This window comes from Lytechinus pictus, chromosome 11 (genome assembly GCF_037042905.1).
Source record: "Lytechinus pictus isolate F3 Inbred chromosome 11, Lp3.0, whole genome shotgun sequence".
NCBI classification, from domain to species: Eukaryota; Metazoa; Echinodermata; class Echinoidea; order Temnopleuroida; family Toxopneustidae; genus Lytechinus; species Lytechinus pictus.
The window spans coordinates 3,646,209-3,707,156 of record NC_087255.1 but is presented as its reverse complement, the minus strand read 5'-3'; the positions used below and the strand labels follow the sequence as shown (position 1 = coordinate 3,707,156).

At 36.8% G+C, this 60,948-nt stretch overlaps 2 protein-coding genes across 3 annotated transcripts; both read left to right on the top strand.

Annotated features, from left to right (window-relative positions):
- Positions 1 to 381: 381 nt before the first annotated feature.
- LOC129270706 (guanine nucleotide exchange factor C9orf72-like) lies at positions 382 to 30,466 on the top strand. Of its 2 annotated transcripts, none has more exons than XM_064106439.1 (12): positions 382 to 484; positions 4,842 to 6,225; positions 7,628 to 7,852; positions 9,462 to 9,554; positions 13,582 to 13,643; positions 14,921 to 14,993; positions 17,440 to 17,556; positions 17,892 to 18,013; positions 19,565 to 19,630; positions 22,593 to 22,647; positions 23,474 to 23,583; positions 26,518 to 30,466. In XM_064106439.1, the coding sequence occupies exons 2-12, from the start codon at positions 5,974 to 5,976 to the stop codon at positions 26,702 to 26,704; spliced, it is 1,362 nt and encodes a 453-aa protein (XP_063962509.1). In that variant the 5' UTR covers positions 382 to 484; positions 4,842 to 5,973; the 3' UTR covers positions 26,705 to 30,466. The 2 variants fall into 2 exon arrangements, with proteins under 2 accessions (XP_063962509.1, XP_063962510.1); XM_064106440.1 differs by having other exon boundaries at positions 455 to 740.
- A 15,088-nt stretch (positions 30,467 to 45,554) lies between these two features.
- LOC135155949 (uncharacterized) lies at positions 45,555 to 47,907 on the top strand. Its single transcript, XM_064106554.1, has 2 exons — positions 45,555 to 46,858; positions 47,790 to 47,907. Exons 1-2 carry the CDS (start codon positions 45,555 to 45,557, stop codon positions 47,905 to 47,907), a joined length of 1,422 nt encoding a protein of 473 aa, XP_063962624.1.
- Positions 47,908 to 60,948: the final 13,041 nt, after the last annotated feature.

The window sequence follows — 60,948 nt, the reverse complement described above, 5'->3', positions numbered from 1 at the left end:
TCAATCATTCATATACTTTAATATTCTGAGTTTTATAGTGAATTTAATTAAATATGCAAGAAAATAGCGCCTGATCGATCGATTCCACTGTGAATCGAGGCAAAAATGCCCAAATGACAAACTCTGTCGCTTCGCTCCCTCGCTTTCGATTTTTTTTCCGAAAATGTTTATTTTCCCAGCGAAAAATATCTGCGTAGTACGGCCAGTATGTGATTGCCCCCCCCCCGCATTTTTTACTTAGATGAGCGGTATTAATGGCGGCTGGGCATATTAGCTAATATGGCCCTTGAACCAATGGCTTGAAACATGAGGACCAATGACAACAAACAAATCCCTTAAATTTCTGCTCATTCATTTGGATAGCAGATGATAATCTTCAGTGACAGTGATCACCGCGGCGGCGGGCCCCCCGGGCCCCGGGGCGGGGACCGGGATCGGGAATCGGAGCGGCGTCATATTCAGACATAGGGTCGTACTATAACTGGTGAGAAATTCTTTTCATTTTCAAATATCACAAGGAAGAAAGGATGGATCAAAGTAACACATGCTGGAAATGATTTCAGGATGATTTTCCTAGTATTGCGAGTACATGTGATAACGTTAGATTTGGTCTATGGCCTATGGGGAGTAATCCTGGCCTTGCTTGATTTCAATTCTCTGATTGTCCCACATATTCGATTTCGCGTTAGGCCTGCGTTAATACCTAGGCTAAGGCTAAGCCCACTCACACAACATGCGAGGTTAGTATACTATCTAGCCGACGGTTGGTTGGTTGGTGTTGGACTTGGTCCTTGGGAGTTTAATAAGTTGGCGCTCTTCAATCTGGTATTTGTGGTAGATTATCTGCGCCAGGTCGTTTCCGAGTTAGTTGCTAAATTCCACTCCTAGTACTAGTAGTACCAATGAGGTCCAAACATTAACATGTATGGACCTCATAGTCATAGGCGACAATGCGTTAAAAACAGGTTAGAAGTCCTGCACCCAAGTATTTTTATGATATTAGTGATTATTACTCGAAATATGCAAGCTTTGTCCTCATTTGTTTAGCATTTATTAAAAAATTACCCATTAACTATAATCCTACTCATATTCTAAATGTTATAAAATAAAGGGAAACTTACATTTGAGTCCATTTTCGATCTTTTCTTGGCAGTCAGTCCGGTCCCGTCGAGTGCGATCAAAGCGGTACGAAGCTGATTTTCAGATCACGTGATACGAGTAGTCATCACCTGATCGATCGACTATCCTTTTTTAAAGACCGCAACAATTATAAATTTTATTATAAAATATATATAGAATAAATAATTGCATGATATTATATATATTTCTACAATTAAAAATATTTTGTGATATGAATTTAATATTTGACGTAAAAATTGCTATTTAACAAAATATTTATTAAAAAATAAAAATCAAACAAAATAAAAACGCCTTGGACACAGTGCAAAAAACCTAACAATTTGGCCGCGTTCTTAACAACTATCGTAAGGGGCGCTCTATTTATAAATAAAGTTGCATATGTAGCTGTCTACCGCGACAGGAACAGCCGCAGAATTGAAGCCAGAAGCGTGGGAAATTGCCAGAAAATTCAAGAAAAGAACCGGTGAGTACCGATTTAACATTACTAATTTATTAAGTAACATTTATTGAATCATTACAAGATTTATTTTTTAGGAAAACAAAGCTTAGTTCTAAGCTAGGGCGGCCCAAATGCGCGTGAGTGGAGTCCCAGTTTATTAGCACGGGTAAGTATTGGGGTGTCGCCTAGAGTGGCTAAATTCCCGCTTCAATGTCCTCGGCGTTACGTTAGATTAGTCTGACCTGTCATATAAAATGATATAGCGAGGCCGAAGTGCAATAATTATAAATTCGGAGGCAGCGTAGCTCAGTCGGTTAGAGCGCATGTTTCGGATAAGATTGTAGATCTCAACGTGAGGGGTTCGAGTCCCGCTCATGCTGAAACGCGTCTAACAAAAAATCTGATGCTACATCATAGTATAGCGTTGTGTAAGCGTGCCTCACCACTGTATTCAGTGCAGGTGTGAATGCAGTTGGAAAACACTCCGTCCATCGGAAAGGACGCAAATGTTGGTCCCGAACTATAGGAGAGTCACTATGCACGTTAAAACCAGGCAATACACTGTCACTATTCGTCAAAGAGTAGGTTGTTAATGTTCACCCGGTGTATTGCACCTGCCGTTCCCGGCGAAATTCAGGTCAAGTCAATCTTGACGTTGATATGCCATAATAATATAATTAGTGTGGGCATTAACGGAAAGAACAAGACAATTAAGATTAGTTACCTCCACCATGTCCACTATTAAATTGTGCGTTTTTGTACTTCATAGTATGCAAACTTTTATAAGAAGCTAGGTCGAATCTCAATTTTAGTAGTCTAAGAATTAACATCACTAATCAGAACAAAAGGAAGAGAGATGGAGAGAGATCAGTGGAATATTCTTATTCGAATCTCTTTGTTTTTTTTCACATAATTCAGGATGACTTTATAATCTGCATTTCTTCCCAATAATGTTGCTAGGTCTGATATCGGCTTGTTTAATTATTTTCAGGCTTCTTTGCATAGTTCTTTCTCTTTCATTCTTACATTGTAGTAAAAAATGTTCTATTGTCTCAGGAACCTGACAATGGGAACATAGACCATTTTCATGTTGATTACATTTATACTGATAATAATTCAATTTACATTTCCAAGTCTTAGCTGGTGAATCATAGTCTCTTTAAACCGAATGAGTCCTTGAGTCCTAATTGTTTCTGCCACGTTGGGTTGGAGGCTAAATAAATGTCTTCCTTTAGATGAGGATACCCATTGAGCCTGCCAGATTTCTTCAAAGATGTATGTGGTTTTTCCATTCCTCTTTGATATGGAATGTGTTTTTCAACTTGTTCTTTTGATGCTCCTTTTTTTGCTGAAAGGTCTGCCACCACAAACGTTTGCTAAAAGGTCTGCCACTTCGTTCCCGTGATGACCGACTGGCCTGCCCTTGTATTACTGAACGCGCGCATAGACCTTATTACAAATAGAGGCCCAATTAGATTTACGCAAAGGATCATGGGGTCAAAAAGGGAGCAATAGCGCCGCTATTGTCCGGAAGCGACCATGCGAACACGGCATTCCTGGTTTAAGTCCCCAGTCCATTTACCATGGCATGTTCACTGCCGTCTATTTCGTTCAGTGCTGGTGACTTCTTTCAACTCCTATTGTTTGGGCATTGGCATTGACTTTGTACACAACGAGTGCACACACACCGACACATACAAGAAGAGAGATGACTAATTTCACGATAAGGCCGCGAACGCTAGCCGCCGACAATGATTTCCATAGCGCATTATTAAGCAGTGAACCCTTCTACGTGGTATCGATCTACATGTAAGACACTCTTATTGAGACAGCTGTTACATTTATCTAAGCATTTAGAAAGGAAATGTTGTGAAGCATACCTGTTGTGTTTAGTGGGCTTTCTTGTCATGCATGAATTTATATTACTAATGTGATAAAGCATTGCAAATCATTTTTTTGTTGAAACTTCTTACATTTCCAACAATACTGTAGCCCTTTTATTTTTGTTTTTGGGTCAGTGGCATGACTTTTTTTTAAAATCACTTGGGCAATTAATCAGACAAATAATTCTAATAGATAATCTGACAGAAATAGACCATACTACAGCTACATGTACAGTATATAAGAAAAGAGATTAAATCCTTGACTAGTCAAAGAAAACAGCACTTCTTAGGTGTCCCAAGTTGTAACTCCTAACAATGAACCTGACTGTGGTATTGTTTGTGAGGATGATTTCATTGATTCTTTTCCCTCCTGTTGTCATTGAACTTCCTGGCCCGTATTCTGAAGTCAGGTTTAAATTAAACTCAGGTTTAAAGTTGTAGTTTAAGTATGGGAAGCCAAAAGTATCAAATTTTTTATTAAGTTGTATATATATTTCTTGTGTTTACTGTGCTCTTTCCTGATTCAGCGATGGCGAAGACAATCATGTATTTATACTTCCTAGACAATCATGAATGATTTGAGAGCCAAGTGAGCTAAAGTATGATATCTCTACTGTTAGTGATTTATGTAACAATTGGCTATCCATACTTAAACCACAACTTTAAACCTGAGCTTAAGTTAAACCTGACTTCAGAATACGGGCCCCTGGGTCTGCTGGAGGATGTATTGATTTTTTTTTTACATCTAATGAAGGTAGATAATTTCCCACTAAAGTCAAGTGGTTTTGAAAGTGAATGTATTAAAAAAAATAAAACTAAAAAAATTACAAACTACTGGGACAAAGGGGCATCAATAGGGAAATACGTGTTTACGCAAAAATGTTTACGAAACACGCCTATATGGGTGTGCAATTATGCGAATGAAACACATGACTCTTCAGGTCCGATATTTGGGTACTTTACGTCTACACTGAACTCTCAGTGTAGACGTAAAGTACCCAAATATCGGACCTAGGTTAAGTTTTTAAATGAAACTTGGAAATACATGTAAAGGTGATCAAGTATCACTAGTCACGTTGCATGAGTTTTAAGTCACAAAATCAACATCAAATGTCATTAAAGGGTCAATGAACTTTGACCATGCTGGGGGTATTTTTTGAAATGTCATAACTTTATGAATCATTCATGTACAATCACCATAGATCTGCACCGGAATGGGGGGTGGGGGGGGGGTGGGAATGACACTTTATACAGTACTTGTCTTGTCCTGGGCTGAGTTGGCATACACAGACTTGCTGCAGAAATTATTATTACTACAAGTACATATGATTTTTCAATTTATTGTTAACTTGTGTTATTTCTCTTATTTACTTCGAAAGATTCTGGTGTAATCATCTTGTTGTATTTGAAAACGGAACTGGAACAAGGAAAACCTCTTTGAAAAGCTTTATTGAAAGCAACCAGCATGATATCTTCAAAATGGTTCTCTACGGGAAATGGATTGGTACCATCGTGGATCACAACGCTCTAAAATACATCTGCTTTAATCACATGATAACAACCTACATCCTTACCAGTACTGTCATGTTTCTTATGACCTTCCTGAACTTTTCATCACCACGCCTAGCAACAGTTGCCATGTCCGCCCTAATGTCTCTCTTCATTGTCACGCTGTCCATAAAGTTTGCATACCAGATGACGCATAGTTTTAAAACCCATTTTGAATTTCACGGATAGATTGGGTGAGGGTTACTCTGACATATCATCTGGCTTGTAAATTTAAAAGGTCACCATTTTCATCCAAGAAAGATACTACACTTCAATAGGGGAAGAACTTGACATTAATGTATTGAATAAATACTAGTATTTACAATGTAAATGTGTTCCAAGTACCTTCACAGCACTTAATTATGATCTCCGTGAACTGGCAAATGACAGAGACCATCATTGACAACGTTGGAGTCAAGTGTATCTTCTTCAATTACGCCATCTCATCTTGCCTCGTCTCCATATTTGTCCTTTTTCTAATGTCCGTCATCCACTCCACTCCCCGCCTCCCAGTGGGTGCTCTGTTGTCTCTCCTGACGCTTCTCCTTGTCAGCTTGGCTATAGAGTGCGCTCATCAGATTGTACTTTGGAGATTCTTGAGCCATGATTCTCAGTCATTGACACAAAGGCAGCACTTTGCTTATAGTTTTTTTGGAAGCCCTTTGACATAGTCTTCGATAAATTTTAGACATGTTCCTTTGAGCTGACTTGTGATCACTTGATCAATCTATGAAATTATAGTTTCAGCCAAGAATATAAATGAACATGAGCTTGAGGTGAATCCATCTTTAAACTTTAACCTATTCCGTTGAGAGCGAACTAAGGTGCTTTCAATGAAGCTGTGATCTTCCTGTGGTGATCTATTATATAGTAACTCAAAGAAAGTTAAGAACGCATATTAGTGGTAGTGGTATACCAGCTTGCAGTGAGAACTCTCATTTCATTCCAAGAGTAATCTTCAAGATGGGTGATTACTACAATGAAAACCAGCGGTCCAACTTCCTGGACTTTGAGAAGGTCAGGGATGAGACGAAGAGTGTGGTGATGGAGGGGACCAAGGAGTGTCCTGCCCATGCTATCATCCTGTGCGCCTGGAACAACATCCTTGGACCGCATCTCCAGCATATATGGCAGACTGAAGGTAAACCTGAGATGAGCCACGAGATGATTCACTATCTCACCACCCATACTCTCACATCCAGTGATCAACCTCAGGTTAGTAACACCCGTTTTTGACATTTTTGTATTTGTACCTGTTCAAAGGGATATGAATGATAATACTGGTGGTTTTATAGTACATGTACTTGAAAAAAGAATTGAAAAAGAATTGAAGAAGCATTGTGGGCTAAACCCTGAAGTCAGGTTTAACTTTAATAGACCATGGTCTAACTCTGTGCTAAAATTATGAGAAGCCAAAAGTGTCAAAATTTTTATTACGTTGTATGTTTCTTATGTTTACTGTGCTCTTTCCTGATTCATCGATGGTGAAGACAATCATCCTTTTATACTTCCTAGACAAGTATGAATGATTTGAGAGCCAAATGAGTTGAAATATGATATCTCTACCGTTAGTGATTTATGTAACAATTGGCTATCCATAAACCACAACTTTAAACCTGAGTTTAAGTTAAACCCGACTTCAGAATATGGGCCAATACCAACAGGCAGACAGTCAAATTGGACCCTTCATTCTTGAAATTTTTGATTATCGCACAATCAATGTCGCAACTCCATCTACCCATCAGAGGAGTTTTTCTGTCAAATCTTTTGATAAGACGTTTGAAATTGGGCAAGGGGTCATGGCACATTTTATATGAAAATCAGCATTTTCCAGGAATTTTTGTCAAAGAGTCATTGTCATAGTCATACATGTAGCATTTTAAAATGGAGTAGAGTAATAGCAACATTGCATTTTGAATTAAAGCATATTTGAAGATCAGATAAAAGTGGCTACCCTGGGTATATAATTGGTTCTGTCATGACATTTGCTCCTGCGACAATTGCTCTTATTTATGGAAAATCTGCACATTAAGCCTAACATAAACCCTAACCTCCAAAAATAAATAGACCATAATCGTTAATCTTTACAATATTCCAAACCAAAAATTGTATTACAGTCCTAATTCTAACCCTATGCACTCAGAGTATTAAGACCGGAGCAAATGTCGCAGTTTGAGCAAATGTCATTTCACTAAATAAAAATAATGTACATACATATGAAGGGCATGAAATTGAAGTCTGTAAATAGAATTATTTATACCTAAAATATGAATTCATTGTGATATAAAATTGAATATATCTAGGACTTAACACATGATATTTGAAATCTACGTTTGTACGATCGAAAATCTGATGTAATAAAATAACATTAATAAAATTAAAATAATTTGGTCCTGATAATTTACTACTGTATACTTACTTCTGTAGCACTGACTGTGACAAAAAGTGAATAATAAGTGCCTGATGGCTACACCACCCTGAGGAATGCACTGTAAATAGGGGATCACACACACTGCATATTGCCTATATTGTCTCAAGCTATAGCCAGGCTTAAATTGATGATTCTACTTGGAACTATGTACTTCTAGATACACCGTATGAATATGTTCTCTTTCAGTCTGCCATAGAAACTAAGACACTCCTCCTCAGAGACAAGGGATTGGTGATTTCAACATTCCTATTCAGTGGATGTGACCGTCAAGAGAAGACGGTCTTTGCCCTGTCCCTTATTGTTCCGTACGGCCTCAAGTCCTGGTACCTGCCTCTGGAAGACTTCTGTGCTGCCCGTCTGACAGCAATGATCAGCAAACTCAGGGTGCTTCAGGACAAACAGAAGTTTGAGGTTAGATATTTAAGGGCGATTTGATGTTATAAGAAAACGCATGTCCACATACTTGTTAAGAACATCTCTAAGGCTTGCATATAGAATTCAAAGGAGCAAGGCCATAAAAAAAAAAAGGGCATGGAAGGTAGTGCTTGATTTAGGGGTATCCAAGGCTGTTTAAAAAAAGGCATCAATAATGAAATGTACATTTCAATGGGACACATGCATTAAATCGTCTCAGGGCACAAGGCCACCTGCAAGAATGTCGTTTTATTTTGGCGTTAAGTCTGCAATTTTTATTCAATCATTTTATTTATTGGTATATCACATAATTATTGACCTGTGGCAGGGCTGAAAGGGCCAATTTACGATATCATTACAAGGAAAAAAACAAATAATTACAAGTAGGCCTACAGTAAATGTAATTTTTACTCAATAATTGAATGGCATCAATAATTATGGAAATCAGAATTCCATAATTTGGAAAGGCATTAAGGCCATTTTTCTGAGGGAATCGGATGACCTTGGATCAATTGTAGCCCTGCTTCTCCAAATCATAACAGGACAACTGCTCCGGGTTTTATTTAGTCTAAGATATAAATCCAGGGTTGAAATTGGTCATTCCATTACAGTGGAGCAATTGTCACCGAAGCAGATGTCATAGTACTGGAGGGCAGCTGACCTTAATATAATTCACATTTCACTGCTCGTTGATGATCATATCTCCTCAATGAATACCATTGTCAAGGTTTTCTTTTTGGGGTTGGGGGGAGGGGTTATTATACAATTTTGAAATAATGATACCTCTTTCTAAATTGTTTTGATATCAAGAAATGGAATGTGTGATGAAAATTGATACCTAAAATTATTTTGTATGTGTCCTCAAAAATAAATGACAATAGGCCTATACAAATTACAACCAGGGAAGTGGGAGTCTAGATAGAAGGGTAATTTGCCCCCAAAACTTTAAAAATGACTCTCGTAAGTGGAAAAATAGCCTCTATATGTCACTGATGGGATCAATACAAAGACATTCAATTTTATATGAACAGAGATAATTAAATAACCCCTTGACACGAACTACTATTTTCCCTGGTGTAGCTACCAAATCAACATTTTTTTCTCTTTGAAATTGATGCTATAATTTGATATCATATAGCATGGTTTTCAACATTTCTGGTTTACAGTAATTTAAAGCTGGCAAAGTGAACCCTGGCAAAAATTTATTGTAAAAATAGTAGAAAAAAAATAAGAAGAATATTGGTGAAGGTTTGAATCCTTTCTGTTATTATTATTCAAACTTTTTGTCAGATTGAACTTCCCATTTGATAACCCTGTCTAGGTCAAGGGAGGCGTCTGCTAGGCCCCCCCCCCCCCTTCGATGCTTTGGGTGATAAAGTCCAAATTGTGCAAAGATTTTGCCAAGTCGCTTTCTAAATTATTTCTCATGCAACTTTTGAGACCCAATTTGCGACGCCCGGATAGGCCTACATGTACAGGTCAGTACACTTTCCCAAAGTTACATAACACTTCGTAAATGCATGTCCGAACCGAAATTGCTCAAAAACATGATTTCTTGTACAATGCAAACCTTCAAACATAATCTGATTTGGTTTTTGTTTTGCAGGTTGATCCAATTCAGATTCTTGATGCTGAGATTCCTAGTCTTTACTGTGCCTTGGGTCTTCTCTTCATGGTCCCCATGCCTACACAAGTCAATGTAAGTTATCTTTAGATACCTAGTCTCTTCATGGCCCCCATGCCTACACAAGTCAATGTAAGTTATCTTTAGATACCTAGTCTCTTATACCTTGGTCACATTTGCTCTACGGCGGCCGTACGGCGGCCGTAGATACCTGAATTCGAGAGATTTCTGCGGGGGCCGCAGAAAATCTGCGGTGGCCGCAGGGTCGACGTACGGCGGATTCCTACTTTTTACAGGCCGTAGAATTTTAACTCAGAGTTATAACATTTTTTCTTTTCTACGCTCGCCGTAGAAATTAGACTAGCCGTAGGCATGGCGTAGAACGGTCTACGGCGGCCGTACGTCGAGCGTACGGTGGCCGTGCGGCTGCCCTCGTGTTTTTCTTCCCTTCTTTCCCCTTCTCCTTTTGTGTTATCTGCTCGGGAGCCACCAGGCGCGTATTTACAATTTTGCACCTCGGGGGCCCGACCTATAACTCTGGCTTTTCAGAAAAAAAATGGCGACCCCTTCTCGTCAGGCAAACAGGTGCCTTAAATGCATGTTGAATTATCTTATTTCACAATCACATGAAAAAGGGCAACTGCAGACCACTTTTTTTAATGATGACTTGATAAAAAGTAATTTCTATCCATGAATATGATGTAATACCACTTTTTTTAAAGAACAAATGTGACCAGGAAGCACAGATATTGCCCTTTCACCAGCGGCTAACTTGGGTAAAATTATTATTATTATCATTATTATTAGTATTATCATGGGGAGTTAAATGCTGATTTTTGTTGTTTCCTAGGGTGTAGTTCTTACTTAAGACTAACGCGTTAATTAACATCTTAACTTTATTCATACAAACAAGTTAACATGGTTAAGGGAGATTTATTTCATAAGTCCAAATAAATAATGCGAACGCGATTTTTGATAGCTTGTGTATAGACCTGGAAATAGAATATTCTGAGAAGTTTTGTAAGCATGAGCAGGATGGGCATCTCTCTATCTGTCAGGGCGAGCTGAAAATTGTCTATATTCCAAAATGACCCAAGGTTTGGAAATTCTAAGCATTATTGGTAATCATGAACAGGATGGGCACTTAAAAATTATTCGATCCGAGCGCGAAGCGCGAGCTGAACATTTTTTATATTCCGTTCCAAAACTAGACATTCTACACAATTTAGGTAATCATTAGGTAATCATTAACAGGATGTCCATCTAACTAATCATTCGATGCGAGCGCGAAGCGCGAATCACCCCAAAGGTCGATTTGCCCCCCCCCTTCCTAGGTCGAACATTACTGATCGTATAATATTCAGATCAGTGTCAAACATTAATTTGGCGACCCCCCCCCCTTCTTATTTCCTTCTCTCTTTCTTTTCTCCCTTTTCTCTTTCTCTTCTTTCCCCCTCCTTTTTTATCTCCCTTTTCTTTCCCTTTCTTTCCTCCCTCTTTTTGGTGCCCCCTTTTCGCCTACCCGGGGGCCCGGGCCCTGAACCCCCCTCCCTCCCACCCAGAATACGCTCATGGGCATGGTGCGACACTTTGAAAACTTTCTGAAATGAAATGTCTAATATAAAATATCATGATGAGTGTGACAAGCAATTCATGGTATACTCACTGTATAGTCCCCCTGCGGCCGCCGTGAGGGCGCCTTGCGGCCACCTCGCGTCTGCCGTAGTATTTGTCAAAAACCTACGGCCAGCGCAGGGTCGCCCTAGGGCGACCGTACGTCATGATTTCAAGGACATACGTCAGCCGCAGATTTTTTCTCCATAAATTAAAAAAATACGCCGTGCGGCGACTGTAACATATGTGACCGCTAGAGTAAGTGGCCGTGGAAATTCTGAGGCGACCGTAGAATTGCTACTCGCCGTAGAAATTTTAGAATCTACCGCGGCCGTAGCAAATGTGACCAAGGTATTAATGGTCCCCATGCCTACACAAGTCAATGTAAGTTATCTTTAGATACCTAGTCTCTTCATGGCCCCCATGCATACACAAGTCAATATACAGTAAGTTATCTTTAGATACCTAGTCTCTTAATGGTCCCCATGCCTACACAAGTCAATGTAAGTTATCTTTAGATACCTAGTCTCTTCATGGCCCCATGCCTACACAAGTCAATGTAAGTTATCTTTAGATACCTAGTCTCTTCATGGCCCCCATGCCTACACAAGTCAATGTAAGTTATCTTTAGATACCTAGTCTCTTCATGGCCCCCATGCATACACAAGTCAATATACAGTAAGTTATCTTTAGATACCTAGTCTCTTCATGGTCCCCATGCCTACACAAGTCAATGTAAATTATCTTAGATACCTAGTCTCTCCATGGTCCCCATGCCTAACCAAGTTAATGTAAGTTATCTTTAGATACCTAGTCTCTTCATGGCCCCCATGGCCCCATGCCTAACCAAGTTAATGTAAGTTATTTTACTAATGTTAGATATTGTACATACATAGTCTCTTAGTAGCCCCAGACACAAGCCAATGAAAGTTTTCATAGAAACTTCAAGGCTCCCGTGCCTGTACAGTTTAAGATTCGTAGATTTCAAAGTATACAGTAGTATATAAAGGATATTACTAAATAGGTTCATTATTGCGGACTGAAATAATCGCTAGAGGGTATTCATTTGTCTCGCAATCTACTATGGTCAACAAGGAAATTCGTGATCACTCTCGCAAAAAGTGTTCATTAGCTTTCTAGGAAATTCGTGATCACTCTCACAAAAAATGTTCACTAGCTTACAAGTTCACGAGCTTTCGAGTGCCACTTTATCAAGTGACGAAAATTATCTGATAACGTATTCTATTTCTCACCTATTGTTCCCGCGTTCGTGCGTACGGTCCTGGGGACTGGTATAAATAGAATAAGTTATCAGATAATTTTCGTCACTTGATAAAGAGTTGCAGCGGCACTCGAAAGCTCGTTAACTTGTAAGCTAGTGAACACTTTTTCCGAGAGTGATCACGAATTTCCTAGAAAGCTAATGAACACTTTGCGAGAGTGATCACAAATTTCCTTGTTGACCATAGTAGATTGCGAGACAAATGAATACCCTCTAGCGATTATAAAGGATATTGCTTACCAAAATGTCAATTTCACCAAGAGAGTTATTTTTATCCCAAGGGATTATGTACATATGTATCTTGCCTGATGTGCAAATGTGCTATTAAAGAGAAAGTATTTGTAAACTCTAACTCTAGTACATGTAAATTTGTAATTTTATATCAAGCCCACGGTGAAAAGTTGAGGGTGTCTAGACAATAATGAAGATACTGATCATATAGCTGTTTCATGAATTCGATTTTTTTTTTATTTATTTATTTTTTTTTTATAAATGACCATCATATCAGAGTCTACATTATATTGAGCAACATACTGTCCAAGACAGGTGGGTTCATTGCAACATGAAAGTAACAATGAACAGTGAAAACATGCCATGAATAAGATTTTTTTTAAATGCAATTGAATACAATTTGCATCTATTTGATTCTTTGTTAGAATTGTACATGATTTGGACATTTAACACAACATGGCTCTTTCAGCAAAGAACTCTGTATTCTTTGGATCATAGGGCCTTAAAAAAATCTATTGTTTGTAATGATTGTAATTGTTTGAATGAATACAACTTGCATCTTTGACATCGAGCCAATCATCTCAAGTATTTTGGCTACTCTCCAGACTGGGCAGCGTCTTCCTTTTGTTGTTTTCCACCTATAAACAAAACAATGGAATGGTTTGAAAATGGTCAGTAGAATGTTTGGCTTAATCAAATTCCCATTATTACAGACCTGTCATTTTTAACAATAAACAAAATATTTATACAGGTAACTTTGCCTTAGTCAGATCTATTAAGGCCACAGAATTCCGTTCAACTTGGGATATTTTGAATTAGAATAATGTAGATAACACATGTTTTGGATAATTTGGTATAAAATTGCTTTGATTCTACATGTATTGTGGACAAAAATGTGACTTTATATGGAATTTTGACTTTGGCAACTTTACCTCTTAATTGAATCAAAATATATTTTGTAATTTTCTTCTTCAGCTAAATGATACAATTTTTGCAGCAGGCCAAGGAAAGCAGCTAGATGTACAGTTCACGAGAAAGTAAGCTATTACAAGAAAAGTGCTTGATTTTACCGGCTGCGTAAGTGGTGGGAGAGTGGGTGTTTGTGTGTTTGTGGGGGGGGGGGGCAGTTATCTCTTTCAGATGTTAGATTAGTAAGCTGTACATGCTTGAATATTTTAGATATGAAATCTCTTGTAATGCTAATTACTTTTTTTATCAGGAAGTAATGAAAAGAACTAAGATGTAATAACATTACCAGCTGTTTAAATACATGTATAAAGACAAGGGAAGTATTTCATGACAAGTTTTATCAGTGATTTTGATGCGACTAATTTGCCCTCAGCCAATCAGATGCAAGGATATGGAGTGGGTTATAACATCTGTGAGTAAAATTCACTTACAAAGCCTTTCACTGAAACGCTTCCCAGGCCATAATTGATTTGATTTATTAGCTTACAGACATGTTCAAAATAAGATCTGCTGATGATAATACTTTAACGGTCCTGCTTCAGATGGACTTTTTTTTTTACAATAACAAATATACAGTGATTTTAGTTGCTTTAAACTGTTATTTATCACAAGTTTTATGAAACAGGCCCCAGTTTGAAATGGATTCTACTCTGAGATATTTATTTCTCTATTTTATGTGATATTTCTTTTATTCATTTTATTATTATAATTGTTATTATTTACTTAAGATCATGAGCGTCCTGCCAAAAAGCCTTCCTTTAATGTCATTAGATATCATTTGGCTCATTGAGGGTTATGATATCTGATAAACATGTATCCATGTCGAGTAGTTAATCATTGTCAGTTGATGGATAGAGAAATTTAATGATATTGTTGTTTTGTTTTTATAGTTATGTTGATTTCATTACCATGGTCATCATCAACATCGTCATTGTCATAATCACCCATATCATCATCACTATGATCTTGATCATCATCATAACAATCGCCCTAATCATCTTTGTTTTCATCATCATCATCATCATCACCATTGATCGCCCTAAACACTATCATCACCCTTATCTTCTTTCATTTTCATCCTCCTCCTCATCATCATCATCCTCAACATATTTATCATAATCATCATCATCATTATCATCATCATCATCACCGCTACCACCACCACCACCATCATCATCACCTCCACCATCATCATCATTATCATCATCACCATCACCACCACCATCATCATCATCATCATCCTCAACATCACCATTAACATTACCATTGATCAACCTAACCATCACCCATATCCTCTTGCATTTTAATTTTCATCCTCATCTTTATTGTTTATTTGTATTTTCAGGGCCATAGCATCACACCTTCAGACCTGTGGATGTTCAGTAGTCATAGGCAACAGTAAAGAAGAAGTCAACATGGTATGTTATTCTGAAGAGAATTCACAACCAAAAAAAAAAAAAAAAATAGGATGCTCCATGTCCTCAAACTCAAACTAAATAAAAACATAAAATTTCAGGATTTGTGATGACGGAGGGTGCATTCTTAGGTTTTTGCATTATTAAAGCCTTGAATTTAAATCTTTTCTCCATGATGACTTTTTATTTTTAAAGCCTGTATTTAGATTTGGCAGAGGGTCAGTAATTTCAACTATACTTCAGTATTGCATGGTTACAAAAGGGTAGTAGTCATTGTATGCATTTTTCCTTTACAATTTTAATATGGCATTTTTTCCCCTCTTTTGTTTTAAATTCAAATCTAGTACCTTCCCTCGCTAATGCTTTTATTTTCTATCAATTTAATACAGTGCATTTATCTTGACAAACAAGTCTTTAACCCTAAATCTCCCGGGGTATTTTGATTCTTGTCATTCCCGGGGGGAGCCATAATGGCCCCCCTTAAGATCTCGGCCGCGGAGTGCGCGATCACAACGAAAATGTGCATGATGGTAGAGAATGACGTAATCTACGCAGTTGCATTGGTAAATTTCACTGAATTCATATATTTTTATTTTATATGAATTAATTATGCTAATTTATTCATGAAATCATACTTTTTGCTCTGATTCACTAAATAAAGCTCCTAGAATGCTATTTTTGGTGAAAATATTCTTTATAGCATTCCTAACAATTGTGAATGAAAAAAATTCTGGTACCAAGACCGATTTCTTATGTATTTTATTGTTCTTTTAATTTATTATGTATTTCTTTGTTTTTTACTTTTTGTTTTTTTATTGTTTTTTCGATGGAAATCGTTCCAGACCTAATTCTAATCATAAACAAGGCAAAATTAATTAAGTTTAATTAGTAAAAGTAGAAATAATGATACATTTATGAATTTTGGCTGAATACACAATTTGCATTGTATTTGTACATGTACATGAAATCACGTTTATGAGCAATTTTGGGTCTGACATGCACTTACATAATGTTGCGTAATGTCGTAACCGCGTAACCGGGCGTCACAAATTTGGTCTCAAAATTTGCGCGAGACTTGAAAGTAAAAAGTCAGTGAGCAGCGGGGTCAAAAAATTTTGCGCAGCAGATATATCGCGAAAATTGTCGAGGGGGGGGGGCCATAATGGCCCCCCATGCCCCGGGAGAATTAGGGTTAAGGCATTATATAAGAAAATATTGTAGACTGCACATTTTGGATGCCATAACATCCTAAAAATTGGTCAGTCACATTACACAAAAAGGACGTGGAAGTAAGCAATGGATTACTTTTTGATAGTTCATTCAAATAAAAACACTTTTACAATTTCATTACCTGTAAATCATTACTTACATACATGTAGAAGTCTCAAATAAGACATGTGAATTTGGTAAGCACTTTTGAGTTTTTTTTGTTGTTGTAAATTTAAACTCCGGTCAGTCACATTACACTTTATTCTGTACCACAAATTTGACATTTTTTAAACCCTACCTGCAACTTATGTTTGAATACTTTCTTTTAATGTGATGTAAAATTGTGATTTTCAGATTATCCAAAATAAAATTTTACAAAACAATGGCTTTCTGTTGAAAATTCCTTAAAGGAGAATGAAACTCTTGGAGCAAGTTAGCTTTTGTGAAAGCAGAAAAATCAAAGAATAAGATCAACAAAAGTTTGAGTAAAATAGGACTAGCAATAGAAGAGTTATGAGCATTTGAATGTCGAGATCACTAATGCTATGGAGATCCTCCCATTGGCAATGCGACCAAGATCTATGATGTCACAGATGAACAACTCTCCCCTTTTGGACACTGAAAATATACCCCAAAACATCTCTTTTTGCTCATTCGAATCATATGACAAACGATTCATCAATGATATAATGTTGTGAAACCTCTGTACTTGTCCTCTCATAAAGAGAACACATCACCTTGTGATAGACTCTATAAAAGTGAGAATATAAGTGAAATAAGTACTAAAGTAATGAGGGAGTTGTACGTGTGTGACATCACAGATCTTGGTCGCATTGCCAATGGGAGGAACTACATGGCATTAGTGATCTCAATATTCAAATGCTCATAACTTTCTTATTATTCATTCATTCTTCCTCAAACTTTCAACAATATGTTTCTTTGATTTTTCTCTTTGATATGGATTCAGCTGGTTTCAAGGGTTTCATTCTCCTTTAACAAAATTATATGTAGTCCCATACATGTACATGTCATGATTTTGTATTGTTTGGATGCTCCTATAATAAGGAGATGCGTAGGACAGATTTTGTTTTATTTGGATTATGATCCCCCATTTGTATTTATGAATTTCCATATGAGATTTAGTCCTTATTTGAAATAGAGCCAATGTTAGATTTTGGAAATGTCCGCTCTGCTTGGAAGCGCCCTTAACCTTGAATTGATGATGTCCCCCCTGATACAGATGCTGAGTACATTGAGTATGTTCCTTACTCCCGATGAGAGGAAATGTTCAGTGTATCTGAAAGATGAGAAGCAGATTGAATACCAGAGAGATCTACTCCTACAAGGATTCATCAAGGTAAGATCAGTCTGGGTTCCGTAACCCAAAGGTTAGAGATTAATCGTAAGCTCGATTTTCACAATGAATTGTTCATTGTAGCCAATGCAATCAATCGTAGAGAATATATGTTCTATGTTGACTGCTAAGCTTTGTGTTACGGGCCACAGATATATTATTATATTACTATTTATCATTACTTGTGTACTACATTTTGTTCCAAAAGGGCCCAAAGTGCTTACAGCAAGAATAATCAAATAATCAAACCAAAGTTGATGAAATTAATATTAATTATTAAAGAAGATGGATTGTGGAATAACATTCTATTTTTTCTTTCTCACTTTGTTTATATATAGGATAAAATCAATCTCTCAGACTATGGACGTGATATTATGGCAAGCCGCTATCCAACAACCCTTGTTGACATGAGTGCTCTAGAAGTCAAGCAAACGCTACCCTACAATGAACATGACTATTGGTAAGAATGGGAATATCCTTCTTTGATTGGTTTATATTATTCACTTAGTCGACTTTCAGATGATCTAAAGATGTGCTAGGACTATATTCTTCTAAATGCGTAATCATAAATGCTATATATTTTAGTATGTTAAAGGGTAATGAAACCTTTGGAATAAGTAAGCTTGTGTCGAAACAGAAAATTAAAGACGAAAGTTTGAGAAAAATCTGACAAATAATGAGAAAGTTATGAGCATTTGAATATTGCAATCACTAATGCTATGGAGATCCTCCCATTGGCAATGCGACAAGGATGTGTGATGTCACATGTGAACAACTTTCCCTTTGATGGACTATAAAATACCCTCAAAATGTTTTATTCTGCTTTTTCTTGTGGTGATACAAACTCTTTATCCATGATGTATTCTTTAAAAATCTGTATTACAGTACATGTCCTCCTATAGAAAGAACACATGATCTAATGATAGATGTGATAAAAGAGGCAATTTAAGTGAAATATATACTAAATTAATGGGGAGAGTTGTTCACAAGTGACATCACACATCTCTGTCGCATAGCCAATTTGAGGATCTCCCTAGCATTAGTGATTGCAATATTCAAATGCTCATAACTTTCTCATTATTTGTCCGATTTTTCTCAAACTTTCGTTGATCTGTTTCTTTGATTTTTCTGTTTTCACACAAGCTATCTTGTTCCAAAGGTTTCATTCTCCTTTAAACTCCACAAATCACCACTGTCATGCAGTTTTGCCTGTGGTCAAATCCCTATCTGGTTTAATACCAGTATGAAAAATGAACTTCAAAAATATTTCATGAACAATACTCGTACATTATATAGTGTATGAATAAGCTTACCAAACAAGGTACATGTATACTAGTATAGTACACTGAAATGAGTATTTCAGTATACATGTAGGCTGATGGTTCAGATCAATGGTGCAACGGGTATGCTAGTGCCATTAAGCAGGGTGCTACATAACTTTTTAGAAGCACTTGCCCAGTCGGGCAAGTAAATTTTTAAATAGTTGGAATATACTTGCCCTATTAAAAATCTATTTCACTTGCCCGAAAAAAAATCATTGACAAAACAAGTTTTACCTCTTCTAAAGAAAGTTTTGTGGCTTTATAAACCAATGACCTTATTCTCACTTTTGACATGAACTGATCTACTTTGTTATTGCATTTCTTTTTCCAAAGTGATTTTATCTTGCCTGCCATGACCAAAATTAGAGTCAATATATCATATCGACCCTGATTTTGGTCATTCTACTGTGAGAATTTTGCTTGCCCGATTCGGGCAAGTAGTTTAGGTCTTTACTTCCAACACTTGCCCAACTCTAACTGTTACTTGCCTCGGGCATTCGGGCAAGTGCTTATGTAGCACCCTGCATCAAGGGATTTGGTTGATATTTATGCGTAATGTTGATTTGTGAAAAGAAACCCCCCATCACCCACAGTAAATCCTGTAATTTTTGTACCAATGTCCTAGACAAAGCATATAAGTTAAAGAAAAGTAATCTATTAAAAAAAAATGGTGTGTTCTTCGTCTCCAGGAGACATGAAGCCCTGACTTGGGAGCTACAATCACTATGGTTAGACAGCCAAGAAACATTGCCAGTGTAAGTATGTTCTCCCTCACATATTAAATATGGAGCACTTTGTGCTTACACTGTAGTCAAAGGGAAGGGGGGATGCACGTTATGGCCCCCCTCAACGTTTTTGGTAAATTTGATAAATTGTATAGATACATGTATTTAACATGAGAAGCTCGCATCACAATGTTTCGTGATATTTTGTTTTCTTTTTATGTCTTTCGCAACCTGCGAGAATAAATCTGTGATGCTCGTGTACACGATTCTGAGGTTCTGTAACATTTTGTGAGTGGCTTTGGTACTAAAAAGATTATATGAAATCAAGCAATTCAACCCCTTAGATTGCATCGTTTTCTACTCTCAAATTGCACATATCCTTGTGATGACGCTCATGGACAAACAACTATAAGTACCATGGGCAGGACTATTAGGGTTAAGTGTGATGAAAAATTATTTTCTTTTTTGGTTGCGTTTGGTAATAATGCATGACTACGTTGTCAAATTATGCTCTGAGGATATCTGCCAAGTCTCCCTGATTGCCTTGAGGCTCTCTGAAAATTGACTGATCTTGAGCAAAACATTGGAGATTTTCAACATCTCCTTGATTCAAACATTGATTTCTGCCATAGGATTGTGTGTACTTGAGAACAATCTCCCTCCTTTCTCAGTAATACCTACATTGTAAGTCACATTTCCCCTAAGGCGGCCATACGGCGAGTTGAAAACAGCTGTTTTAACATTTTTTAAATAATAGCTACATATAGGTGGTTTGAATAAAAAGTAATAAAACGGCTGTTTTCAACTCGACTTACGATCACCATAGAGCAAATGTGACTGAGGTACAAATTTTTCCTGAAAGGTGAATATTAAATCTATCAGCTCCAATATTTCTCAATGACGTTATGAGTTAAAGGTCAAGTCCACCCCAGAAAAATGTTGACTTGAATAAATAGAGAAAATCAAACTAGCATAATGCTAAAAATTTCATCGAAATCGGATGTAAAATAAGAAAGTTATGGCATTTTAAATTTTCGCTTATTTTTCACAAAACAGTGATTAGCATGCAAATGAGACGGTCGATGATGTCCCTCACTCACTATTTCTTTTGTTTTCGGGTCATTCCATCTGGATTCACCCAGTGGTTGCACCTGACCCTCTCAGTTTTTGTTGTAAATTGGTACACATAAAATTCACCATGGCCCACGCACAAAACAAAAAAATTAGTCCAATCGGTCCGTCGGTTCTCGTGCTACGGCCCGCCCTTTTCTCATTGTTTTGACAAAAATGGGCGTGACCTTCAACTTTCAATGGCCATTGCGCCGTAACGTGTTGACCAATTTTCACGAAACTGGTACCATTCAAAAGGAAATTCAGAGAGGAATCCAAAACATGCGTCAAATAATGTATTGGAGCGATTTTTAAGGTCATGACCTTTGACCTTTACTTTGACCTTGAGTTTGACCCCTGGACAAATAATTTTTCTACTTGATTTTTGTGTATGTTAATCATTAGTATGATATTAACAAAATATATTAAAACCAATGATGGTATTTTATTTCTTCACATTTTAAAACTCTTCCAAAGATACCAATTATCTGATCTGAAATTTCACTCTAGTCCCACATACTGATATTCATGTTAGTAAAGTGTTTAGCAGTCCCAAGATATATGATTTCTCCCAATCTTAAGTTACAGTATGCAAACAGATGAAAAGAAATTAAGCTTATCAGTTGAAAATGTGTTATTCTTGTTGGATTTTCTTTTTTTATTCAAATGAACTTTTTGTCGGGGTGGACTTGTCCTTTAAATATCATGTTGACGATAAGTGGTGGTAAAGCATGACTTTAAGTCATACTTCTCTCTGTGTGAAATTCCCCAAATGCCACCATTTTTTTCACAAAAAGAAGCTTTGGAATAATTCACTTCTCAGGATTGTGCCATTATGCCAAAGTCTATGTTTCATACAGTGTGAGTGATGGGTTTTTTGTCTCACCTGCATAGCAGAGTGAGACTATAGGCGCCGCTTTTCCGACGGCGGCGACGGCGGCGGCGGCGTCAACACCAAATCTTAACCTGAGGTTAAGTTTTTGAAATGACAGCATAACTTAGAAAGTATATGGACCTAGTTCATGAAACTTGGCCATAAGGTTAATCAAGTATTACTGAACATCCTGCCTGAGTTTCATGTCACATGACCAAGGTCAAAGGTCATTTAGGGTCAATGAACTTAGACCATGTTGGGGGAATCAACATCAAAATCTTAACCTACAGTGTAAGGTTAAGTTTTTGAAATGTCATCATAACTTAGAAAATATATGGACCTAGTTCATGAAACTTATACATAAGGTTAATCAAGTATCACTGAACATCCTGCATGAGTTTCACATCACATGACCAAGGTCAAAGGTCATTTAGGGTCAATGAACTTTGGCCGAATTGGGGGTATCTGTTGAATTACCATCATAACTTTGAAAGTTTATGGATCTGATTCATGAAACTTGGACATAATAGTAATCAAGTATTACTTAACATCCTGTGCAAGTTTCAGGTCACATGATCAAGGTCAAAGGTCATTTAGGGTCAATGAACTTTGGCCAAATTGGGGTATTTGTTGAATTACAGCCATAAATTTGAAAGTGTGTTGGTCTAGTTCATAAAACTTGGACATAATAGTAATCAAGTATCACTAAACATCCTGTGCGAGTTTCAGGTCACATGGTCAAGGTCAAAGGTCATGTAAGGTCAAAGAACTTTGGCCACGTTGGGGGTATTTGTTGAATTGCCATCATATCTCTATAAGTGTATTGGTCTAGTTCATAAAACGTGGAAATAAGAGTAACCAAGTATCACTGAACATCTTGTGCGAGTTATAGTAGTTTTCAAAATCAGCACTGCTGCTATATTGAATCGCGTGATGCAGGTGAGACGGCCAGAGGCATTCCACTTGTTTTTTTTTTATTTTTTATTTTTTTTTTCTTTTCTATAACAGGTTGAAGTTTTCAAGTCTCGAGCCAGAAACTCTGATTACAAGCTTCTTAAAAGAGGTGAGTAAACTGGCCTTACATGCCCGTATATTGAAGTCAAGTTTGATTTAAACTCTGGTCTGGAGTTGTGGTTTGACTATGGATACACAGAAATATTTAAAGGGATGCTCTGGGCTGAAAACATTCATAGCTAAATAAATAGAGTAGAATTCACAGAGCAAAATGCTGATGATTTCATCAAAATCGGATAACAAATAACAAAGTTATTGAATTTTAAAGATTTGCATTAATTCAGTGAAACAGTCCTAGGCATGTCTTCATGAATATTCATTAGGTGGGCTGATGATGTCACATCCCCACTTTCCTTTTTCTTATGTTATTACATGAAATCATAATTTATTCATTTTTTCATGAATCTGTAAGTGATGTGTCACCATTATTATGAAATAAGTTGCAGCAAGAAATAACTAATGCACTTAATCAGTTGGCAATCCAATTGTTTTAGTTCTTGGTAGGAAAAATTTCATATAATAAAATACAAAAGAACAAGTGGGATATGACATACGTTTGAAGAGTGGACTCATGAATAAAAACAGTGGACTCATGAATAGAATAGCGTATCTAACCATGGTAACAGGCCTCAATTTGGCGCACTGTGACAAAAGCGTGCATCGGAATTGGCCATTTTTTATACACGCGCCAAATACGCGCTAAATTAAGCATAATTTATATTGGAAATCTGCATAAACCATGGACTCGACCGTGGGTTTTCAAAACCACCTTTGTGAATTTGGGCCTATACTGATGACTATTGTCTTTGCTTTTAAGATTGAGTGCATCAATAAGTATTATTGTGATATCTTGGTGTTTTGTCTTTTTGTCCCAGATATTCTTACTATACCCACAGTGTGGGATCCGAGAAGCTTACATAGATCAGTTCCAAAGGATACTGGATAGGAGGGCCATTGCCTTGATCAAATATGTGGAATGTGAAACGTAAGTTAACCCTTCTCTTCAATGGGTGGTATTGTGATAATAATAATAATAATAATTGGCATTTATATAGCGCTTTATCAATCTACGACTGTTCAAAGCGCTTCACAATTATTATTACCCGGTCACTGGATTCATAGCATTTCAAGCAGCCTGTTAGGCGCAAACTTGCTAAACCAACCCCAATGACGGTTGTTTCCTACCGGTACCCAATTAGCACCTGGGTGAGAGTGGCAAAGTGTGAAGTGACGCCTTGCCAAAGGTGATAATTTACCCTAGAGGTTTAAACCTAGTCTAAACTAGAATTTTAAACCACACCTCTATGGTATCTGGATTCAGGATATTTCTTCCATATCCATGGAAATTATAATATACCAGATAATTCATTATAAAAATTCAACATATTTTTGTATTGTCCTATTTTTCTCAATTCATGACTCAATGTTAACTTGTTTATGGTCAAAATAAATTCCCCAACAATTTCCATTGAAAAAAAAAAAAGTAAAAAAACATAGAAAAACACAAGAAATTTAGAAAAACAATAAATTACATAAGAAAATAAAAATGATATTACTTTTTTTTTAAGTACATTTGATCAGGTTCCTATAAAGAGTCTGTGAACCAAAAATTAGCATTTTAGAGGTATTATTTAGTAAATTAGAGCAAACTTGATTTTTGATAAATTAGCATGATTGATTAGCAATGAGAATTTTCGCAGATTTTGACCTTATACCGGTAGTCTTGTAGATTAGGCCATGGGTAACGCGCGTGCCAATTTTCGTCGCGATCGCGCTATCGACAGCTGAGATCATAGGGGGTGGGGCTAAATCAGCCCCCTAGTCTTCTTAGGCGTCAAAATAGATCAGTCTATTTAGGGTTTAAATCAAATAAATCCTATTTTTTTTATTAAAAAAAAATAGCCAACCCTGCTTCTATGGAATGCTGGTTCCATGATAATTTCTACTATATTTGTGGCAATTATAATTAGCCAGTTAATTCGTGAAAAAAATCAACATATTTTTGCATTGTCCCGATTTTACTCATTTTATGACTGAATTAAATTTTAGACAACTTTATGCAGCAGAATGAGAATTATTTTTAAATCGTACGGTGCATACACAACTGGCTATGGCTATCAGAATACCTTCCTGTGTGTTTAGCCCCCAGCCTTCTGCCCAGTAATCTTCATAGCATTGCCAATACATGTCATCGTAATACTTATAGCGATAAGAATTAGATTTATAGAGAGATTTTTTTCCCCCAGAGGATACAAGGCACAACTATTACTATCCCAGGTTTAACCCTATCTAAACTGGGCTATTTCGGACCAGAATATACTTGGGGGGTCAATTTGATCCCCCCCCCCTCGAGATCTCGGCCGCTGATTGCGCGATCGTCGCAAAAAATTGCACACGTGAAGAGCCGGATGCAAAGTACAATTGACTTTAACTCAATTTATATAGCTAGTAGAATGCTAATTTTTGGTGGGAGTATCAATTATTACATTTCTAACAAATATCTACAAAAAAAATTCAAAAATGTAATCAATTTCTTATGTATTTTATTTTATTTTTTTATTTTTATGTATTTCAAACCTTTGTTTTTTATTGCTTTTTCCAATGAACTTTGCCGGGGACCCTTTCGCGATCATTTGGGTCTGACATGCACTTACGATATGTTGTGTAATTTCGGAACCGCGTACCCGCAAATTTGTTCTCAAAAGATGCGCAAGACTTGAAAGTAAAAAGTCCGCGAGCGGCGCGGTCAAAAAATTTCGCGTGACGGCGAAGTGACAAAATTTGTTGGGGGGGTCAAATTGACCCCCCCCCAGTTTATTAAGGGTTAAGCTTAAAGGGATGCTCCGGGCTTAGAATATTAATATCTAAATGAATAGAGTACAATTCACAGAGCAAAATGCTTAAAATTTGATCGAAATCGGATAACAAATGACAAAGTTATTGAAATTTAAAGTTTATCAATATTTTGTGAAAACAGTTACATGTATTATGCACTTTGTCATAAATATTCATTAGGTAGGCCGATGATGTCACATCCCCACATTCCTTTTTCTTTAATTTTATTACATGAAATCATAAATGTTTCATTTTTTCATACATGTGTCTCCATTATGATGAAATTAGTTGCAGCAACAAATAAATGCACTAAATCAGTTGTTAATTCGATTGTTTTAGTTCTTGTTAGAAAAATTTTGAATAAACTGAATTTGACCCAAAATTGCTCCAGATCGTGATTTTGTTTACAAAGTCAATTGATGTAAATTGATTTTTCTCATTTTATTCATAAAGATATGGTTATTTTTTCTTTCATCAGCTGAAATTAATTGATTTTAGCATAATTATGCTTCAAAAAGGTTTTGCTATAAATTTGCCTAAAAGTAAAAAAAAGAAGAAAAACAACAGGTCAAAAAACAAAGAAATGCATTAAAAAATTCATAAAACAATAGATTACATCAGAAATTTATTTTCAAACCAAGATTTTTTTTTTTTAATTGTTAGTAATGGTTTAAAGAATATTTACACAAAAGATTTAGCATTCTAGGAGTGTTTTTAAGTGAATTACCGTAGAGGAAAAAGTATGATTTACACATAAATTCGCATAATTGTTTCATGTTTAAAATGTTTATAGGAGCGCCTTGAGTACCTAACAAGGTGGATATGTGCGCAATATAAATACCCTATATTATTTAAAAAAAATAATTATTTTGGAAAAATTAACCATACGGCCTTGTAGATTACATTCCACTCTATTATCATGCCAATTTTCACGGCGTTCGCGCGATCAGCAGCTGAGATCTCAAGTGGGAGTTGATTAAACCCTCCCCCGGCTTTCTAACACCCCCAAAAGCCTGGCGTGGTTAGGGTTAAGTCAAAACTTTTTCAGGATAAGCAATTACTCTTCATTGTTTTGTTCTCACAGAGATCGAGGTACCCATCCCAGCAAGGTCACACTCAGGAAGCTAAAACATGACCTCGACCTCAACCCAGAAGGCAATTTCCGTATTGTCCTCTCACGAGCGGAAAAGCTCCGTCCAGGAATGAGCGCCCTCATATGTGGGCATCCGGGTGCAATCACAAAGGATGGTGACTCCTTACAGATTGACTAAGGTCTCACAGCATCCGTCCATGATCACAGAGGATGGCGATTCCTTAAGAATGACTTAAGTCTCATAGCATCAGGCCGCAATCACGGAGGATGGCGACTCCGTACAGATCGACTAAGGTCTCACGGCTGCGTGAACGTTCGGTATGTGTGTTCTTAAAAGAATTATTGTTAAAACTCTTGATATGTCATACAACTCTATGGAATTCATCTGACCAGCAACTCAGGCATGTTCAGAATTAATCGTAAGCAGAAGGTGACTTTTACATGATTTTAAGATATAGGTATATTCAATCTCTGTTAATCACTTGGACTGGATTCACAGTTCGTAAGGAATGCATGACCTTTTGCACAACAGATGGCTGTTTCTCATTGTGAATTCCATCAGCTAAATTCAGTATCTGATCTTTGGAGGTCAATTCTCATTGTTAACAAACATCTGCATGAAAATTTTAATTTTTTATAAAAATTGGTAATGGTTGTACAAAAAACACCCCCATTCTTTGGAATAGAAAATTTAGGGAATTTCATTGAGTGCAAGAAAGTGTCACCGGTCACGCATGAAGTCTGCATTAACAAACAGCTTAATACCCCCTGGACCAATACAGTAGGAACTGGTCCAGTGCGTGTATGGCCAATAAGTGTTTCCCTTATTAACAGATCCATAACACTACATGGACCTAAAAACATGCCATGCATTCCTATGGGAAATTTCATACTCCTAATGTTAAACAGCAGTCGAATCTGTAACATTCTTGTGAGTCTTTGACCCCAATATCTACTTAGAAAATTTCCCACAGCAACAATTGGCGCAATCCAGCTTTCTGATGGTCCTAATGTGAAAGGGTTCAGGGCATTAGAGCAGGTTGGATCGGTCCTGGAACGTTTATGTGAATAGGGCATAACTCCCGAAGACAATGTCATCATGAAACAATAGATTTGAGTTGTTTTTGATTGGTTATGTAGATCATGACAGACCTTTGGAGCTCCAAGAAATTATTGTTAAACTTATTGTTATGTTGATTTCTACATGTATGTAACCTTTAGTTTTCCAGATAGATTTCTGTGTAACTTTAATCAGTTTAGAAAGTTTTCTGCTACATGTAGTTTTTCAATATTTAATTTGCTTTATATAAGTACAACATACATTCTTTTTCTTTTTTATTTGTTTAATAAAGGTGTCATTTGTAAAAAGTAGTGAATATTTCTAGAATACATGAATATTTCTATATTTAGGGTCATGTGTGTGATAGCAATAGGGAGTTTGCGCAACTGTAATGGGGACGTAATCAAGAATACATCAAATATTATTTGTAATGATCATGCCCATCAAATGACAAAGAGCAGCTAGTACAGGTAGGTCTTTGTCGAAAATTGCTGACCCGTAACAGCAGCTTCTTCCTACGTTTTTGGAGCTGAGGAGCAATTGCAAATTTATATATCATTTGTCCAGAGTCCAGGACAAATCTGCTGTTTTGATTCACCAATTTTTATTTATACTTCTTGGTTGTGCTTTGTCATTCAGGGCATTTAAGACATATATTTTCTATGTTCTTGAATACGCTGTGCATAGTGGAAGAACGAACTCCCTAATATCTATCAAGATCACAAAGTTACCATTCCTAATCTAAATGAGCCTACTGAAAAGAAAACATATTTAAAATTGTAATATCAAAGTGTGCAGAAGCAATATGAATGTCATTCATACGTGCAATTCCAGGCTATTGCAAGGCTCCCTGTAGTAATAAAAGCAAATTCAATTTAAACTGAATTGATTCAATTGATTGAATTGATTAATTCAATTGATGTCACGTATCGACTGCAAATTGAAGCCAATTTCCCACAAGGCTTGCAGTAAAGCAGAATATTGATAGATTTTCATATTCCTACCATTATTCAGAAATTTAAATGAGAGAAGTTTCCGTATTTGAACTTTGACACCATTCTCATTACGGAAACCAGTTTGGAAGATCGTTTTGCTAGCGTTCCCACTTGATCACACAAAAGTGGTTTTCAAAATCACTTCATGTAAAGCGATCTTGCTGCTATGGAAACGCTCTCAGTAGGGTGACACGTTTCGCGCGAAATGCGAAACCGCAGTGTAGGCATTTTGCACCTGTCTTGTGGAGTAGCACGCGCAAAATGTGCGAAGATTGCTTCCCGAAGAATGGTTGTGTCCTCACGCTAAACCAGTTTAATGTGGCAAAGGGATCTTGAAAACTACATCGCGAGGTGGTTTTCTGAACCGGTATGAAAGATCGCTTCTAAGATCGCTTCAACCGTTCTCACTACACGTTATAAACTAGTTTTAGGAAGGTAGTGAGAACGGCGTCTTTCTTATTTCATTCCAAATGCAATTTGTTAATAAATTAATGATTAGATTGTATGGTGTATGTATGGCAGGCTTAATTGAAAACCAGTTTTCAATTTGGATTTTTTTTCAGTATTTGTTTTGTCTAATTTAAAATTTATGTTCAGATCATATTATTTTCAACCTGGAATACCCCTTGAATGAAATTTTATATATATGTTGAATTTTCCACATTTCACATCAAGGCTCTTGGTAGTATTCTCCTAAGAGATATCTGATCCACATTGTGCTGTACACAACCTTGGTGGCGTAAATGGGTACCTGGTAGGAATTTATAAATTGAAACGTTTGAGCACATAACAGCAGCTTGGCTAAAGCCAGGGTAACTATACTGCATAAGTGTAGTCTGATTAGAGACTTCTGATAAATAGGCATTAGGCTGTACATGGGCAAGTATGATTATTATGATTACCATATGCCCACTATTGATAAATTAATTTTACTCTTGTTTTGCAGTTGAAGAGCGCTAGATTGAATTTGTTATATTACTTGAAAAAGACAATGATATATACATACATGTATACTATTGAGATTGAATGTTTTACTGTGGTGTATATTGTGCCTGTGATTAGTAAGCCAAGACTATGTTCATGAATGCAGCATGATGAACTCTTGCGTCTGGATCTATTCCTAGGCATATGGTTCCAGCCAATCAGGAGCCATCTTTCATGAATGCTCAACTCACACATTAACAATGGACAATGCAAAGCAGTAGTAGTGCCCATTGTTTTTAATTATCAGTATAATTGTTTTCTTTTTTGGGGGTCTGGCATTCCACAAGAAAGAGAATACTGATTTCTGAGCTGCCAAGTAGTACAGATTATCCGTATTTAGCACTGGAAACTGAGAAGAATACTGATGTTTTCATACAAAATACTGATTTCTTAAGTTTCGGGTTTATGCGTCTCCCGATGGTATTTCTTTAAAAATACTGATTTTCAGCTTTTAAAATACTGAAATGTTCTTGATCAGGTTGGCAGATCTGTGATGTATACACAAAGCAAGGAGGAGAACAATAATTATAGCAATGTATCGTTACATGATAAGTTCAATTAATTGGTCAGTTATTGTAAATTTCGTGCCCCAGTACTGAGCGTTATACACAAGTTTTCCCTGCCGATGAAGTGCAAAAGGCTCACCAGAAAGCTTGTTAGTATTTAGTCTCTTTGTGAGTTCTGTTTTCTTTATTGTGGTGTACTGGTGATAAGCAAACTTATGTCAATGGAGGTTATGGAGCCTCGTCAGAATGAATCTCATCATTACACACTTGTGCATTCATTCTTGTGTTATTCATGTTCTGGAGTTTCTATGTAAGATTGATTGTAAAAAAAAATTAAGTATAGTTTATTGACATTTTATTATTGTATGCTACAGTACTGGTATGCTGCGATGAATGTATTTGATTGTTATAAGTGTATAATTTAAATGGTGCTACTATAGGCTTTATTCCAGATAAAATACATTCTGGCCATTTTCCTTTTCCAATGATTAATGCATTGCGTGATGATAAGGCTACTGTAGGGAAATTCACTCCACGACATATGAATTATTCAAGAACAGAGGAAATGTATTGTCAAATGCCCTTCATGACAAAGACCAAGAAGTCTTTGTTGAAAATTTGCGGATCAAAACAGCAGTTTCCTTCTTAACTTTGGACAAAAGACGCATTTCCAATTTTGCATCAGCTCGGAAACTTAAAGGAGAATGAAACCCTTGAAACCAGCTGAATCCATATCAAAGAGAAAAATCAAAGGAACACATTGTTGAAAGTTTGAGGAAGATTGAATGAATAATAAGAAAGTTATGAGCATTTGAATATTGAGATCACTAGTGCCATGTAGATCCTCCCATCGGCAATGCGACCAAGATCTGTGATATCACACACGTACAACTCCCTCATTACTTTAGTACTTATTTCACTTATATTCTCACTTTTATAGAGTCTATCACAAGGTGAGGTGTTCTCTTTATGAGAGGACAAGTACAGAGGTTTCACAACATTATATCATTGATGAATCGTTTGTCATATGATTAGAATGAGCAAAAAGAAATGTTTTGGGGTATATTTTCAGTGTCCAAATGGGAGAGTTGTACGTGTGTGACATCACATATCTTGGTCGCATTGCCAATGGGAGGATCTCCATAGCATTAGTGATCTCGACATTCAAATGCTCATAACTCTTTTATTGCTAGTCCTATTTTACTCAAACTTTTGTTGATCTTATTCTTTGATTTTTCTGCTTTCACAAAAGCTAACTTGCTCCAAGAGTTTCATTCTCCTTTAAGACAAAACTGCTGTTCCTGTTTACAGTTTTTGACAAAAACCTCCCAGCTGTTCTTCGTCATTTGACGGGCATTTTCAGGATATTAACTATGTTCTTGAAACCTCTGTACATCGCAGAGCAAAAACTGCCTTTCATCCACTCAGCGACATCATACAGTGATTCACTTTAAGTGAAGGTAAGACAACAATGGATAATTAATTATGCATCCCTAGTGACATGACCATTATGATTACGTTACAATGGTAAAGCTCAGTGTCACTGATAGTAACTTGACACATGGGAACCTTATTTTTAACATATTGACTACATGTAGCTCTCATTTAGGTTTTTTTTCCTTGGAGATATATAAAAATATTTTTTTATAGACAATATTCCACTCCACTTTCATGTTTAGCAATTTTGGTTTAACATAAACAAAAGAACATCAATAATCAAATTATTGAAGGGAAAAACACGTTATGAACTTATGATATATAGCATTGTCTGACTCCAATGTCATGAATGTAACTTGGCCATTATTACTCTTCTTAATTGTGACAGGTGTAATCCCAGTTAATTTTTTCAAAACAGTTTTCCATGTGAAAAAGAAGTTGTCTGTACAAAATATTGAAAGATTTCTTGTACCCCCACTCCCCATCTAACATAAAAAAGTACATAGCATATATTTTGCATTGTCTGGTCTTAAAAATTGCTTTATTAGGCAATTGTTATTTGACTCGTGGAAGGTTGACATATGCCAGTTTACGTGTAGAAATCTTTCTCTTACGATACCCTTATGCATATGACATCAAAATCTCATAGCGCCCTCCCTCAGAGGATATAGGAATACGCATAAATGAAGGTGTCAGAGAAGGGCCAGCTCCAGATCATCAATGCATGCAAGGCAATGGCTCCAGCCTCTTAGATGGCGGTGTAATGACCTCAATGCATAAGATCTATACTGCATAGTACAGGAATGTCAGAGATTTTATGAGGATAAATTCTTGCTTATAAATTCCTTGCAAGGCATAGATTGAATATAATCATCATTTATTCCTATGCAGACATAGAAATCTTTCAAGACAACTTCCATTTTGCATGCAAGACACAATTTCCATTTTGTAGCATGTCACTATTCTATTTTATTTTACTATTACGATGATATAGTTTTCTAATGTACAATGAAATTTCCAGGTATAATTACTACCAGAATATTTGCTGTTTATTTGTACTAATTATTTTCAACATTTGCCAATCATAGCATTAAGTTTCAATTATGTCCATTACTGTATTTGAAGATGGTATGTGTCAGAAAGATTGAGAGCTATGTTTAGGCTTGGTTTTGATGTAAAAAGATATATATTTGAAATGTTATTTAAGAAATTTATTTGAAAAATGTGTTTACTGTCAAGAAGATGCAATAAAGAATTCTGCAAAAAAAATGGAATGTGAAGGCAATTTGTTTTTGTGTTAATTGTGTAGCAAGATTTAAATGGGATTTGACAAAGTGAATCAGATTATGTTTTCTTGTTTTTCTTTTGTTTGGGTTTAACATCAGAAAACCAGAAAAAAAAATCATGAGCACTATATTTCATGATCCTAACCAATTGTGATTTTGCCTATTGGCAACCAAAAATGGGGTTGTTTGTGTATGGGTATGTGTATGGTGGGGAGGGGGGGGGGGGGTTACTGGTTAATTGCCACTTTGGTATAAACACATTGTATACTGTCAGTTTGATCTCTTCCGACTTGGTCTAATCCTAATTCCCCTACTAACCTTATTTTTTAATTTTTCTAATTTCCAGAAAAGCATCAAGAATTTCATTTAATATCCACATAATCTAACGCCGCGTTGCTTATCATTATTTGGAAAATCATGGATCCGCCCCTGCATGTAATTACCATATGCGAGTTAAGAAACAGCTACCTTGACCCATTTGGATAAAACCCAAAGTAAGTACACTGCAATAATAACGATAATAAGCAACTTAATATAGTAATAATGATGATGATGATAATAAATATAATTATGATAATAATGACAAAATAAGGATAATGAGGAGGAGGAGAAGGAGAAGAAAAGGAAGAAAAAGAAGAGTACTAGAACTACAATCGTATCAGAACGATGTGCATGTATTGACGCATGTCTACTAAATCGGAATGAATTTGGATGAGGAACGGAGGCAGGGGAGTACTAACAAAAATTACATATTAATCAAATTGGATTTTGGCAGATTTTGCCTTCCATAGGAAGTTACATTCTCGAGTCAAACAGATTTCGTCCATTTTTAGACCATATGGCCGCTCAACAGAGAGAGAGAAAGACACACAGAGAGTGATAGGAATAAGCATAAAAATTTCCCTGACAATTCATTAACGTAACTCGGTGTAAACATATCAGAACGATGCATAATACGTTAAGTTCGTTTTTGCGTGAAACCGATGCCATAGACATTGTGTACAATTCTGTTGTTGATAATGTGTGCATTGTGAGTAGTATACCATGTGTTCAGATTGGCTTATCTTGAAATTTTCTGTTGTAACCTATGTTGTATTTGGTATCACTGGAAAGAGCATTCCAATGCGGTGACATTGATACCACTTTTATTTGTGCGCAAGCAATAGACCGGAAGTAAATGCCATATAGAGAAAGACATTAAAAATGAAAGTTTTGCACAATAATTTTAAGCTGACGTCAGCCCTTTGTTATGTTACGAAAGGTTGACGAACGGTTGAAATATATATCAATACTCATATCTGCCAAGTTAGAAAGAATAAGCTTCAATAAATAAGGAAATAAGAGCAAGTTGAAGTTGTGCTGGCATTTCCTATAGTGCATTTTTGCGTATTTTGCTGATTTTCAGATATTTCGTCAGTGGTAAGGTATATATTTTTCTAAATGGCATGAAAGGGCATATCTTGAAAACCCTAAATCAGCCATTCTCAATTACTTTTTTTGAAGCGCCACATTTCATGTTGAGAATCTGTAATGCTCCACTGTCCACTGCGCAAACCAGCAATGTATCAACGGAGGGGGTTCAGAGGCCCCTGGTGGGGGTCGAGGGGGCAGAGCCCCCAGACGTTTTGGAATATGAGGCCTTTTAAATTGCCCAGAGGGGCTCTAATTAATATCAACAGAAGAAATACAAATGCCAACAGACTACACAATATCAATATTAAAAGAAAAATGACCAGTGACTTTTTCACAACATACCAATAATAACACTAGTTCAGACTGTTCTGCCCCAGATATATTGGCTGAAGCAAGTGGCGTAATGAGTAAAAAAAATGAGGGGGCTAGATATGGCAGCTGAAGCAAAAATATTGAACTTTGCAATACAAATATCTATATTTTGACATAATATTAAAGGTCAAGTCCACCCCAGCAAAATGTTGATTTGAATAAATAGAGAAAAATCAAATTAGTATTACACCGAAAATTTCATCAAAATCGGATGTAAAATAAGAAAGTAATGGCATTTTAAAGTTTCGCTTATTTTTCACAAAACAGTGATATGCACAACTCAGTGACATGCAAATGAGTCAGTCGATGATGTCCATCACTCACTATTTCTTTTGTTTTTTATTGTTTGAATTATACAATATTTCAATTTTTACAGATTTGACCATAGGGACCGACTTGACTGAACCATATAGTATTAAACAATGCTCATTCCACATGTACAGAGAGGAATTAATCACTGTTTCACTTGACAATAAGGAGAAAATTTGAATATTTCATATGTCATATAATAAAATACAAAAGAAATAGTGAGTGGATGACGTCATCAGTCTCCTCATTTGCATACCGACCAGGATGTGCATATAACTGTTTTGTGAAATTAAGCGAATCTTCAAAATGTCATAACTTTCTTATTTTACATCCGATTTTGATGAAATTTTCAGTGTTATTTTTGTTGGATTTTTCTCTTTTTATTCAAATAATTTGTTTGTTGGGGTGGACTTGTCCTTTAAGAAAATAATACAATATTCCACTCTTTCCCTTTCCTTTTCTTTCCCTTTCTCCTTTTTTTTCTTGGCCATGAAACACTTGGGCCCCCCAATCGCCACCCCCATCTGTACGCCAGTGGTTGAAGCTACGTTCCCCGATTTTGCAAGGGTTGAAAATTAGGCGTTGCACTGCACTAACGCCCCAACTGCCCCTCTCTCTCTATAACTCACGTGCAGTATCATTCATTCAGTGCATGCAGGCAATCACGGCAGACAATGCATCTGAGCATACATTTATTTCACTTTTACAACATCGGATTTTAATCGGCTTCGGAAACAAAGTTTCTGCTTGTTATGTCCCAAATTCATAATCTTTTATGATCAGGATGTTCTTTGAATATCATATCATTTGATGTTTAACTCTTAACCAAAACGTATACTCTGGAAATGCAAAATTTCTCGCCGTTGAAATAGAAATCCTACAAACGGGGTTTTCAAATCACTTGTGCGGCACAAAAACTTTGTACAGCGTAGAATAAATAAGAAGGAGAACACCATCGATCCTCCATAATAGGGGTTATCGAGTGCTAAATTGGACAAAATTTGAGGAAACCAATTAGCAATTAAGTGTCAAATAAAGAGTTTTTGTTTTCTCTTTGTATTAAAATGATCACCAAAACCTTATTGCCAGGTTACTGGTAGATACATTTTTCTCCCTTATTTTTCCTTTATTTTTTATACCGGCTCCCAAGCGCCACTCCGCAAGGCTCGGTGCGCCACAAGTGGCGCGCGCGCCACCTATTGAGAACCCCTGCCCTAAATTAAAAAAAGTACGGGTTTGGCCATGCATGACGCAATGAGGAGCATTCAAAGGTAAGCGTTTTTTGAAACTTTAGAGGGCGCTATTCCAATGACGGAAGGTCAGTGATGCGTGAAAACTGACTAGTATGTATGATATGGTACCATAATTAATTCCTGTAAATATGAACTCGAAATGAATAAAAACAAGAAAGTTATGGCCATTTTACGATTTTTTGACTTTACATTTCAATAAATATGAAGTTTTTGAAGGAAGGCTATTTCGGATTTGCATTTAGGGCATGAAGATGGAATTTTGAAGGTCAGGTTAAGCATCGCAGATGATGGAGCAACTCTTTGACTATCTTTAGCAATTTGTTAGAAGTCTGTAGCATGCAGGATAACTGAGATATGAAAGAGTGAAGAATGGTATGCAAATGGACTTGAAATGGACAAAATTGCGCCTGGATGGTCATGCATGAGTGATTTTGGAAAATGGAAGACGAGGTGCACAACTAGGGATGCTGGACAACATGTCTATCAAATTTGGATGAATTTGGATGAGGGACGGAGCCAGGGCAGAGCTAACACAAACTACCTGTTAAACAAATGGGATTTTGTGGAAGAAGAAGAAGAAGACGACGACGACGGAATAGGAATATGGAACAAGAACAATGCATTGTCGCAATTGGGCGTCAATGCAAAGATTGCGGAATAGGAATACGGAACAACAACAATGCAGCAGCATTGTCGCCAATGCAATAAGATATAATAGCGCACGTATCCATCTTGTAAGGCGTTCAAGGTGCTCCTTCATTAACCAGGTTAAGCTAGTCTACCGATTTCGGTGCTCAAAGCTTTTTGAGGATCTACTTCCTTCTCGTACCCGTTACCACCCCGCGACAATTTGTGCAAAAAACTGACATCACAAATTGTCACCGGCCCCTGCACAAATTGTCGCCTAATTTAAACGACAAATTGTAGAGGAGCAGGGGACTCCACAAATTGTCGCCCTACTTAACTGACTTGCAGAGGCGTCGATCCTGGGGGGGGGGGGGGGGGGGGCGACCGCCCCACCAATGAAAATATTGGGGGGAGGCAAACATATCGTTTTGCCCCCCAATAATTCCGGATGTGCAAAAATAAAATAAGATTGTAATGTTCAGCAAGCGAGATTGAGATACACAACTCGTTCTTTATTTCAAATCGTTCTCAAAATGTCCGCTTTTCAGAGTGGAATATAACAATTTTCAGCTCGCACTTTGCGCTCGCATTATTAATGTAGGAAGATACCAAAAACTACCCATCATTTTTCATGAGTGACAAAACATGAATCGAGTGTCCCGTTGGGGTTTGAAATCTAATTTTTTAGGTTGGAATATCAAAAATGTTCAGCTCGCGCTTCGCGCTCGCATTATTTAATCGTTGATCTATCAAATTTGGATGAATTTGGATGAGGGACGGAGCCAGGGCAGAGCTAACACAAACTACGTGTTAAACAAATGGGATTTTGTGGAAGAAGAAGAAGAAGACGACGACGACGGAATAGGAATATGGAACAAGAACAATGCATTGTCGCAATTGGGCGTCAATGCAAAGATTGCGGAATAGGAATACGGAACAACAACAATGCAGCAGCATTGTCGCCAATGCAATAAGATATAATAGCGCACGTATCCATCTTGTAAGGCGTTCAAGGTGCTCCTTCATTAACCAGGTTAAGCTAGTCTACCGATTTCGGTGCTCAAAGCTTTTTGAGGATCTACTTCCTTCTCGTACCCGTTACCACCCCGCGACAATTTGTGCAAAAAACTGACATCACAAATTGTCACCGGCCCCTGCACAAATTGTCGCCTAATTTAAGGACGTTCCACAGTTAAAGTGAAATCCATGTCATTTTCACCAAACTTTGCACATAGATACTTTAGAACCTTAATATTCGAAATATGCAAAAATTAACATAGGTCCATGTGCTTGATTTTTTGCTATAGAACTTCAAAGTTCACCCACATTGATGTTCTTAAGAATTGCGCATTCAAAAGAATTTGGCATTTTTAGACCGCCCAAGATTACTACAATGAGTTTAAACCTGTATTACTCAGTCAAAATATATAAAAAAGTCATCAAATTTCGCAAAAGAGTTAATAATTGTATCGTTAAAATGGAGAATATATTTATAGTGCTATTTTTTTGCAATTTTAAATTTAACAGCACTGTCAGTTCTTAAAAATGGCGTAAAAGATAACAAAATCCCAATCTAAAAAATGTGAAATTTCAGTAACAAACTACAAAAGTACAATAAATGCTGCACTTTATTCAAAATCCATGTCATTTTCACCAAAATTTGTAGAGTTGTAGAGGAAGGTATACCTAAGAGGAACAAACATTAAAAAATAGGGGTTCATGTGCTTGTTTTTAAACTATCAGTATTTTTATGAGAGCAAATGTGCTTTTTAAAACACCAAAAATGCGCCGAATGCTTTGTATCTATGTGAAGAAAAAATCGAAACCACTCTACCATTTATTCAAACTCGGGGTAATATTCGTGATTCTTGGCAGCACTGCAGAGTAAAGTATTATGAAATTGTAGAGAGTATTATGAAATTGTAGAGAATCTTTTTTTGAATGGTCCATGGAATAATTCAATTTTTTAGCTTCATGAAATAACGCATCGGATCTGCAGTTAAAGTGCAGAAGATGAGAAAAATCAGCACATACCCGCAGCTAATTAATCACCTGTTCATCCATTGTGACGTCAGCGCGCAGAGTGTAAACTATGCGCAGATCATAATGCGCACAAACATAACTGTGGAACGTCCTTAAACGACAAATTGTAGAGGAGCAGGGGACTCCACAAATTGTCGCCCTACTTTACTGACTTGCAGAGGCGTCGATCCTGGGGGGGGGGGGGGGCGACCGCCCCACCAATGAAAATATTGGGGGGAGGCAAACATATCGTTTTGCCCCCCAATAATTCCGGATGTGCAAAAATAAAATAAGATTGTAATGTTCAGCAAGCGAGATTGAGATACACAACTCGTTCTTTATTTCAAATCGTTCTCAAAATGTCCGCTTTTCAGAGTGGAATATAAAAATTTTTAGCTCGCACTTTGCGCTCGCATTATTAATGTAGGAAGATACCAGAAACTACCCATCATTTTTCATGAGTGACAAAACATGAATCGAGTGTCCCGTTGGGGTTTGAAATCTAATTTTTTAGGTTGGAATATCAAAAATGTTCAGCTCGCGCTTCGCGCTCGGATTATTTAATCGTTGAAAAATGTATCGTCTTAATGGCTTACTGCAAAACTTCCTTAACAGGTCCCTTTTCGACCAGGCCAGAACGCACATTAAAAATTTCTGCTCACGCTTCGCGCTCGTAGTAATTATCTAGTTACATACGCATCTTGTTCAGGTTCACAAACATTGCCCAGAATGTTCAATTTTCAGGTCAAAATACATGAAATTTAATTATTTTTTAATTTTTTTTATCTCGCATAGGGCTTATGAGATTATTGCACATTAATGTTGTTCATAAAGTAAAGCTAAGAAATTACTGTGAGGACATGGGCGTTTTGCCCCCCCCCCAAAAAAAAAAAAATCACGACCAAGAAAAAAAAGAGAGAAAAGGAAAGGGATTATGGTGAAATATAATATTATTTTCCAAATATATCGCGCTTCGCGTTATCATTATTTATTTAGGCCTTGTGTTTTTAAGAATAAAATTTCGGAATTTCTTTAACTTCTACCCCCCCATTTTATTGATTTTTTTTTATCTTGGTGCCTTCTACAAAAGTTCAACAAGCCCCCCCTCCCCCCGTGCAACCCTGCTGAATAAATCACAGCTTCGCCACTGATGAGGAGATTGAGTCGATTGCTTCGAGATTGCATTATTCCCAAGAGGTCTCATTGATATTATTGAAGGCTATTCTAAACAACTAGTAAAGAAACTACAGCTCCCGTTCACACAATATTCTAGTAGGGCCTACTCTGGTGAGAAGTTATTATTAATGTAGGAAGATACCAGAAACTACCCATCATTTTTCATGAGTGACAAAACATGAATCGAGTGTCCCGTTGGGGTTTGAAATCTAATTTTTTAGGTTGGAATATCAAAAATGTTCAGCTCGCGCTTCGCGCTCGGATTATTTAATCGTTGAAAAATGTATCGTCTTAATGGCTTACTGCAAAACTTCCTTAACAGGTCCCTTTTCGACCAGGCCAGAACGCACATTAAAAATTTCTGCTCACGCTTCGCGCTCGTAGTAATTATCTAGTTACATACGCATCTTGTTCAGGTTCACAAACATTGCCCAGAATGTTCAATTTTCAGGTCAAAATACATATTGCACATTAATGTTGTTTATAAAGTAAAGCTAAGAAATTACTGTGAGGACATGGGCGTTTTGCCCCCCCCCCCCAAAAAAAAAAAAAAAAAAAAATCACGACCAAGAAAAAAAAGAGAGAAAAGGAAAGGGATTATGGTGAAATATAATATTATTTTCCAAATATATCGCGCTTCGCGTTATCATTATTTATTTAGGCCTTGTGAGATACCTCAATGTGTTTTTAAGAATAAGATTTCGGAATTTCTTTAACTTCTAACCCCCCCCCATTTTATTGATTTTTTTTTATCTTGGTGCCCTCTACAAAAGTTAAACAAGCCCCCCCCCCCCCGTGCAACCCTGCTGAATAAATCACAGCTTCGCCACTGATGAGGAGATTGAGTCGATTGCTTCGAGATTGCATTATTCCCAAGAGGTTATCATTGATATTATTGAAGGCTATTCTAAACAACTAGTAAAGAAACTACAGCTCCCGTTCACACAATATTCTAGTAGGGCCTACTCTGGTGAGAAGTTAAACCAAATTGAGACCCCCCAAAATCGCTCGCGCTTCGCGCTCCCATTGATATTACATTATATATTCATTGATTTTTTTTTCAAGAACACATTAAAAAAGTGGTCTTTAATTGCCTTTTTTTCAAATTTGATTATGTAATAAGATAATTCAAAATACATTTAAGGCATTTAAGTTAGCCTGGCCGGGAGGGAGGGGGCGCCATTTTTCGAAAAGTACACATGGGCGCCAAAAATCAGGTCAAATTTGGACCCCCCTCCCCACGAAATCTTGGATCCGCGCCTGGGGGGTGCTGCATGTGTTATTTTCCATAGGCAGCATGCACCTCCTTGAAATCTAGTGGTAAGTTGATAAATGACACAAATGTAATGAAAATGAACGACGTTTTGTAGAACCCCCCCCCCCCCACTTCAGAATCATCCGACACAGTACTTAAAATAGTGTTTAAATTCACCCTTATTCAGATCGGAATATCAAATAATTTCTGCACGCGCTTCGTGCTCGCATTATTGATTTTTATAATAAAAAATGTATTTGCAATGCCCAGATACTAGGTCTATTCAGATACGCAGCTTGTTTTTGGGCTACTCCGGGCTGAAAATATTTATATGAAATACAAAAAAAAAAAAAAAAAATGATAACAAATAGTTAAGTTATTTAATTCTAAAGTTTAGCAATATTTTATGAAAATGGTGATATGCATGTCGTCATGAATATTTAACAGGTAGGTTGACATGTGCGGAAATCTGTCCCAAAGGTAGGGGGACCAGGGCCTGGAAAATTTGACACGCAAAAAAAAAGAAAAAAAAGTTTTTCACCCAAAATGTAAGATCATTTAGTCCAAAAGGTATTATTTTGATTGTGAATTGATGTATTTTTCTCCATGAAAGACCAAAAATAGTAGGGGGATATTTGATATTGTGTCTCCCTACTATTTTTGGTAGGGGGACACGTCCCTCCCTGTCCCCTCTGGGATTTCTGCCTATGTGGGTTGAAGATGTCACATCCCCACTATCCTGTTTCTTGTGTTATTACATTGAATCAAAATTGTTTCATTTTTTCATACCAGTGTGAATGATATGCCTCCCTTATAATGTAATAGGTTGCAGGAAAGAATATCTAATAGACTAAATCGAGAAAGCATTTTCACTTATAGATAAATTTTCCTCTTTTTCTGGTTTGAAAATAAACAGAGATAAGTGTAAAGCCATGTGGTTGGGCTCGTTTAGAGAATCTCAAGATAAATATTTTGATATTGAGTGGCCAGAAAACCCAATTGAGGGTCTTGGAATTTTTTTTTTTATGATACTGATTTAGCTTTAAAGCTTAATTTTGACAGATGTAAAGGTATTGCTAAATATTTGGCGAAAACGTAATCTTACTCTGATAGGAAAGATACAAATTTTAAAAACTTTTGCATTGTCAAAGTTCATATTTTGTGCCTCAGTTTTGTCTGCCCCTGAACATGTGGTGGAAGAACTTGAGAAAATTATACATACCTTTTTATGGAATGGAAAAAAGAACTATATAAAAAAGTCAACACTGACTGCCCCTTATTCTAAACGGGGACTGAATATGATCGATATTCGTTCAATGTTTAAGGCACTAAAAATAAAATGGGTAGTTAGATTTTTTGATGAAGGACTTTCTTCATGGAAAATGTATTTTAATCATTTTATAAGAAAATATGGTGGGCATGCACTTATTACTCTATTGTAATTTTGATAAAAAAAGATTGTTTAAAACTAAAATTTGTACCCTCTTTTTATAAAGAGGTCTTATATGTCTATTTTGAGTTAAGAGATCTGAGTAACCATGATGCATTTTCTCATGAAAGTATTATTTGGAATAATAGACAAATAAAAATAGCTGGTGTGAGTTGTTTTGTGAAGGAATTGTTCAATATTGGTATTTGGTTTATACAAGATTTATTTGATGAAAATGGTCAATTAATCCCTTTTTGAAAGTGGCAACAAATTGGCTTTAAAAACTATCTTCTTTGGTGTTCAATTGTTTCTGCTATTCCACAGACAGTTAAAGCTCGTTGTTTCGAGAGGCGACATTTGTTAAAAAAGTTAGATATTTTTATAGTTTTTGTTAATACAAAAAAAATGTTTATATCAAAATTGTCAAACAAGATCATAAATATGATATTAAAAGAAAATAAATACCAAACCCCTACTTCTGAAATATATTGGAGATCAAGGTATGATATAAGTGAAGATGATTTTAGTCTTATTTATGAGTTGCCTTTTAAAGTTATTCCAGATACAAGAACAAGAATATTTCAATATAAAATAAATACAAGATGCCTATTAGTAAATGCAAAGTTAAAGAAAATGAAAGTTGTAGACAATGAGATGTGTTCTTTTTGTAAACAAGAACAGGAAACAGTTGAACACCTGTTGGTAGAATGTTCGCATGCTCGAGATTTTTGGAATGAATTTCTAAGATGGTGGCATACTAAATTTAAAAAAGAATTTATCCAAGTAAAGGATGAAGAGATTTTATTTGGAATTAAAAACAAGCAAGATGTGTTATTGAATCATTGCCTTATTGTAGCAAAGAAAGCTTTATATCTATGTAGATGTATTAATATCCTTCCTTGTTTTGACTTGTTTATCAGTAAATTAAAACAAGTGTACCAAACAGAAAAGTGTATTGCTTATAGGGACACTACTATGTATAGATTAAAAAAAAATGGAATCTATTAGATTTTGGGCAATGTAGACGAACAGACCTGTATTGCTTTTCTATGTTTCTTTTCTTTTCCTTTTGTTGTTTTTGTATGTATTTATTTTATCAAAATGTAACTTATCCATACTGTACACTGTTATTTTATATTGTTATTAAACTTGTTTTGTAATATGTGTATGAGATGGTTATACTTAATAAAAACATAAAAAAATAATAGACTAAATCAGTTGTCAATTCAACTGTTTTTGGTTCTTGAAGGGAAAATATTAAATAAACCTAATTTTATATAATAAAATACAAAAGAACAAGTGGGGATATGACATCATCAGTTTGCTCATTGAATATTAATGAAGACATGCTTAAAACTGTTTCACCGGAATAATGCTAATCTTTAAAATGCAATAACTTTGATATTCTTTGTCGGATTTTGATCAAATCTTTATTCATATCTCCGTCTGATTTTTCTTTATCTGTTCAAACCATATTACATTCAGTGTGGAGTTTCAGATCAGAATATCAAAAATTTTCTGCTCGCGCTTCGCGCCCACATTATTAATGTAAGAATATATCCAATACCCATCATTTTCTTGATTTACAAAACATGAATAGAATGTCCCAATTATAGGTCTAAAATCTCAATTATGTTTCCGCTCGCATCAATTGTATAGTTATATACTATCCTGTTCATGATTAGAAAAGTGCTTAAGGTGTCCTGTTTTTAGGTCTGAAATCTCATTTTCATTTCCGCTCGCGCTTCGCACTCGCATCAATTGTATAGTTATATACCTATCCTGTTCATGATTAGAAAAGTACTTAGAATGTCCAGTATTTAGGTCGGAATGTCAAATTTTTCAGCTCTCGCTTCGCACTCGCATTATTTGATTGTTGATATATGTATCGTCTTAATGGTTAACTGCAAACAGTCCTTATAACACTTCCCTTTCGATCAGACCAGAGCGTATATAAAATATATCTGCTCGCACTGATCACGTTCGCAGTTATTATTTGTTACTTACGCATCTTGTTCAGGACCACAAACATTGCTCAAAATGTTCAAATTTTCAGGACAAAATACATGAAATTCCCCCCCCCCAAAAAAAAAAAAATCTCGCCCTTCGCGCTCTAATTATATATCTATGTTCTTTTATAAAAAGAAAGCTAAGAAGTGACTATCATATACATGTATATATGTATATATATATATATATATATATATATATATATATATATATATATATATATATATATATATATATATACATATATACATGTATATGATAGTCACTTCTTATTTTGCCTCCGACGAAGATTCTGCTAGGATCGAAAGCTTAGGCCCCTTTTTGACTTTCTAATTTACTCCATTGGCTCTCTTTTATTAGATAAGCAGTTTTCAGCAGCTTCTTTTTGCCATTGATCTCCTATTCTGCTGTTGTATCACTCCCATGTGATCCTCCTTATCTAATTTGTCTTGTTTTATCCATATATGTTTGATTTTCTGTATTTGTATTTTAGTGTTTTCTTATTTACATTCCTTCCACAGTTAAACTTGCATAACTTTTTTTTTTCTTTTTTTTTTCTGGTATCTTTGTCTGGTCGATTTTACTTTTCAGCTTGATTTAATTAACTTTGTGTATTCTTATCATTCTGTTTTAGGTCCAGTTCAAATCTACTCGACTTTTCTCATTCTTTATATTTGATATTTTTTGAATTTCCATTTTCTTTGTTTTACACTTTTTTTTATTCTAGGTCTCTTTCAGCTTGATTTAATTAACTTTGTGTATTCTTATTATCATTCTGTTTTAGGTCCAGTTCAAATCTACTCGACTTTTCTCCTTTTTTATATTTTTATTTGTTATGAATATCCATTTTCTTTGTTTTACACTTTTTTTTAAATTCTAGGTCTCTTTTCTACCATGACTAACCATCTATCTTTATTTCACCAGCTCAGGAAGATCAAGCTGAAGGCCCTCAAGACCTCTTTTCACCAGGACAATTACAGATTTTATTCCCTCAATCGCATTATACCCACAGGCCTCCAACTTCATTGCACTCCTGGTCTCGGTACGCTCACACCTGAACTTCGCAAACGATGGAACCAGACCTTACATGGAGCTTCAGTTCGACTAATTAACATCCTCTCTGAACAGTGTATTGCTTCTCTTGATTCTTTTTCAGCTGACATCAGTAACCTGGAAGACGAACTACGTTCTTGCTGTACCCAAACCCAATGGCTTCAGTATAATGATGAAATTGAATCTGATCTCTCTAAACACAGGTCTCTCCTCACTGAACGCAGGAACAAGAAAATAGGCAACCTCACAAAGAAGCGACAACGGTCAAACAGATTTAGACGACATACCAACAACAATGATGCATCCCCCCATTTGGTTGTTAATCTCTCATCCTCCCCTCTCTCCCAAGCAGAAACCTCTCTTCTCTCTAAAAGTCTCAAGTTTTGCCCCACGCCACCAGAAGTTGAACAGATAGCTCTCAGCCAAGACCTCTCTACATTCTATCGCAGGATACGTCTCAAAGAGTTCTTTTTAGATGCACCCCCTTCTGATCCCGAGCCCTTCTACAAGAAAAGCACATGGATTCCACCCAAGAATAGAGTTCCTTCCCTTGAAACTTACATCCAAGCTGTCTCATCCCAAGTTCGCTCCACAGATACCCTCGACACCAGAGCACATGACAACCTTCCTCGAGAAGAACGCCAGGCTCTCTCATCACTCAAAAACAGGTCCGACATCATCATCAAGTCTGCAGACAAAGGATCATCCGTCGTTGTTATGGACCGCCAGCAGTACATCGATGAAGCCATGAAACATCTCAATAATCGATCTCACTATGCACTCCTCGATTCTGACCCTACTTGTAATTTCTCCCTACAGATCCAATTAACACTGAATGACATGAAAGAAGACAAGCATCTCTCCGAGAAGGCCCACAAATTTCTCTCCCCTACTAATGCTAAACCCGCCCGCTTCTATCTCCTCCCGAAGATCCACAAACCTGGCAACCCCGGTCGACCCATCCTCTCAGGAAATGGTTCCTCAACAGAGAACATTTCCCTTTTTGTTGATTACCACATTAAGCCCCTTGTCTCACGTGCACCCTCTTACATCCACGACAATCCAGACTTTCTCAAGAAACTAAATGACATCAAGGACCAGATACCCGAGACTGCGATCATCGGCACTTTCGATGTTTCTTCACTGTACACCAGCATTCCCCACGACGAAGGTATCCAAGCATCATGTGAAGCCTTGGCCGCCAGTGGCCATTCCAGTCCCCCCATATCCGATATCAAATCTCTGATGTCTCATGTACTAACAAAAAACAACTTCACATTCATGGGCAAGCACTACCTACAGATATTCGGTACAGCAATGGGCACCCGGATGGCTCCTTCATTCGCCTGTCTCTTCATGACCATGCTGGAACAGCAGATGTTAGATTCAGCCCCCTGTCGCCCATGGATTTGGTGGCGTTACATAGACGACATTTTCTTCATCTGGACCAGGGATGAAGATAGCCTCCATACATTCATTGACCACATCAATTCCTTCCACAGGACCATCAAATTCACTTCTGATTTCTCCCAACAGGAAACCCACTTCCTTGATGTCACAGTCCAGAAAAAGTCTAACGGTATCACCACTACCCTATACTCTAAACCCACAGATACCCACCAGTACCTCCACTCATCCAGCTGCCACCCCCGTCACTGCAAAACCGGCATCGCTTACAGTCAAGCCCTCAGACTTCGCCGTATCTGCTCCGAGGACCCTGATTTTTCCTTCCATGCCAGGAATTTGCAGAAACATCTCTGTGCCAGGGGCCACGGGGCCAGGGCAGTCCAACTGGCAATTAACAAAGTTCGTTCTCTCCCCAGATCTGAAGTTCTCAAACCAAAAAGTGACAAGGAGACTACCGACAGAATACCGCTTGTGACCACCTTCCATCCCAATCTACCCCCTCTCCGCAAAATCCTGTGTGATAACCACCACATTTTACACACTTCTGATCGTCTCCAACAGGCCGTTCCCGATACTCCCCTTCTAGCATACCGACGCCCACCGAATCTCAGGGACCTCATTGTTCGTGCTGAAGTGCCCTCCCTCACTAACCATTCTTCTCCCATACAGCAAGGCACCTTCAAATGCACCAGCAACAGGTGCATCATATGTGAAATACACTTTCACGAGGGCGACACTTTCACCAGCAACTCTACCAATCTGTCTCACCAAATCAAGGGCAACATAACATGCACTACCACTAATGTTGTATATCTCATCACTTGCAGAGTTTGTAGGGTACAATACATAGGGGAAACCAAGACCACACTCAAGAGACGATTCTACGGGCACAGATCCACCGTCAACACAGCAAAGCTGGACACTCCAGTTGGCCGCCATTTTAACCTCCCCAACCACTCCATCACTGACATGATGCTACAGGGCATCGAATCTTTAGGTACCCGTCCTGACTCAGTCCGTACTAGCAGAGAGAAGCTCTGGATGAGACGACTTCGCACCACCCAACCTCATGGCCTGAACATCCAAGAGGGGAACGACTGATTATTCTTTCCTATCCACTTTCAATTTATATATACATATAATTTTTCCCCTCAGCTCTTTTGAATAGTTACATTATAGTTTCTTCCTCTACTTTCCTCCCATATCTCATACAAGCTCAGCTCCAATTTTTCCTTCCTTATTCAGGCGATATAATAATTATTATATATATATTTTTTTTTTCTCCACTCACCTCTTTTAGATTTACCACATTTGCTTATTTACATGTATACTATGGTTTCTTCATAATACACTCCCTCTCTTCTATATTTGCTTTTACCTTTTTAGGCAATTTACTTCCTCTTTTTCACATATACAGGTTTTTTTTTTTTTTTTTTTCCTACTGTATAGTCCTATGTTTTTTTCCCGTTACACCTAGCGGATTACAATATCAGTTACACCATATGTGTATTTATATTTTTTCATATACATTTCTTTTTTTGGATATATTTATATACATATCACTTATAGATACATATTTACACTTACCTTATTCTCCTCGTTTGTTTAATGCTTTATCATATATACTTATATGTCTTTTGCACATTATCAGTTGTTCCCCATTCTTTTCCCTTTTCCCCCACTCTTACGCACCAGTTTATTATGCCTTTCTTTGTAACCTGTTTGACCCACCTCTCACTAATTCTCTAGTTATTCATCCCTCTATCACTGTTTTGTTCCAGATCCTGTTTGATGTTGCCTGCCTCATTATCTTAATCCCTCTTGGCCTTACTTACACTAACTTCCCTTTGTGTCTGCCTACTCCTTTTCTTTCATCACCTTCACTAACCTGATTGGTCTTCTCTACTCACTAATGCCCCTTTTGTCTCCTTGTTTCTAGTGTTGCTGTAGCTTGTTTGTGGTCTATATTATGGTTGTTCCACTTTATATGTTTGTCATTTTGCCTCCGACGAAGATTCTGCTAGGATCGAAAGCTTAGGCCCCTTTTTGACTTTCTAATATATATATATACACAACAAAAAAAGTAAGTCCCCCCTAAATAAAATTGCTGTAACTTTTGAACCGAATTAGTTTGAGATATAATATTTCATAGGTGGTTTTCTGCACTCATTAAGCAACTCCTGGGGGAAAATGAGATCAATCGGTTGAGTCATGCATGAGTAATTAAAGATTGAATTAAAAATGACCATTTTTAAAAGTCACAAGAGTCGTTTTTCAGTTTGTTCAAATACAAAGTTGGGCAAAAGTTGTTTTTAGGTGAATTTTATGGCGTTATGCTGTTTTACTATCCATCATTCAACCACTTCAGACCAGATTTTGATATCGCATGTTCATGGTTGAGTAGGCACAATGCATTGCAGGGGCTGCGGAAGCGGGAGGGGGGGGGGTGGGCTTCAGCTCCAACTTTTTTCCAAAAACATGTACAAAAATGTAAAAATGACCATACGATTTTGATTTTTTTGGCATGATCAGCCCCCCACCTCACTTTTGGCTCTGTCTCCACCCCCCACTTTGAAAACCGTTCCGCGGCCCCTGAACTGTGACGTATCATCATAGGCGTTCATGGTAATATCATCTACAACTTGTTAGATCATGTTAAGATTTGAAAATGTTGGTGGCTCCCCCGATTATAGGCCCCTCCCCCATTATAAAATTCTGGACCCACCACTGATTTGTCCATACATTCAACTGATCCTGAGAAATTGTTAGGAAAATAATACATTTATGCAGTATAAACAGTATTCATTCCTAAGTTTTCGAATATGCTCGCTCAACCATGAAAATTTTTAAAATTCGGAAAGTGTGTGGTGATAGAAATGATGTATGATAAAAACAACAGCAATTAAAGTCACATTGGAAACCGAATTTGCCCCCAATAATCACTATATTACCCTTTAAAATGCGTCTGTGACATTGAAAATACAAATTTTCCCACTTTGATTCGTGCTCACTCATCCATAAATAAACAAATCGATTTCATATTTGCACAGAATTTTGCCCATAGGTTGATAAACATTACTGCCAAACGACATTGCTAAAGATAGCCTTGAAAAAAAGTTCCACCACATTGCATAAGGGGTTACTTATTTGTAAACATATGCACCCATAATGTACATAAGTCTATGAGAGAGGAAGTCAACATTTTAACAAATATGAAATGAGGGTTTGTTTCATGGACGGTTTTTGTTACGTCTGCCAACAGTTATTTCATGAAACTTCGCACATGGCTTCAGAGTAACACTATCCAACAGGTGCGAACACCAAAATAACCATTCGATGCGGCACGGAGTGGGGCCAGGGCCTTGAACTTTCTTCTCATTTGCATAATTTTCGAATATTGTGTGCTCACTGATGCATTAAACATCGGGATTTTCACAAAAATCCAATCAAATGAACTATGCAAGGAGGTTTGTGACAGATATCCAAAGTTACAAATTGCATTTTTTCCAATAACATAAAAAAGAGCTATTCACATTCCACATGTTCATTCAAGCGTGAATGTTTAATAAAACGCCTTTGAATGATTGAAGCATGTTAATTGGTCATGAACACAACGAAAAAGTTGAGAAAAGATCATTTTCAGTTACCAAAATGAAACAATACTTGCCTACGATATTGGAAAATCGTATTTTTTGTTTTCAATAAATGTTCATTGAACCATGAAACGATGAATAATGATGAAGAAACTCTTCCCAAAAATAACTGTCATCATATTATTCTATCATTTTTATTGATAGAAACGTGTAAAATATCCAATTATAGCAAATTTGGACTTGTGTTTATTCAACCGTGAAATTTAGCCAAAAAACTTTTATCGTCTTTTAGAAAGTACCTTTTACAAGCCTTCTGACTATTTTTCATGATAAGAATATGGAATAAGTTCCAATAAAATGGAATCAAAGTCATGATATTTGGCTTGTGACTTTTGAAAAGTGACATTTTTGCCTTCTGACGGTGCTCACTGAAGCATGACGTAAAATACGTCCATAACATTTACTCAGAGGGTAGCTTATAAAATTACCTACACGCTCATGTAAAAATATATTAAAAACTCGCATTGGTTCGGAAATTATTGAGGTTTGTTTAAGGGGGGACTTACTTTTTTTGTTGTGTGTATATATATATATATATATATATATGTATATATATATATGTGTGTGTGTGTGTGTGGTGCCCTTACAGGTGTGTGTGTGTGTAATTATGGAAAACTCAATTGTGTCCCTCCTCCCCCCTCCACCTTTGAGGAGGGATTTCAGCACCCCCACTGAAAAAATCGTTCCCAGGTCCCTGTGCATTGTCGCCATTGATGGCGTCAATGCAATAAGATATAATAGCGCACGTATCCATCTTGTAAGGCGTTCAAGGTGCTCCTTCATTAACCAGGTTAAGCTAGTCTACCGATTTCGGTGCTCAAAGCTTTTTGAGGATCTACTTCTTTCTCGTACCCGTTACCACCCCGCGACAATTTGTGCAAAAAACTGACATCACAAATTGTCACCGGCCCCTGCACAAATTGTCGCCTAATTTAAACGACAATTTGTGGAGGAGCAGGGGACTCCACAAATTGTCGCCCTACTTAACTGACTTGCAGAGGCGTCGATCCTGGGGGGGGGGGGCGATCGCCCCACCAATGAAAATATTGGGGGGAGGCAAACATATCGTTTTGCCCCCCCAATAATTCCGGATGTGCAAAAATAAAATAAGATTGTAATGTTCAGCAAGCGAGATTGAGATACACAACTCGTTCTTTATTTCAAATCGTTCTCAAAATGTCCGCTTTTCAGAGTGGAATATACAAATTTTCAGCACGCGCTTCGCATCATTTCTGTAGCAAAAACCCATACTTTTCATGATTAAAAGGTAAATAGAATGTCCCGTTTTCAGTGCTTAACCTCAAAAGGAACTCCCGCTTCGCTTTGCAATAATCTTTTGTTGGATATATAGCTTGTTCTTTATCAAAAACGTCTATTAACTGTCAATTTTTTCAGATCGAAATATCAACATTTTCAGCTCGCGCTTCGCGCTCGCATCTATTGTTCTTTTAGATACCAATCTTAATCATTGGTACCAATAATGCTTAGAATATCAAGCTTTCAGGTCAGAATATAAAGAAATTTTAGTCCTTAACAGGAACCCTTTTCCTGTTTTAAGGTCAGTTTACAAAAAAAAATTCAGCTCGCGCTTCGCGCTTGCATTAATTTTTTGGTGAGATACGTGTCGGTATCTCATAAGTCATATATATATATATATAAGTAAAATAGAAATAGTATGCTTCGGCATAAGGAATAAAATAAAAATAGTCTGCTTCGGCATAAGGAATAAAATAATCACAAAATAATCGATTTTATTTCTACGGCATTTACTAAACCTTTTGTGATTATATATACAGTGCGTCCCACAAAAAACGAAACAGAGATTTATCGATGATTTATCATAACTTAATCGCAAATACAATAGACAAATGACCTACCATTTTAAAGCTTAGAATCTCTTCTTTCATCTGAAATTACTTAGATTATTTCTCATTCACGCATGAGTGAGCAAAAACAATTTGAAAAGGGGATTCCAAAAAATCACTTGGCAGGCCGTATCTGTGTTTTAAAAAGAAAACCATATTTTTAAAAAGTTCAATATCTGCTCTTTAATTTGATACCTCAATTACAGAAAATGGTCAAGAAATAACAAAGTCCTGGTTATTTGAAATAAGGCTTGAATTTCAATAATTTCATAAAATGAAGATGTTTTACAGGCTAGCGTTCAAACTCACTCGACACTCCGTTTTGTTGACGATCAGCCATGCATTAAGTCTTTTGTTACCGTGCGATAGCTTTAGTGAGAAACCGGTGAAAACACGTTTATTTAATGAAATTATGGAAATACAAGCATTGTTTCGAGGGATCATAACTTTTTTACTACTTGACCATTTTCTGTGATTTAGGTATCGAAGAAAAGAGAAGATATTGAACTTTTTAGTCATGTGAATTTCTTTTTGAAATTCAGATACCCCCCGCCAAATGAGTTTTTGGCATCCTTTCTTCGAATTGTTTTTGCTCAATCATGCCTGAATGAGGAATAATCTAAGTAATACCAGATGAAAGAGGAGATTCTAAGCTTGACATTGGCAGGTCATTTGTCTATTTTATTTATGATTAAGTTATGATAAATCATCGCTAAATCTCTGTTTCGTTTTTTCTGGGACGCACTGTATATATATATATATATATATATATATATATATATATATATGCCTATGTGTGTGTGTGTGCGTGGGTGAGGTTGTTTGTTTTGTATGATCGAGCGCCTTTGAAACGTTGATTCATGGTTTTGCCCCCCCCCAATCTGAAAAATGGATCGACGCCCCTGCTGACTTGTCTCCATAAACAGAAACACACACCCTCGCTAACAAACAAATAAAACAGGTCATGTACAGTTCGTAAGAAACTGTTTAGAAACTGAGTGTATGTGTGCATGGACCTGTCCACAGAGGATTATTCTATTATTACTGGGGGGGGGGGGGTGCTGAGCATTGTCACAGCACCCCCAGTAACAATAGATAATCCTCCGTGGCTAGGTCCATGTATGTGTGTTTGTGTGTACAAGTGTATGAATATATTGAACGTTACTTTTCATATATTTTTATGAGCGCGAGTTCACTGTTAATCTGTTGTTTAAAACAATGTAAATAGTAATTAATCTTAGAGCACTTTAGAAGTCAGCCGTGTTTGAAAATTGAAGCCCTTCAAATCTGTTAATGATTTTGTTTTTACCAGACATGCCAAAAGTGCATCTAGTACTTTTCCATATCATTGGTATCAGATTCATATATGTAGCAACCTTAACCCTTTTTTCCATTTCGTTTCTTTTCGTTTGTTTCCATTTCCAGCATTTACAACACCGCCCCCTTTCCGCGGCCCCCGGCACGGTATCAAAATTTAAAAAGATGGAGTAATAAGTAACTACCATAAAACTATCTTAGCTGGCACGGATCAATCAAAGAATTGAACCAAAAGTCTTAAAAATTGGGTCCGCCCCTGGTACTCTGCTACCCGCCTAAATCCGTAACATTTTACAAAATCCAGGCCGATTATTTCAGAAGAAGAATATTATTTTGAGCCAGCGCATTACATACACTCGCTCAGCTAAATAGAATTTGCACTGCCATTATTCATATATGGGAGTATATACAGGTGCGTATCCAGGATTTTGCACTCCGGGCGGCCCGACCTAATTTTAGCGCCCCTGTGAACTTTTTGAAAAATGGCGCGTCCCCCCCGCCCCCCGCCAGGCAATGATGGGTGCCTTAAATGCATTTTAATTATCTTATTTCATGATCGTGTGAAAAAAGGCTATCGTAGACCATTTGTTTTAATGTGTTCATAAAGAACAATATCCATGAATAAGTTGTAATACAATTTTTTGAAATCGGAGTGAAATTATGTTTGCGGGAGCTGTAATATTTTTACCAGGGAGGATCCATCTTTGAACAATAAGGGGGGGGGGGGATAGTTTCCCGATCGGACATTCTAAGCACTTTTTGCAACTGTGAACATTCATTTATTTTATTTCAACACGGTAAACGAACTTCAGCCAATGGCTGTTCTTCTGAACGTCCGTGCGTACATATTAAAATCACATTACATGTATATACAATTAAGATACATAATACGAAATAAATATACAATGAAAATATCATCAATATTACAAAGAAAAACAAACAAACAGAACAAACAAGTTTACATCACTCTGGCGTCCATTCTAAATATGTTGAAGCTAGTTACTTTTAAGTCATTAGGTAGTGCGTTCCAGCTTCTGGCCCCCCTGTACTGTAGACTTCTTTTCTTATAATTGCTTTTAACTAAGGGTAATTTGATTTTTAGAGACGATGATCTTAGCATGTAGTTACAATCACTTAAAATAAATTGTTTACGAATGCTCTCTGGTAACATACCATGCATTATCTTGTACATTGTTTGTAAGGTGCGTACATTTCTTCTTTCTATTAATCTTTTAATTTCTAATTCTTGAAATATATGTTCGGATGGGTACATCCAATCCACGTCTAATACACAACGGAGGGTTCTATTTTGAATTCTTTGTAGATTATCACTCAAAACCTTTCCTAAGTTGCCCCAAATTATATCTCAGTAATCAAATTTGCTTTGTATTAAACTCTTGTAGAATATCAGTGCTGTATGTTTAGTTATAAACGGTCGGATTCTTTTGAGTAGGTACAGATTTTTATTGACGTCTTGTTTCAGTTTTTCTATTTGTTTGCTCCAGTCAAGGTATTGGTCAATAAAAATTCCTAAGTATTTCATTTGAGTGACTCTTTTGATAACATTAGGTCCTATAAAAACATTGGGTACTTCTATTTTTTTTATTCGATGTCCACTCCCAATCAACAAAAACTCACATTTCTTTATATTCAACGCCAGTCTATTATTCGCTAACCATTTAATTGCAATAAGATCATCATTAAGGTTGTTTACAAGAACGTTCACATTTTTATTTTCTGTATATATACACGTGTCATCTGCATAAAGGGACACTCTACAATGATTAAGAACACTTGTTAGATCATCTATGTATAACACAAAGAGAAGTGGGCCAATATTACTCCCCTGGGGAATTCCACAGACGATATCATCAAAGGATGATTTAACACCATTAACAACTGTACATTGACGACGTCCAATAAGATAATCTTTGAACCATTTCAGAACCTGTCCATCAATGCCCTTTCTTTTTAATTTGTTCAACAATATATGGTGGTCTACTGTGTCAAACGCTTTTGTTAGATCTAAAGCTACTAGCCCGACAAGGGTTCCTTTGTCCAGACTATCAAGAACGCTTTCTGTAACATTGAGTAAAGCTGTCATAGTCGAATTTTGGGTCGAAAACCCGACTGCATCATGAGTATACGTATATCAAAACAATATTGATGCGAGCGCGAAATAGAGCTTAAAAATATTGATATTCTGACCTAAAATTTGGACATTCTATTAAAGCACTTTTTGTAATCATGAACAGTATGGTCATCTAACTTGTCAAGTGATGCGAGCGCGAAGTGCGAGCTGAAAATTTTTGAGATTCTGCCTTAAAAGTTGGACATCCTAAGCACTTTCTGTAATTATGAACATAATGGGCATCTATAATCGATGCGAGCACGAAGCACGAACTAATTTTTTTTATATTCCGACCCCCCAAAAAAAATTATAACCACATTTTGTGACGATGAACTTGATGAGTATCTATCTAAACAATTGATAAAGCACGAGCTGAAATTCTTTTGTATTTTCTTAAATTTAGGACTTTCTAGTAAATATGATGAGAATGAGTATCTAACAAAACAGCTTATGCGAGCGCGAAGCGCGAGCTAAAATTCTTCGACCAAAAGTTTGACATTCTAAGCACTTTATCCAACCATGAACATGATTATCACCTTTCTTAACAATTTATGCGAGCGCAAAGAGCGAGATGAACTTTGTTGATATTCTGACTTAAAATGCACTTTTGGTAATAATGAACAGGATGGGCATCTTATAAGCATTTGAGCAAACATGAGTTTGGCGCCCCATGTGAAACATGAATTTGGCGCCCCCCCTGTCAAACATCAAATTGGCGCTCCAAAGGTTGAATATAAATTTAGCGCCCCTCCCTAGGTTGAACATGAATTTGGCTCCTCAGGATAAACATAATTTTGGCAGCTCTATGTCAAACTTCAATTCGGCGCCCCGAGGTTAAACATCAATTCGGCGCCCCCTACCCAGGACAAATTTCCAATTGAATACCAATTGAATATCCAAATTGAATACCAATCGAATACCAAGTGGCTATTGGTTTCAATTTGGAGTACATGGAAAGCGAAACGATGGGTACCCATTGAAACCAATTGGCTATTGGTCCCAAATGGAACTAAACGGCAAGCCATCTCGCTCACAATATACAGGACATATGCCCCGTTGGCATTTTTTTTTAAATTTTCCCCGAAATGGGGGATTAGATTTCAAATTATTCTTACATTGTTAGGAAATTATACCTTGGTGGTGATGATCATCAGATTCTATCTATTGTCAAAACCTGAATCCATTATATACTTTTACTTTGATGAAAATCTTGTTTGAATGAAAAAAAAAACACCAACAATTTGGGGCATAGGTTTCCTGTACAAAGTACAATTATATAAGAATCTATCTAGAGGCGCGCTGATTGATTGCTGGATCTTTATTACAGAAACGCTATTGAGCTCTACGAAGACGATAATCCCGACCTTTCGATGGAGAATGCGAACGCTTATTTACGACGGTAGTTGATTTTGGAAGAGACTTTTGGGCCCGTCGTCATGGTCGTAAAACTCTGTCTTGCAATGCAAATTGTGTGACATGAGATTTTTTTTCGTTTCGCATCTGGAACGGAAACATTCAATCTGCGTTTCGTGGGCAAAATTCTGGTTGCTACTATGGTAACAGCGATATATCCGATTTAGGACGACTTTCCAGAGCCACATTTGGTTCCTCCCAGAGCTCGAGAGGCCGCCCGGGGGGCCCACTTCCATTGAAGAGTGGATACCAGGCGCGACCACGCGTAAAAAGGAATAGAGTGGGCAAGTACGTTACGTATAGGCCTATGTAACGTTATAAGGGTGTCAAAAACGATGTTTAAAATACTGAAAACGGGGATATATTTCCAATACGTGTAGGGTTTCACAAGCTAAATACTTGTTAAGAGATGTATTTTCATAATCTGGAAAAAAAACTTGCTTCCCTTGTTTAGGGTGCTTTTCGAAACCCCATGGTCACGCCTCGTATCCACTCATCAATGGAAGTGGTCCCCCGGGAATTTGAATCCAATCCCCCATTTCTGGGGAAAGTAAAACATAATGCCCATTACATTTTGTGCTAGAGGCATATCGTTTCTGTAGGAGCAGTAGGCAAAAGAAAAAAACCCCGCAAATTCGGCTGGTGTTCAGACGTTTAGGCCTATTGCCTATGCCGTGTACATATCAACGCATGCGAAATGGTTTCGGCTGGAGAGGTGATCTGACCCATGGAATCAATTGCCAATGATCCACCAATAATCCACATTAAATGTAATGTCGATTCGATGGACTGTAATGATCTATATCTAAGCCTTAATTTAGTAACTTTTTCCTCACTCAATATGTACTCGATTTGTTTGAAAAACCACTTTCTTATCCATGTCATAATCTATTGTAGGTCCTGCATTTCGAATATATCCAGCCAGCTGTCATAGTAGAGGCTCGCCGCCGGCTCAGGGGGCATATACGATGATGACCATCAGTCGTAATGTACATGCATGTATGATGCGGGTGTCGCGTGAAAGAATTTTGCACACGAAAAGCAGATCTATAGGGCCTGTAACACAAAGCTTAGCAACGATTGTAGAGCAGTTTTCTACGTTTGATTCTATTGACTATAATGTACAATCAATCTTAAAAATCAAGTGTATGATTATAATCGTTAACTTTTGTGTTAGGGGACACTAATGTTACCGTCCCTGAGGTTTGCAAAAGGTGGCTAATATGGCTCGCCATGGTTGTAAAAATCGTCCTAAACTCGAGATATCGCTGTTACCATAGAAGCGACTAGAATTTTGCACACGAACCGCAGATCTAATGTCCCCGTTAAAAATTTTCTCATGTGATACATCTTGCGTTGCAGGACAGTATTTTTACGACGGGGCTAAAGTCCCCTTCAATCAACTAGCGTCGTAGAAGTCCGTTTTCTTCGTTGAGTGAAAAGTGCCTAATATCACGTGTAACATGCCTGGAAATGATCACCACGCACATTTCACACACAAATAGGCCTTAAGTTAGGCCTAACGTTATTAGCCATATAAATCTTACCTCTATAAATACAAGTGTATTTTGGTTATCATGTTGAATTAAACTGAAATAATTACCAAACATAATTGGTTATGTATTGACCGATAGATATTGGTAAAGAAATTAACATGAGCATTGTATTGGTCAGAAAAATTCAATTGAAATTTCAACCAAAGCTGACCAATGCATAATAGTTACTTAGTTTGAAGTAAACCATAATCATCAAACATAATTAGTTATACACAGTGGCGTACCGTGGGTCACTGCATTGGGGGGGGGGGGGCACCAGCAACAATTTCGAGTCACTTAGGGAGCGCGCGAAGCGCGCTCAGTTGTCAGGTATACTGACCTTATAGAGATATTTTAAGGACATGCAGTGCCATTAAACGGATATGTATCTCACTGATTAAATGATGCGAGCGCGAAGCGCGAGCTGAAAATTTTTGATATTCAGAGCTAAAAAGGGACATTATAAGCAATTTTTTTGTAATCATGATACATAACTGTCTCGCTAAAGGAACAATGCGAGCACGAAGCGCGAGCTATTTTTTTTGTATATATTGACCCTAAACAGGGAAATTTTAAGGACTATATTTTAGAATCCATTAAGAGTATAAATATCTCACCATAGTCATCTAATGCTAGTGCCAAGCGCTTGCTGATTTTGTTAGAATTACATCTAAACACATGAAGCAATTTTTGAAGTCATTGTAATCATGATTACCATACGCATCTCACAAATCAAATGCTGCGAGCGCGAAGCGCGAGCTGAAAATTTAGGAAATTCAGACCTGAAGAAGGGCATTCTAAGGCTTGTTTGTAGGAATTCACTACGACTCTACGTATTTCACTAAATGAATGATGCGAGCGCGAAGCGCGAGCTGAAAATTTTTTGATATTCAGATCAGAAAAATTGACATTTTAGGGACCGATTTTAGGAGTTCATGAAGAGCAGAAATCCCAGGAATCCACTAATGCGAACGTTAGCACGGACAGGAAATGTTTTATATTAAGACCTTAAAATAGGGCAATCACTCTAAGTAGTCATGAAAAAGAAGAATATGTCACTACATAAAACAATAATAACTCGAATTGCGAGGAAATATTTTTGCTGTATATTGATTTGAAAACGGGAGGTTTTAGTACAACATCATTATATATCTCGTTAAATAGTCTATGCGAGCACCAGGGACAATGAAGACACAATGAAGCAAATAATGTTTCATAAAGTTACGAAAAAATGCTTCTTATGTAATATAACATAATACAATATAACATTATTTCTTTCAATAATTTCTTCTTTCCCCACTACGTTTCTCTTCCTTTTTCCCTCTTTTTCTCCTTTTCCCCTTTTTTTTTTTTTTTGCCAGCCGATTGGGGGGGGGGGGGGGGGCACGTGCCCCCCCATGTCCCCCGTAGTTACGCCACTGGTTATACATGTACATTCATGGTATTATTGGACCAATATTTCTTGGTATAAAGACGTACAATAGTAACAGAATCAAGGAAGAGAAGAAGAAAGAAAGAAAAAAAGAAAGTAAGTAAGAAAGAAAGAAATGAAGAAAGAAAAAAAATGAATGAAAGAAAGAAAAAAAAGAAAAAAAAATGAAGGAAGGAAGGAAAAAATAAAAAGATAAAAAAGAAAGCACCAAGGGAAATATAAGAAAGAAGTACAATAGTAACAGAATCAAGGAAGAGAAAAAGAAAGGAGATGGGGAAGAATTCGAAAAAAAACTTTCAAGTCACTCGCACCTTTTATACCAATTTCATATGTGAAAATCTAAAATTCCTCTCCGGAGTTATTTTCCCAATCTGCATCATTCAAATTTTAATTTTGAGATAGTGTGTGAAGTAAATATAGTGTTATTTATTATCATTATTATTATTTGTATTACAGTATTGCATTTGTTACAGTTTGGAGGA

Bases quoted from the DNA above. Each gene is read 5' to 3' on its own strand.
- LOC129270706 (XM_064106439.1), top strand. From the start codon at position 5,974: ATGGGTGATTACTACAATGAAAACCAGCGGTCCAACTTCCTGGACTTT. The intron at 13,644-14,920 runs GTAAGCTATTAC...TTGTATTTTCAG, and splicing joins GATGTACAGTTCACGAGAAA to GGCCATAGCATCACACCTTC. The intron at 22,648-23,473 runs GTGAGTAAACTG...TTTTTGTCCCAG, and splicing joins TTACAAGCTTCTTAAAAGAG to ATATTCTTACTATACCCACA.
- LOC135155949 (XM_064106554.1), top strand. From the start codon at position 45,555: ATGACTAACCATCTATCTTTATTTCACCAGCTCAGGAAGATCAAGCTG. The intron at 46,859-47,789 runs GTACACCAGCAT...TCTCCCATACAG, and splicing joins ACTTTCGATGTTTCTTCACT to CAAGGCACCTTCAAATGCAC.